The sequence below is a fragment of the Mytilus californianus genome, unplaced genomic scaffold, assembly GCF_021869535.1.
Source record: "Mytilus californianus isolate M0D057914Y unplaced genomic scaffold, xbMytCali1.0.p SCAF_6, whole genome shotgun sequence".
Lineage (NCBI taxonomy): Eukaryota > Metazoa > Mollusca > Bivalvia > Mytilida > Mytilidae > Mytilus > Mytilus californianus.
Genome location: NW_026262712.1, coordinates 41,126,542 through 41,198,630, shown reverse-complemented (window position 1 = coordinate 41,198,630; position 72,089 = coordinate 41,126,542). Strand labels below are relative to the sequence as shown.

General features: G+C 31.7%; 1 protein-coding gene across 1 annotated transcript; it reads right to left on the bottom strand.

The window, feature by feature from the left end:
* Positions 1-12,048: 12,048 nt before the first annotated feature.
* On the bottom strand, positions 12,049-40,059 carry LOC127704473 (uncharacterized). The gene is made up of 7 exons (XM_052208576.1): positions 39,940-40,059; positions 37,215-37,366; positions 25,487-25,774; positions 24,473-24,751; positions 20,201-20,482; positions 18,848-18,886; positions 12,049-15,230 (listed from the first exon to the last, which is right to left on the bottom strand). The coding sequence occupies exons 1-7, from the start codon at positions 40,050-40,052 to the stop codon at positions 14,398-14,400; spliced, it is 1,986 nt and encodes a 661-aa protein (XP_052064536.1). The 5' UTR covers positions 40,053-40,059; the 3' UTR covers positions 12,049-14,397.
* Between the last annotated feature and the right edge of the window lie 32,030 nt (positions 40,060-72,089).

Sequence of the window (72,089 nt, the reverse complement as noted above, 5' to 3'; positions counted from 1 at the left end):
GTGTTAAGGAAGTTACATAAAGGAATTTAACTTGTTTTAAAATAAACAGTAAAATAAAAGAACAAAACATAATCTACAGATATTGTAATTTTGCTTTAATAACACAGTTTATATTAATCAAAAACGAACTAAACTTTGAGTGACAAATGTGAAATACGGAAACGTATTTACATTCATTTTAAATATGGCTTAGTTTTACGTTTATTTAAATCACAAACACTCTGTTACAGGAATTTAAAAAAAAGAACAGTAAAATGTTTATTTTTCTCAGAGAAATTATAAACAAACTCAAAATTTTAACTGTTTTAGGTTAGATTCACCTTATGCATATTTGGATGTTATGTTATGGCCGTTTTTTTTACTTTTACAATATACCTAGTTGTTCGGGTTTTGCTTTTATTTCAGTATTCCTTATGATGATTAATCTAGAACAAGAACTGCGAACTATCTCATTTTCAAAACCTTAGGTGTGATGATATATTTCATTAACATAAACAACAACTGCAAAAAAAACAGCACAAGATAATTTCATTGAAGGAAAATATTAAATCATTTGGCTCAAACAAACCGATATTAGAAATGATAACATTAACATAATATATCTTTATAAAAACAAATCGATACAATTAAAATAACATTTTCAAATGCTGCACTTCAAATAAAGTAAATGATAGTTATACGCTTCTTCCATCAAATGTTTACCCTTTTGGCGCTCTTATTATTTCTTTTATTTTTAATTTTTACCAATGAACATATGACGGAGTACACAGTATAATGGGAACCAATTTATACTTGCTTTGAATAAGTATCGATGTTTTTATATGTAAGTATTGTTTGTCTTGACATTGCAGTAAGATATGGACCTGCAAATTTATCTTTGGAGACCCTTAAACAGTGAAAGAAATAAAAAGCACTGTTCATCTGATATGTTGGTCATTTACAAGAGTCCCATACGATGTGTATGTTCAGTACATGCATCCTTTAATTTAAGTTGACAAGTTATATGTTGTGCAAACTCTTAGTGCAATGTTGAAGTATGGTTTCTTGAAAGCGTCAGTTCACTTTTACAAAGGCAATTGTATATCATAAAGCTGAATTTAAATTTACATATCAGATTAAGGAATTCACTGTATATTTTATTTACAACATTTGTAGATATAGTGTTTCCCAAACTACACTGTAGCATGAGATCGCAAAATGATAATAAATGACATATTGAACGACAATAAGTGTATGGTAAAAGTTTGATATCTAAGGCGCATTTTTTTAAGTGTGTTATCATTAATCATTATTTCATATTCTCTTTTATAACAGCTTCAAATATTGACACAACAATAGCACTCATACATAACCATCAAGATATATGTCATGACAAATACATATTTAAACAGCATTTACAAATCCTTCTTTTACAAAAAAAAAAAAACAACAAAAAAACACTATCGTCTTACATGAATGCTATAAACTGATCCTCGCTGTCAATTTCGTGATACAAATAAGGATGAAAGACATAATTTTCTATATTCAAAAATCGATGTTATAGATAACGCCCTTCAAACGTAACGAATACATGTAGGTTATCAATCAAACAGATTGGTTTTTAACGAATAATGCGTCATTCTGTTAAAAAAAACAAGATATGTGTATTGACTCTTTACCAGTGCCTGCTAATCTATTTATGAAAGACATTTGGAGTGACGCTTTTAATTTGTATCAAAGTTAGTAATAATCTGAAAGGTAGAACATCATTTATAATATTTCTTAGATCGAATCAGAAAATTTGATTGGGTTTGAATCCACTTCTGATTCTGACATAGAACCAAGTCCATATATTTTACTTATTTAACATATGTTCTATGAAGCCCGATTTTGATGGTAATGATGTTAATTGGTTTATTGGACAGTTAACGCGAACACAGCAATATACTTGTGTGTGCTATGAGGACACCATTCATGTATTCAATATACAGTGAAGATCCAGTTCAGCGGTTTTGTTTGAATAAATAACTGACTTACGGTTGTTCAGCTTTCGCCATTAAAAAGTCAATTTTGTTTTATCATAAAATATAATTCATCAAAGTTTTGACAATAAGAAGGACATCACATAAATTTTTTATTTGTTTTTTTTATTGTTTTTTTTTTTGTTGTTTCCTGATGAATTGTCAGTTGATAATTTCTATACAGCGTATTTTGTCAATGTGATTTACATATATCATATGTATATATCGATGATTAATGGGGTGTGTCTCAGAAAATAAAACCATATTTATAAGTGATTAAACAGCTGTTTTATAGAATTGTGTTACAATTATCAGAAATCACCCAAAAAAGGAAGTCCTTTTGGGAGTTTATTACAAGCGTTGTATTATCTCTTACAGTGTGATGAATGCACTTACTTTTTTTCAGGGTGTGAAATCTTCTTATTACTATATCTTTGAACGTTTTCACATTTGAAACTCTTCTGTTCTGTTTAAAAAATTATATATAAGTATCATTACAAAACTATATACATGATATATGTATATTTTTTAATTTTATTATTATTTTAACAACATTTAAAGCAAACCAATTAATAACTCTCCTGTAGATGCAATAGCTATTCTACGTTTTTTGTATATTTGTAAATACATCACTTTTTCTAAACAATGTCTGTGTAACTTGCATTTTTCGAAATTAACTTTCACTTTCACAATTGCAGTTTATATACCAGTATATTGAAGTATACTTTGTTTTACAATCAGTTACGAGTATTGACACAAAGATTGTTGACATAATTATTACGGTTAAAATAATGCATGTGACTACATGTAACCGATTAATCTGGGTTTTTATAAAATTAATCCAATTTGTTCTATTTGTGTCTAATCTTTATCAAAATCCAAAGAAAATTTGCCATGAAGAACTACAAAAATTGAAATGAATTTGCTTATAAAATATTTATTTGTTGTATGACTAACAAAAAAAAAACAACAAAGATAGAGACAAACGATAGTAAAGTATATTTAGAATGAGATGAAGGATACTATTAAAAGGGACATTTAAAGTCCAAATAAACCAACAACGTCATGCCAAAATTCGTAAACGACTAAAACATTGAGCAGAGTATGTAAAACGTAAAATATAAAAAAAAAATAAAGACTGAGCGACACTAACAGTCACCCCCCCCCCCCCCTAAAACTGGGGATGATCTCAGATATAGGATTGAACTGTAAAAAAAACATTCTGATTGTTCTATACTTATAACTGTAAATACCTGTTCTATGGTAGAGGAGTAAGTATCAGACACTGTTTTATAATACTGTTTTTAATTTTCGTAGATTTTAGCCTCCAAGAAGGGATCTTTTGCAAGTATAACACATTGTTATATTATTCTATATGTTTAAGTTAGTATTTTGATTGGCGTTTTATTTCTAGTATCTTATTAGATTTTTCTTTTCCAGCACATTTGTTTGATATCTGTTGTAACAAAACTGGTGATTTTTTAAAAAAATAAAAAAATCAACAATTAACTTTCACGTTTGCAAAGGTATCTTGTGATTTGGATATCAGTAAAAAATATTGACACAATGATTGCTGACATTTCAATTACAGTTTACAGAAAAATTGTGACTACACGTAACTGCATAATCTGGGTTTTTATAAAGTGTTACCAATTTCATATGTGTCTAATCTGTATCGGAATACAATGAAAATTTGATTTCATGTACAACAACAAATGTATATGAATGTGCGTGTAAATATAGGTCTTATTGTAAAAAATGTCAACAATGTGAACATTTTATAGTTGAATAATATGTTATATTTTGGCTAAGTTAAATCGCATTCATATTTGTATATATAACATTAAAACATGTTGTGGATTTACAAAAAAAGGGGCATTACAGTTATTTTGATAGTCTTCTTTAGTTTTTGAAAATGTTATAGGTGTTTCAAGAGTTTCAAAGTCAAATTCCACTTTTAAACCAATTGATTTCATTTTAAAAATGATAAATTAAAGTAATTGTTTTATTTGACATTTGTTTCGACATGTTCGAATAGTAGGGTATACTTTATACAGATTATACAGGGTTGAACTAGAAAACCAACATCGTTCCTTTTACAATCCGTATATGCATATGCTTACAACTAGTGTGGACCTTGAACACATTTTACCCTCTGCAATATAAGATTTATACTCTATAAAGACCAAACGCATCTTTTTTCCATATACATATAACATGCATACGCTATGCTATTTGTAAAACTCGAATGCCAAATAAATGCAATGATAAAGACCATTGACATTCAAAAATCGAAAAATGTCGAAAACTGTTTCACATACAATGTAAACTTTCTATGCCCTAGGTAAAACATACTTTTTTGGGGAATAGTTCAAGATCTCACAAATAGAAACTTGCAGAGAATGATCATATTAAAACAGAAGTGTTTACTACTGGACTAACTACATTTACCACATATGATTAAACATGGTTTCTAGCAGTCCCAAAGAACCAAGTGCTCGTAAAACTCATCAAATTAAGGCCCGGATTGTACTAAGAACATATTTAAAATTTCAACATAAGTTTTGCCAATGCATACGATTAGGAAATATCAATATATTGCACAATATTTCTGTTTTTAAGACGTCACACTAACGTCAAATATTAATCGCCTTTAGAAAACAACATTTACCAAGGTCACTGTTGTTTATTGATTATCGTTACTTTTTATGTGGTTCATAAGTGTTACTCGTTTCTCATTTTTTATTTAGATTAGTTCGTTTGGTTTCCTGTTTGTATTTTTTACACGATAAAATTGAGAATGGAAATGGGGAATGTGTCAAAGAGACAACAACCCGACCATAGAACAGACAACAGCAGAAGGTCACCAACAGGTCTTCAATGCAGCGAGAAATTCCCGCACCCGGAGGCTTCCTTCAGCTGGCCCCTAAACAAATACGAGACCGGATGAGTCCCTTGATAGCTTCTTAATCGATGTGAGCCAAAACTCAGCGATGGAGGTCGTACTTCAAATATAAATGTTACACGTTATGACTATACCAATGTATAATTGTTTACTTTTTACACATTATGTCTATAATAATTTACTTTTCACACATTGAGACTTTGATAGAAAGTTGTCTCATTGACACCCATACCAATTCATCTTATTTGTATACACCGCTATATTGTCATATTAATCAGTTTTAAATCAGTATTAGCTTGCAGAAATATCGTGCGTTCCTATCAAACAATACAATAATGTTAGACAAACTTTTGTTTTTATTTTTTTGCAATAAATATACATTGTTTTTAATTCTGCTAATACATTATTCAGATAAATATGTGAATTAGATAGGTGTACATATGTAAATACGCTTCAGACTATGAAATGGTTGTCAGATTTCCTTTGTTGTATTTAGAAATTATTCAATTTTCCAGTAAAGCCAACTTCAAAGGTTGAATTTTTATTGGAATGTTCTTGTCATGTGTGAAATCGAAGAACGATAAACGTTCGCAGCCTATTTCTTGTGGAATATCACAATTTTCTAGCAGGTTAATTCGTAGGAAGTCTGATCTTCTCTTCAGTGTTTGTGTTATTATTGTTTTTAGGACGCACCATTCTCTCCTCAGAAAATCTTTAGATCAGGTAGTCAAAGTCAGTTATTTTAAAGGTTACTGAAATTTTATAAATTTGATATCTTTAAAGGATTACACTGCTGTAAATTGTATCACTACCTGTAAGTATAATGTCATCATCGATCATTTGTATGCCAAGCTGATGCTGTAAAAAGCATTGAATCCAACCATAATTTACTTCACTCGCGATGATGAAATAATCATATCTACAATTTTGCGGATCCAATATCGGCTTGATGCAAGCTTGCTGCATTTAAGGCATACTCTAATCCGTATCTGCTTGATGAGTGGAACTGGCATATTCTAAACAGTCGTGCTGTTGAGAAATCTTTCTCAATTATAACGGTTTTCAAATACTCTGCTATTTCAACCTGATGTGCTGCAAGGTGAAATGTTTCTAAAAACTTCATGAATTCCCAAAGCTTCCAATATAGTCCTTCCAAAGACCTTCTGGTACTAAATAATTAAGAAACTCTAAAACATTCATTCTGTTAGCTATAAATGTTAAGACATGGATAAGCTCAGCCTGAATGATTGATGTATTACCAAGTTTCAGAACTGACATGAATAATGATTTGACATTTTCAAACGAACGAGTTGGATCTGAGAACATGAACGCTCTTTTTAGTCATTCTGTAGCCATACGATACTCTGCCATGTCAAAATAAATTATCCAATTGTGAACGCTGTGAAATAAGCATGGCCCTTCGCGATTGTACATTGATTTAGGTAACCTAGTGCTTCATTTAAGTATTCGCAGTTTGAAACGGCTTCAGGTCCATACCTGTAAAAGTTTGGAAATTTAGCAAGTTCCTGACATACTTCAGCTACTGTGCAGACATCACGAGGGCTCATATTATACTTAATAGAATGTTTTCCGTCATGCAGGGCCTTGTGTAAGAAGTCTTTTCTTCTTTCTTTAGAACTAACTTTCAAAGTGCATAAGTCCATATAGACCTTCATTCTTGTTGAAAAGGCAAGCAGATGCATACGTGGGTTCTGTGATATAGACAATGATAGCGTTTTCTCAGCTTGTTCTAAATATTTAATTCTGTCGTTGTCTGTTTTAGCAGATCCAAACTTAAACATCGACCACAAACTTGTGCCTTTACGATTAAGAATAACCTCACCGTATGGGAGCTCAGCAATCTCAAGCTCATATGCAGAAAGAGTGGCCTTTATGAGAGCAAGGAATTTTGCATCACTGGTTAGTGAACTGTTTGACCAAAAGCATAGAAGGATTCATTCCGTGTTATTTTTGTATGACCAATAATAGCGTTCGTTATCGTTCGTTAAATTAACAATTACTGACCAGAACAATTCAACCGCTTTAACACCTGTTACATTTGTAATGCCATGCATTATATTGCAAGCCATTGTGTAATAGTATGTCCAAATTTAAATGTTTTCCATAGAGTACGAAGTATCTCGAGGACATTGTATCCCTTCTTGAAACATTTCCATGCTTTGTTTCTTTTCGTCGGTGACTGAATTGTGACGTTTACAGTTGGTTGCAAGACACAAGAGCCGTCGTGCATTCACCGTATATTTTGATGCACGTACGAGCAAATCTTTTCTTTCCCTCACAGAAATGTTCTGTTCTGCTTTAATGAGTTCGAACGAATCAACCAGCTTCTGTTGTACTTCTATTTCGTTTTCGGCGAATTCTTCAAATAGAATAGCACAACCTTGTTCGACGGAACAAATTGCTTTTTCTTTGATGTCAGGCGGATCACTGATTTTTTTCTTATTCTGTCGTCTTTCACTTTAGCTTTTTCTTTTAAATTGCTAGTTCTGTACAACTCTGCAAGATCAGCTAATGTGTTTAAGTGTTTTGGGTTAATGTTTATATATCGTTCGAGTTTTCTTATATTTTGAGCTATGTATCTATGTTTGTGTAAAACATTATCAAGTAAAGTTCGCATTAATTCAACAACTCCGTTCACTATATCATGCTCCCGTTCTGATGCAGTATCTAATACTATTTTTCGGTTTTCGACTTGAGTCTGGCCTGATGTATGCATTAAGTTCAGCTTCATTCTGAAAAGGCCAGGACATATGTTATTTAATACTGGTTTTGCCTCCTCCATTTTGCTTTCCTTTTTCTTCCTGCAATTACACTTAGCCTTTACAAATTACGTATTCTGCAAAATGAAAATACGCAAGTAACGGTAGATAGGAAACAGAGTATAACAAATGGAAAATAATTGCTACAAAAATATTCATTTAAAAGAGTCCAACTATGGTTGAGAAAAACAAAATTCCTATTGCTGATGTTTACAAACGTATTAAAAGGGATTCTGATACATGTACATTTATATTAAAGCTCATCTTGCAAACGGATCGATGTTAGACGCAAAGCGAAAGAAGTAAATGTAGTAACAAAGCTAGTGAGCCAAAAGACAATGTTTTCACAACTTCTTCTGTTAACTCCTTCATCAGAAATATGTCCTAAGTTTTCTTGCGTTTAGTTGTCACACAATGCTGTCATTTTAGTAGTATTTTTAATATTGTCATACGAGCAGTAGGTTTGGCCAGCCATAAAACCAGGTGCAAACCACCATTTTGTCTTCAAATGGCCTATACCGATGCAAATCAGGAATATGACAGTTGTTATCAAATAGTCTATTTCTATGTTCGTTGGCGTTTGTTTTTGGAGCAGTTCAGTGTTTATGTTGTTCCGTTGCTTACCTCTTATAGTTGATTTGTTTTCCTCGGTTTTGGTTTGTGACCCGGATTAATTTCAGTTAATTCGATTTATGACTACTGAACAGCGATATACTACTGTTGCGTTATTTATAGATAAAAAAACAATCTTAAAATAAAGGCGCAAGGACTCAGCAATGACACTGGATTCAAAACAATTATCATAACGGCATATAGTAAATTATACAAGGTCCCGTATCAACTAAAAATAGAAAACAAATGAGGTGATTACATCAAACCATGCAACGGAAAAGAAATATGGCAGACAGCAACAAATGACAATACGAGAATTATGACTCCAATGTGGAATAGTTGATGATTTTTTATGATTGGAATATAACACATGCATGGAAGCTAGAGATGGTTGTAATTTTAACCCTCGCTAAAATAATAAGATACTAGCACACCATAAAAAAACATGTGTAAAGCTAGTTATTATTAAGGTCAAGAATCAATTAAATATGAACTCACGTAATGTATGAAAAACAAAGATATCCTTGAAATAATTGCTTTTTGATTTGATCTAACAAAAAATTAAATCATAAAAATACTGAACTTTGAGGAAAATTTAAAAAAGGAAAGTCCCTAATGGCAAAATCAAAAGCTCAAACACATCAAACTAATGTACAGGCATTTTCTTATGTAAAAAATGATGGATTAAACCTGGTTTTAAAGCTAGCCAAACCTCTCACTTGTATGACAGTTGCATTAAATTCCATTATATTGACAACGATGTGTGAACAAAACAAATAGACATAATAGGTTAAAATGTCAGAAGTAGGGGTACAGTAATCAGCATTGTGTTATGATCTTAATCACTATAAAAACAAACACATATGTTACAAAGAGGCACAACATTGCATTTAGACAAAGCACATTAGCAAAAAAGAAAGTCAAGAATACGAGAATTATCATAGAACAATAACACAATGACGGGATGTACAATAACCGTGCCACTTCAAATAGATATCAATAACAACTAGACAGTAAACGTATTATTAATAAAGACAAATGAAAAAACAATAGTGCTCTTTATATTCAATGCATCTGTTACTACAAACATCAACAACTGGACCAGACTTAACAACGCTTAATGTACAGCTTAAAGGTTTTAACATTGATAGTAACTTTACTTGTTTTATAATACGTTAAAAACTGTAAGACCAGATTTAAGAATTCAATTACCATCTTCCTGCGCCTATTTGGATTCTGACGTTTCCGTCGTTATATCTGCAACAGTGTATTTTTGTGGGGCATACTCTCGTACAAATTTTCAAAATATATTTCTTTATTTTGAAGAATATTTATGTGTATTACTAGCTCATCATTCTAAAAAATGCCTTAAATGTTCCGAACGACAAGCGATATAACATAATACAATATAACAGACTTGTTAGTCTGGGACTGATTTTTTGAATGATAACATATTAAACTATTACTTTAAAAGATGTGGGGTATATAACGAGACAGAAATTAAACGACACAGATAAGTAGAAAACATCTAAAGTGCATCATTGCAATGTGTTAAGCTCTAAATTACACCGAATCAAACAATGTGAAACTGATCACAGGAAATTTGAAGCTTAATATATTTCTTTTCATACTATGTACTTTCAAAGTTGCACAACAGTTGTGGAAAATACTTAAACTTTGATAGATGTTTAATTCAAACAAAAACCACACAATAGAAACACAATGGAAATCACGAGGTAGTACCGATACACGGAAATGTATAATGAAAGACAAAAAATAGATTTCAATAATGATATATAAAAGTATAGTATTGAGCTCATATGTATTACCTTAAACTTTTAACAAAGCTGTAACTAAAGCTTATAATTGTTATTTGAAACAGTAAAGCTTAATATGGTTGTAACATTCATTGGTGTGCCCGTCTACGATAGAAGGGGGCCTTATGATTTACATGCTGTCCGTTCATCCGTTATTTCGTTCTGTATAAGTATTTGGTTAATGTAGTTTATTTTGAAGGTGCGGTCTCATCAAATTGAAATTAAAGAAAATTGCTTATTGTAATGTGGACGTTTTATATTATATAACAGATTACGGTTTTAAACACGATTGCACAGTTTACAAATTCCGAGGTGTTCATATAAAGGACACGTAAACCAGTAATCATTTAATTTTGGTAGCTTCAGTTACATTTATGCATACATAAATAAGAATTCATTCAAATAATATATTAAATATAACGCAAGAGACTACAAATACAAAAACACTAAATGAAACGGGTCCGAATGAAATAACAAAATCCGCCTTATTTAAAAGTGTTATTGGAAACCATCGGGCTGGGGTTCGTACTCATAACCTTATTCCCTTACTTGCGGAATATGATTATACTTAACCCCTAGATTCACTGAAGGCAAATGAAAGCATATCAGATATCTTTATTGTTCCTATACATGGATTTGGGGTCTTTTAAAGGGAAAAAGTAAAATCACAAAAAATACTGAACTCCGAGGAAAATTAAAAAAAAAAGTCCCTAATCAAAATAACTGTATTTTCATGAGTAAAAATAACTGTATTTTTCATGAGTCAAAATAACTGTATTTTTCCATAATTTAACATTTCAAAGCGCCGAATTTGTGCTTAAGGTACTATTGCAGAGAAGAAAGCAGAATTTGTTTACAAGTAATAACCACTTATTTTAGAATGGAGTCAATTAAGATTTTGACATCTTGGATAGGCGACTGTCCAATGGTGAAGATATTTAGTCTTAACTCTTTATTTTGTTTGTGTCGTTGGGCTGAGGTCCCATCATTACCTTATATATTAAAACTTCATTTAAATATATAAGGTCCACATTTTGTTTAGTACATTTTTTAAAGTAAACAAAAAAAATTATAATTGTAAACAATTAGAGACATGTAAAAGAGAAAGATGTTCCTTAAAATATGTTCTTTCTTTATACACAATTAACTAACATTAAAATGATCTATTTTAACTTTTACATTTGGGACATTCCATGTAGTTGACAAATAATAATCACTTATTTTAGAATGGGGTCAATTAACATCTTGGATAGGCGACTGTCCAATGGTGAAGACATTTAGTCGAACTCTTTTTTTTGTTTGTGTCGTTGGGCCGATGTCCCATTAACGCATACCCTATTCCCTTTTTATTCATATAGAAAATATAAATGAGTTAATAAGACACTTTCATTATTTTTAGTTCAAGAAATCATCCTTATAGAAGAACCTTTGCTGCCTTCATACATATCAATGAATAGATTACTATACAGTGATTTGATAGCAAAGTCAGCAGATTCTTTGTATTTTTCCGTGCTATCATTTCAAGACTAATAAATAAAAAAATCTAGATAGCATACGACATTGTTAAGTGAGCGATTTCAATGCGGATTTCTTAGACCTTCTTTATACCATCATTATTCATTGTCTTTATAACAACATGAAAAGTCAGCATGTGTTCTTCGGTCCACCTAAATAATATGCTGTTCAGATTTTCACTACATTATTGACTAATTTACTTGCAATTTGAATAATGGCCAGTGGTATACATATAAATCGTATTCTGGACATAAAACATGTTAAAGCAGTATTGAAATTGACATAAAGGGATAATATACAGACTATTTTGGATTGATATTTTCAACAAAAGCTTGTGTAATGTAAACCATATTTGACACGAAAAGACGTTAAGTTTGAAACTACCAAGTGTAAACAAATTTCTTTTTTTTTCTCTACAATAGTACCTTTAGCAAAAATTCGGCGCTTTAAAACGTTTAATAATGGAAAAATACAGTTATTTTGTGTAAAGTGGAAACTTTAGCTCGAGGATAAATCAGTGATTAATTGAATTTTTAAATTTCATCGTTACAGCATTATCTTGTAATTGGGTGTGATCATTTTATTTTCAAATAGTCAAGATGCAAATAAAAAGTCTAGGAGTGGTTTATTGATATGAAACGAGTAGTTAACAAGAAATAGTCAAGTATCATTAAAAGTTCCAAACTACATTGTGTATATATGCTTCATAAATTGACTTGGATGGAGTGTTGTCTCTTTGACACTCATACCACATCTTATATATATGTATATCTGCATATGGCTGTTTGAAACGTGAATACTGTTTTTCATGCTCTTTTCGATAGAAAAATAAATAAGCTACTAAAAAAATACCGTGTACTAGTTCATCACATTCTAATATATATCACAAGTCTTGGTTTTTAGTGGCTGGTGATATAAAAATGGGAGATTAAACGTAAGATAGACATAACGTAGTTTTATATTAAACAGTTAAAATGATATGAGTACTCAATTCCACTCATTCATTCGTTTAATGCTTTTGAACAAACACGTTGAACAAGCAGTGATTAATTGAAGCAATGTTTACCCAAATATCTTTAATCAAACTAAATCAGAGGCTATGATTTTCCATTACTTACATATGTAGTACTTGGACATTGTTGTATAATATTTTGATTGTGAGAGATTGATATAAGTTCAAATCAATGTTCAAATGATATTTGCCGTGTACATTTCTGATTGTATATAAGATAATGCCGCACTTTTGTCATCTTCAAACAAGTGGCTATTAAACATTGTATTTTAATAGGGCAATAATTCCTCATTTACATTTTCAAATCACATTGTTACAGCCAAAACTTGTTTGCTTAGTTTTCCCGGAAATTATTCTTCCTAAAAAATGAAGTTTAAAGAAATTTGCAATTGTGTCAAACCATCCTACAGAGCCCCTACTATATTTATCAATTTACACATTATTATAAACTAGCCTTAAAGTTCATATTCATTTATTATGCGAATCATTACCACTTTGAAACTTATCATTGTAAATTATAGAATTCCACCATTGATATATTATCTGATGAAAGTTCAAGTTCACTGTAAATTTCAAAAGGTAAAACTTGGTCCTTTTTAATTTACTTGTCAGAGCTTACGGAAAACCTATTCTCTAATCATATGATATTGGATTGATTACGAAAATAGTGATGTTGTCACTGTCATACGTCATATAATTCATTTTATTGGTAGACATTTATTAGAGGAATATTTACTATTATTTCTTAAATGTATTGCTAACTCTTTAGGAAACTATTTGTATCCATTTGGGAACAAGTCTACGTATCTTTTTATATAAAAGTGAAACTCCAAATTTATAAGTGCTTTTATCACACAGTTTGTACTAATATGTACGTGTTTGCATGGACAATAATAGCCGGAAGTCAAAGTAGGTTATTTGCCCTCGGGGCCAATATCGATATTAGCCTTCGAATATCCATATCGTGCCCCCGACTTTTACTTCCGGTAACCTGGCTCTCAAAAACATCATCATTAACTCACTGTGATACATTTTTTTTAAATTTTTTCATCAAATGTTTTTTTTTTAATTTGTTGTTGAAAATATCAAACATAAATTGATAAATGCTTTCTTTTTTCTCCAGCTTGCAAATATGTGATTAATAGATTATTACATGTAATTTACTATGTTGGCCCTGGTATCAGCCCTCGACCAATAACAAGCCCTCGCGCTAAAGCCCTCTGGATTGATATGGGAGTATGTGGCTTATACCTGGGCAAATATTGAAAATGCCATGTAATAATCTATAAATTTGTTTCGTGTTTGATTTGTATATCTATTGATTGTTTGCATATGTTAGATCTCTTTATTTCAATATTAAATCTTTGGTTATGTTTTTACATGTATGGTTGATATATGTTTAGACTCTTCCTCCAGCAGAAATAACTTGCCTTAAGAATGTTGTCTGTACCCCTGAGTGTTTGAATAGAAATTACATATACAAAAGTTTTCTCGTATGCCGTACAAGTAAGCCCCAGAGAAAGTAATGATATAACACATTTACCTTTTCCGTAGCTGAAAATTATTTCGAATGTCGGAGCCCCGTTGACAGTCCCCCGATTGACCAATATATATAAAACCGTACAGTTCCGTTCCCACACTGTGAACAATATAATTTTATAAATATTTTACCACATAAGTTGCCATCAATTAGATTCAATATAGCATACAATTCGTTGAAAGATGAGACATCAAGTTGATAATAGCCTAATTAATATTATGATTCTTTAAAACTTGTATCTGAATAAACATGAATTTTGTCACGCTGTATAATTACAATCATTGGTTTGAATGAGTAACGCATGCAAAACCGTGTTTGTGCTTCAAACGTATCAACCTTTGATGAAAGAAGTTGATCGCATGACTTGAGGTCACGACTTATTTCATATACTTTATATGACGACTTAAACTTCTTTCGACAGCAAAATACAATATAATTTCCTTCTATGTCAATAGCTAGCTGTCGATCAAATAATAAGTAATCTTTATATTCGTAAATTGTTGTGCAGATACCATTTCCGTTAATAGATATAATATTTTCACCTTCCAGAGACATACCGCAAATCAAGTCTGACTTCTCAATGTATGACATATCTGACAGTATCAGCGAACTATTTGAAAATAGTATTTTGTCTTTCATTCGTCCAAACATATCCATGACTTCTATCTCTCCAGACGTAGCATGTACAAATAGTTTGTTATTGCCAAATGTAACTAGACATGAAGAAATCATGCATGGGAACCTCCCTACATTTCTTTTGACACATAACTCTTTGATATCAACTAACGTTATTTCAAAATGTCGTAATAAGTTGCCAACATGATCTAGTGTCATCAACGACACAGCTACATTCCAATCGTCTATTACCGCGATACAAAGCGGGTATCCATTTACTACTATAGTGTTCATTTGTTTACCATTCACCGTACATGTTATTAACTGCTTAACATAGCTATCGCAGATAACCAGCCTTCCTTTTTGCAATACTTTTACATCTTCAGCTGAATACGGACGTCTTAAATTAAAAGTACTGGTCAGTGCTAATCGATCTGAAATCAGAATAAAAAGGTATGGACGCTTCTTTAACTTAGTAATTCTTTCTGAAACAAGTGATACACTGACACTGAAACAACATTCTTCCCGCACTAGCCACACATTTACAAAGAAAACACACTGTCTACGCAATGGTTTACAATAAAAGTAGCATTAAATGAACAGTTTAAGTCCGAACCCAATAAAACAAGATATATTCAAAATTCATCTTTTACAAACAAATTGTGAAAATATCATAATATGTACAACTATCTTTATCATATTGACTAAATTTCCAACGGTTTGCATACCTTTTGTCTAATTCTAACACATTTACCGGACATTATGTCCTTCAACTTGTAGTGCTTGAACTGAAAATCATTAAATCGATGACCTACATATACCTCCTATATCTTTTTATTTTGTACATGGTTATAACCATACACTGGACACACCTTACCATCCTAAAATTCATAACCTTACATTGGTTTGCGCATCAAAATTGACATTCACCTCCATTGAATGACCAGTAATTAGACGGATGCAACTTCTTTCGTTTAATTCTATTTTACAAGTTTTATCTAAATAAATTGTGTAAACGTGGAATTCTGATTTTTAAATTATTTTTCATAATTACTTTGTTTTATCAATACTAAGTTATTGAACGGAAATTCATATACCTCCTTGTTATCTTTTGTTTTAAATTATGCCGTTGGTTTGTTCAATTCAATTGTTTTTGATTGCGTATGGCAAGCCAAATAAACATAATAAATAATTATTACGGATGGCGGATATATAACTAACAGACCAATAACATACATTGTTATTCAGACGACATAAGAAGATACAATGTAACATTTTGATTAGGCGTAACAGAGTTGCTTTTTCCTTAAATCTAGAAAAAAAACGAACCGAATGTTTTTATCAATCAATATTAATGCAAGTAAAGATTTCAACCCGTTTTTAATGTTCAATATATGAAACTTTTATTATTCATATGAATTTAATACCGAATGTAATACGATTTAATGTATGTAAGTAGCCATGAATATTGCTCTTTCAAACGAGTTTTATATCATCTTTCACAGAAAGTAAAGCTTTTAATTACTTTCTTTCATTAAAATGAAATTCTGACGTCGGCTGAGAGGACTTGGAACATATTATCATTATCATTTATTAACAACACCTTGTTCAAAATTATTTTCGAAAACAAAAGCAGTTAAAAAGATCAAACGATGATATCTGACGGTTTTGTTACGGGAAGTGGTCTACATTTCTGTTTTTTTTTTGTAATTCGTTTTGTCCGTTTTTCTCTGTTCAGTAAGAAGTGCGCTTATTTTGTAAAATTCCTGTGTTCAATTCCTGAATATGAAAATTTCCTGTTATATCACAGTTTTGACATGAGAGATCTTCCTCTGCTGGTAATATAGTTAATTAGGAGATCTGGTTAATCTTTATGCAGCTTGAGACAACAGATCTAGAACTGTATTTGGTAAACGCATAAGTAATATTAATACATTCTATTTTATCAGTGCCATAAACTGTTGAATACATGCAGGTGTCTTTTTTTATTATTTAAACTAGGTTTTATTTCATCAAACTATGTTACTAAAGTAATCTAAAAGTAATAAGTGATTACATCAAAAATTTTGAGGTACTCGATTCAATTACGATTACATGTGGTCGAACATTTTGTCGATTACAGATTACTGTTCTACCCATTACTGGTATTTTTTCTACAAATTTGGAGCATATCTGGGTTAATAAACAGAAGTTAAGATGACATGAGGTATATTTATTAATATTTAGCTGGTAAAATGAGATAATCATACTGATAATCTGAATATTCAGTTGTATAGCAGAGACAGTCCTGGTGGTTACCCGATTTTAACCGACATTAAGAGAAATCTCAAATCTGATAGAATACAAATTCGATCAACGGAACTAGATCTTATCCTTAATTACCTACATGTCCATCAACATATAAAACAAAAACCCTGCCTATTAATCAATTGCTATGGAGAATATAAGGATAAATTTAACATGTATTGGTACTAAATAAAATGTTGTACACCCATATATTTTTCTTTTATATAAAACAGCTCATATATCTTGGGTTATTTCATTTAATTTTTCTGAAAATAGGCGTAAAAGGATGCATAATACTACTAGTATAAGAGTATCTACAAGGAGAAGCTGTTGGTCGTTTTTGGTGGTCTGTTTTAATATTAAAGTCAGTGAGATTAATATGCTACAACCAATCAACAAAGAAGGTTACCTACTGTGAATAACAAATGTATGTAAAATGTCTTTATATGTTATGTTTGTCCTGTTTGCTTGTTTTGGTTTTTTGTTGTCGTCTCTCTCTCGTCGTGGTTTTGTTTTTTCATATTTTATTGGACTTTTTTTCTTTTGCAAAGACAACGCATTCACCATCTTATTCATTGTTTGAAAATTCTTCTCAGGTTATAGATCTGCATAACATATTTGTCACTGTACGTTCAGAAAACAACAACCAATCAATCATATCTCCTGTATACTCGCAGTTTTATAATAACTGTAAATACATTATCAAATACATGATTCATGTAATCATTTGGTAAGATATAAATATGTCTCAGCACCCTTCAATTTTTTTTTCAAATTTCCAATAAAAAGAAAAATGATGTTGAATATCGAAGGAAGTAACCTTTCAAAAATACGAGGGTTGTGTTTCCAAAGATAAGTCTTGGTTATTCAAAGCAAGGAATAAATCGTTATATTCAATGTTTGTGCATTTTTAAATTGAAGCAGTTGATTCTTTTTGTTTTCGATATTTATTTGACCACTTTTATGATAATTCATGGTAAAATGATGATGATGATGAGAAGGAGAGGAGGAAGATGATGATTCAGCGGCAAATTATATGCATATTCGTGTCTAGAGCATGGTAAAACGATACTTATATTAATCCTCCTTTGTACAAAACCGACATGCTGAGTCTTTTTTAGTTCACACGGACACAGTCCATAGGAAGATGTATCACCTTAATTTGTGTTGAAGAGATAAAAAAGGGACTTATATAATAATGCAGACACGGCTGAATATTTCTCAATTTCAACTCACATGAAAAACGCACATTTAAGTGTATGTGCATTTTATAAAGATAACTAAACACCGCAAAATAAATTATTTCAAAGTTTTTATCACTTTTGGTATTAGAAATCACGACGTCAAAATAATTAAATTGACGTTAAATTTATATTTTTTTAACTTTTTCATCTTAACTGCCTCGATCATTACAAATTAACGGTAGCATATTACATGCTGAAATTTATTTCGTGATGATGTTCCATGTTCCTGTTTTGCAAGTGTTTGCTGCAATTTATATTTTATAATCTTTTACTTAAACGTTGGGCAATTTACCGGAGAACCAGTGTCATTTTTTATAAGATGAGGGATACTCAAATTATTTATCCTGAAAACATGTATCTTAACTACAAAGTGCTGAATGCATCACCGGAACTCATTTGGGATTGTCTTATTTCTTATGTTTTATACTTTGTGTACTTGTTTTTTATTGGAAAAGTTTTAACCTATCGTTTCTACGAAATCAAACTACACACTTTGAAATAAAGAATAATATGTTACTTACTTTTTTCCTTGTGCACCTGTGCCGGAGCATATACACTTGCTGAAACGAATTTCAAAGATATAAGAATATTTAACTTGAAAACAGTTCATGTATTCTTTCTGTCATAAAACATGTAAAATAAATATATATATATATATGTATATATTTATATATAAAAAGAACTGATAAATCAAGTACCAGATTTTCTGCAAATGGATACGGTTTCATATCAACTGTTACATACATACGATTTTAGTCCGGTGAGGGTAAGGAATTAGAACTAGATAGGCGTGTTTTTTTTCGCTCCAGTAGCCACTATTTTACAAAGCAATATAATAAAACATATGATAACCATTGTATAGAATTTTACTTGTGAGTTTTTCATGATAGAAACAACAGTTTCCTTTTTTTCACCATCAAATCAGAAGAATACTTCATTCTAGTCTAGTCAACATTTTTACGTACGCGATTAGTCTGGTTCAAAGTTTGTACAGATAAATTAAATCATCAAATATAGGCGAGTGACATATTTCAAAAAGACGTTTAGTTAACGACTTTAATGCACCCACCTAACACACGGCTGTATTATATATCATTCGAAAGCTTATTATCTGTACTTTTTGTTTTGCCCGGTCGTGAAAAAAATCGTACGGTGCATTTTCTGATAAATCAAGGACAAAGGTCATGAATAAAAATTCAATTATTTTGTGATTAATAAACAAAAAAGCTATTTTTCTAGTTTTGTACCACTAATACAGATTATATACTTAGATATATAATATTAAGTGAGTAACTAAGAATCAATCTTAGATTAAGCAAATTCCTCATAATCTTTCAAAAGAAAAAGAGCCAATTATTTCTGTATCGTAATTTCTGATTGTTTTTGTCATTTATGGCTAGGTTTACGTATACATAGAAATTGTAGTATTTCAAGCATCTTCCACATTTGGAGATGTCTATCGTGAAGAAAAAGTGGAATAAGTAAATCATTTCCGTTCAGTGCAATATAAGAGCGATGCGTGCGGTATTGTTTCATACAACATGCATCTTGAATTAAAGATAAGTGCCGACAATTTCCTTTTATAACAAGAAAAAAAAATGCATTCTGAAATATTACAAAACAGTCTCTGAAAAATAACCAACAAAACTATATCCGGATCGTTACAAGTTGATAGAAAGTTCAAGATAGACACAGTGAGTTTAAGTTACTAAACACATTAATTAAGGTCACACATGATGAAAGTAAACAACGTCTAGAAATGTTTAACTGTCACATTGGCGTATTACTCATATCTACAGTTTGCATTTTAGTTAAACGTTTCTCAAACTGTTAGAGATTAACAAAATGTAAAAAAAAAAAAGAATTTTCCCTACCTTTTTGTGTTTGGATAGTTATCGCTTCAGTAGACTGGCTTTCAATTTCATTTGTAGTTAATGTAGTTAGTTGAAAACTGAAATTTGTAACTGGAATGCAGTTGGATAGTTTGAATACAAATTCACTTCCATTTACAAATTGATCATATGTCAAAATGCTATTTGTAATTTGAATTTTGAATTTTTTCACAAACTTCAATATAGGGTGAACTGGTTTCGTCCATGATAATTCAATATCTGTGCCTTTGCAAGTGACGTTAACATTTCGTGGCGGTGAAGGACCTAAAAATAAAATGAATTAAGAAAATATAAATTACAATAATTGAAACGAATAGCATTGAGAAAAAGAAGTTATAAATAAGCAATCGTCAAATCCCATCTAACATTTACGAAAACACAGGAGACAAACACAATTGGAGGGACATGTAAGACATGAGGTATATCAAAGTTATTGTAAGATTTGCAATGTATTATCTATGCACTAGTTAGAGAATGTGCAAATATAGATGCCATCCTTTCACAACACGGTCTTTGCCAGCCAAAAGCCCAAATCCATACCATCTTTGTATAAACACGTATCAACTTAAATGAAAAGACAAAATTTAAAAATAATTAAACCAGAAAACAAGAAAACCAAAGACAAGAATAATGAACAACAAACAAAACATAAATCTATACGACATACATCAACAAACGACAGTTACTTAATAATGGAAGATTGATTTGTGACAGACACAAATAGTATATGACAGGGTAAAACATGTCTGGGAGAGCTAAAGTTTTTACAAAACATTACACTTAAGTCATTAGCGTTGCTGGTGTATACTTGATATATATTTATAGAAAACTTTCCTGCATGATTTATTGGTTATGGCAATAAATGTGTTAGTATGGTTTACCGTTGAATTTATTTTAGTACTTGTTTGACACATACATTGGTGGATTATGTAATTGTTGGATTTAAAGTTCCCGAATGAATCTTTTGGCTGTAAGTAATCTTCGATGTTAATTACGATTTGATTGAACCAAATTAGTAGGTTATCTACTGATACATTGATCGCTTGAACTTATTCGTTCTTTGCAAGCTCATCTCCAAACAACATTATACTATTTTACGTCAAACATGTCCGTCTGTTTGTGTTTCTGCGTCCAATCAGACTTTAGTTCGTTGTATGTTCCCAACAATTATAAATTAAAAGTATTAGCGTTCATCAACCTCGAGAATCCTTGTTTAAATATTAATCATGTTAATCAGTACAAGGGTCTTTTGTAGAAAAAAAAATTCTGTTGCTTAAAATAACACCAACAAATCCTCATCAAAGCAGTTGGTACTACAAAACGTTTAATTATCTTATAAATTAAACTGGTAGATCTATAAATGCAGCTGCTGCAAACATAATTATATATTCAAATATTAAAACTGATAGTTTGTGTTCAAATACGTTACAGATGATACATTGTAACAGATTTCAAAATGAAACTCTAGGTAAAATGTGTGGAGTTTCAAAGATAAAAAAGCATAAAGTAAAAGGTGAACTGAAGAATGATACAGGATTTGCTACTTTTATAATCTTGTTTGTTGAAATGCTTGACTTTTAAGCCTCAAACTTATGAGACTTACATGTTTTCGGTTTGTTTTCATAGAGGTTTCATACTGATTCTATGCATCTCATGTAAGGTAACATGCACATATGAAGGATTAAAACAATTACAGTTTTGTTTTAAAAATTTGTAAAGAACAAAGTTGAAATATATGCATTTCATTTTTGCTATAATAAGTGTATTTGTGATAAAAAAATGTTTATATTTTATTTTCATTTATCTGTGTCTATTCCTGCAAATATTGGTTGGATTGTGTGTATAAAGCTGATTTACAAATCAAACTTCTTTTGGGAGATACTCAAAATTCAGTTTGTTTTATAACATATGGTTCCAAAATATAATTTGTAAGTTCTCATGGAGAAATTCCTTCAGAACTTTACTAGATTGATATTAAACAGTAGGAAAGTAGTAAAACAAAATATGCATGGAGACTCAAAGTAAAGATAGGGGTAGGACAAAATTCGACTATAACTTTAAACTCTTAAACGTTTATAATAGTATAATTACTATATTTATCAAATTTGGCCAAATTTGTTTTGTGTAGCCTTATTGTTGCTTACATATATTTTAACTGTTAAGTTGTCATTCTAATTTGTTTAATATTTCTTGTAAACTTGCGTATAACATATAAATCGTGCTAGATTTTAGTATTGATAAGTGTCGTTTTCTGGCTACAATTTAAAGGTGATTCCTGCCTTTAACAATAATAAAATGCTGCATAACCCTTTCTTTTATATTTTCAAAAAGAGTAGTGAATGATCATATCCCTTCAGGGATAGTAATCTTTAATGACATTTAAAGTGGCATATTTTGTTTTTAGGTAAAAGGAGTTCTTATGGAAAATTCAATATATTTACCAAAATGCTAAATTTGATATGACAACAACTGTGTCGAGATAAGTATATCAGATATATCGGTTATCATTACAACATTCCTACCTTGCGTTTAAATCTGAACTGTTTCACTGGCCTTGCTTTCAAATTCATTTGAAGTTATTGTAGAAAGCGGAATACTATAAAATGTCAAATTCTTGCAGTTCAGCAGTTCATGTATAAATTAATCTACACTGACTTCATGTACATCCTGGAAACGTATTTATTGGCTCTCAATAATGACGACTTCAGTATGTACACTGTATACAGGTTTATCCTGCCGAACTGACTTTAAATAAAGCTAATATTAACAATGAATACTGCCCTTTCCTGGATCTTGATATCTATATTCTAAAAGGTAAGCCTAATACCAAAATTTACGATTAAAGAGTTGTTAATTATCCATTTTAGATGGTGACGTTCCCTTGTCACCATCTTATGCTGTTTATATATCACAACTTGATCAATTAGCTCGTGTATGATACAACGTATTTGACTTTAGCGAAAGAAATATCTGTACTACTAGAAATTTATTACCCCGTGGTTTTATATATCACAAACTAGTCAAAACATTTACTAAACTGTATCATCGGTTCAAGGACATTATTCATAAATATAAATCAACATGCAGACATATCATACGTTCAGGTATTTTACATCCAAATTGTTATGGTTTTATTCATTACAAAGAACAAACATGTCGCCATTCACCTCAAAAGCTTACCAATTTAACAAAGACGTATTCGGAAGGGATATAGTTAAGATACTGTTGTTTGGTCATTAAGGATTGCATAGTTTGGTATTAATATTATTTCACTCATAGGGTCTTTGCATCGGAAATTAATATCGGAAATTAATATCGGAAATTAACATCGGAAATTAATATTAATATAATGCATTTATTTTAAAACCAGTTGTTGGCGTTGGCATGATACGGGTTATGTTCGTCTTATATATTTTATTATGATATGATTCTAAACGCGTAACGGGAAGGATAATACTTGATGTGCATATGATGAAGACATTATGCCACAATATTTATATCAGTTGAGGTCAGGACTTGGCATATCAAAAACTAATAGTAGTCCTTTGTTTATTTATGTATTACTGTCATTGTGCTTAGTTTCTTTTTTTTTTTAACTATTCTGACATCCGACTCGGACTTTTCTTATCTGAGTTTCACTGTGCCTAATGCTATGTGTTTCGTTATTCTTCATTATTTAGCTCGAGTTATAGGGGGATAGTTGAGATCTCATCAAACATATTTAACCCGCCGCGTTTTAGTGTCTGTCCAATTTCAGAAGCCTCTGGCTTTTGTTAGCTTTGTATGTTTTTATTTTTATTTTAGTTCATTTATATGTTTTTTATTAGTTTTGTCTGACGTTCATTCTTACTAAACAAGTACACATTTTTATTTAGAGGCCAGCTCAGAACCACCTCCGGATACGGTATTTGCTCGCTGCGTTGACGACCCATTGGAGGTCTTCGGCTGTTAACAGCACTTTGGTCAGTTTGTTGTCTCTTTGACATAATCCCAATTTCCATCCTCAATTTTATTAGCAAATTGTTGATTTTGATTTTAAGCTTAACAATATTGCGAGCTGTTTAAATAAAGTATGAGGAAAAATGTCTATATATTGACTATATGATCTACAATTGCGTATATATAAAAGATCTATTATTCCTCAATGCTCGGAGTTTTAATCGCTCGTACTTTTTTTACAACGATACGTTTACACATAAACTTGTGAACTTCAAAATAGTCAAACCTGTAATTGTTAATATTAATTGTATTTACCTTCTGTTTGGATCTCAATTTTTTCACTAGTCTGGCTTTCTAGTTCATTTGAAGTCAATGTAGATAGTTGAAAACTGTAATTTGTCATTGGCTTGCAGCTTGGCAGCAAATACACATATTCACTCCCACTAACAAGAGCCTCAACTTTAGTTTTGCTTTCTAAAGCTGTAATTCTAAAATGTTGTATAAACTTTGAAATTGGATGAATAGGTTTCTTCCATGAAATTTCAACATCGGATCCTTTGTTAGTGGCTTTTACATCTTGTGGAGGTGTAGGACCTAATAAGTAAAACGTTAACCTCTTAATTATAACTACAAGTAAAACAATGAATAACATGTGAAACGAAATTTGTATTTATAGCAGGTGCCAAACAAATATATCTCATAAAACGTGTTCATGTCCAAAATATAATTTTATTAAGTTACATATTCCTTTTACATGTTTAATAAAAGAACACAATGATACAAGAGCACCGTAAATGCCTCTATCTGAAATACATGCAAATGTTGACTCTCAAAGAAACACACATTTTAATATTAAAATAAACCTATCCTGCACTTGCATATTTCTAATTAAACAATAAATTCTGAATGTACTGCAATCTTATTTGATGTTCAAAACAAGAAACAATATTTTTGGAGATAACAAATTATACATGTTGGAATTATACAAATGCTTAAATTGTATGTTACAAAGTTTGTCTGCTTTTTATACATGTTTTGCAAATACGATGTTTAACAGTCAGATTTTTGGTTGACTCCTGTTTCGAAAGATTAAAATTAAATAAAACAATCTTATATAGACAAATGAATGCTATGACATGGACGAATAGTTGAATGAACAGTATTTAAAAAGTTAAATGATGAATTATAAACGTTATCCTTAGCAATGCTAACTTCTATCCAATGTCTACTTCTAATTATTGTAACTATCTTAGATCATATATCGCATTCAGAGATATCTAATGTGCATATTTAGATATATAATTGCATTTGAAATATTATATGACATACCTTCAACAAAAATGCAGATCATATCGCTCGCATAACTTCTTATGGAATGGCATATACCGGTATAAACTGTAAACTCAATTGTCGTTGATGGTAAAACATCAACAACACTGTAAGACATTTTATCAACTGGGACTTCGTAATCATTAGCATGGGTCGATGATCTGTGTTTTGTATTAACTTGTACAATATACAGCTCGGTTTTGAAAAATGTAGCTTGAGGTTTTTTCCATGTTACAGTGACACTGTTGTCCTTTTTAATTGCTTTGACTGATTCAGGAGGAGCTGGATCTAGTGAATTGATAAATGTAATCTTCCTAATTAGTAGGCTAACTTGTTGTACTAGATTATAAAATATTCATCATAATGTGATACATACCGTTCCTTTAAATATAATTGAAGTCATTTTTAAGTTGTTTTAGCTATTGCATGTCTGTTTGCGTTTTAAATGATAGAAGAAAAAATTACGGGTTTAATCTTTAACTGAAGAGCAAAATTTACTGTCATGTACCATTAAGTAGGCATTACTACTTTTGTTTGTAAAGTTTTGGTGTTGTTATAGAAAATGATTAAAGTTCAAGTATTATGTTGAAATAGCAAATCTTTATATCTAATATCATGCACATTACTAGTAACATAGTGTGCTAGTGAACTTATCCCATATATATGGGGTCAGTAAATTCCATATTAGGTGAGAGCAAAGCTCGAATCTCCACATGGAAATTTACGGACACCTCTATATACTGAATTAGGTCACTAACACACTATCTAACGAATGTGTCTACCAATCAGCCTTGTATGTAGGATTTAGACTAATGGCATATCAAAGTAAAAAAAAGTCCAATACCGTTAGTTTTAACATTTTACTTGTATTGGTCTCTACTCATACAATCGCCGAAACTTACAACGTGTCAACTTTAAGGAAATGTCGTTCTGAAATTAATTTAAAAACATGTGAAACAAACGGAAAATATCAATGAGTTTAAAAAAATATTATAACCAAACTTCACTCTGTGAATAAATTGTGTATTTTCAATTAGTAGTTTTCGAGTAATAAAAAAAAATCAAATTGTATTACCAATTACGACAGTCTCATTAGCCAAAATGTTGAGTCAATTGGTAAGATGTACATGCAATTATCTACGAAACATGTACATCCCATATCTACTTTTTCCTTCAATTTTGTTATATATGTATTTTTTTAAACATTTTTTTTCCAAATAATTTTCTTCTAAAAAAGAAAAAAATCCCAAATTTAAGAAAGTAATAACATGATATATTTGATTTGAAAATTCAACACCATTTTATAACACTTTATGATATTACCACCTACCAATAGTTATTTTAGTTAGTTAGTTAAATTTATTCATGTTAGTCCAATTCATCTTTATTGAAAGTATTACATGTAACAAAAGTTCAATTGGGAAACTGTTTTTTTCCTTGTATTAGTTGATGAAAAAATGTTTAAAATCACCAGTTATTTTTGTCAACCATCTGTACAAAAAACAAGGTTTAAAAAAAATGTAATTATAGAATGTGTTAGCTCCTCAGAGGTGTATTCCTCTAGTGGTTTTGTGAATTGATTTAAATCGTTCACATCATCAATTTCTACGTCTGTTGAAATCTTTAAGATTCCTACTCAACACCGTGTTGTTTTATGAAGGGACGTAACGTTCTTGCAATGACACATCATGTCTTCAGTCATTTCTTTATATCTTAGGTTATTTCACATATTTCTCTACATTTTGCAATCTTTTGCTGTCAAACTGCCTTAAGGTAGTTCGGGGGTATACTGCCATCTTGAATTGTATAATCACAGTAAACAATCGGTCTATATCTTTATCAAAATCTGCAAATTTGGAGACAGATTTGCAATTTATTGGTTACACTGTTTACTTATTTAAAGAAAACTTAGTTAGTCATTGCATTATCGAAAATGTTTTATTAAATACCAAATATTTGTGCTTTTAGAATTGATTTTTCAAATAAGCCATGTAAGGGGAGATAACTCTTTTAGTATAAAATGTATACTGGACATATGGGGAAATTTTCAATTTTTACTGTAGCAAGAAAACAAGTTCGGTGACACCCCAATTTTTCTTTTTATTTTCTTTAAATATATTATAAAATTTTCTCAAATTTTATTTCAAAATTTTGTCTCATTGATTTCTTTTTATGCACAAAAATGTGTTTTTTTCATGAACAATCTTAGCGAATTTTGGCAATTTTAAACGACTCGTACCTTTTCGTTTCGTGACCCACACTTTTTATCATTTTTTAAAAAAAAAACATAGTAAAATCTTCATTTTGGCAAAGTATAAGAAAAATCTGTCATTTTTTTTATACCTCTGAAGTACCTTAAATTAGGTGTTTTGCATATATTAATTTTTAACTATTATGTAAAAAAAATGAATAAATGGCTTATTTGAAAAAATAATTATTACAAGAACAATGAACTAGTTCAAATAATTTCAAAGATGTAAATTTATAATGTTTATAACTAATGCATGTATATATTACTCTTTCTGTTTAGATAACCAGGTTATAAAACTGCCAATGAAGTACATTTTATAACCTGGGGCTATATAATGTTATTTTCCTCTTAATTAGACATAATTGAAATCAAAACAAAGTTGGCATATCATTGATTGGAAGTCCTTGATCATCTGATTCGATTAGTAAAAAAACTCATCATACATTTGTAGATTGAAATTTTATATTTGCATCAAATGCGCGTTTTGTCTACAAAAGACTCATCAGTGACGCTCGAATAAAAAGTGTTAAAAAGGCCAAATAAAGAACAAAGGTAAAGAGCATTGAAGACCATTTTGTTATATACAACACAAGAAGTTTGTTATGAATTTTAAATGCTATAGTCCAGTGGATATAAGAATAATTGATCACTTTATGGTAAAAGCGTGAAATTTGGCGCAATGAAAGGTTAAGGGGTATAAACAAAATTGAGATGTGGAGCCACGAAAAAAAATTCAAAATGGCCGCCAAATTAAAGACGGCCGATATAACGAGCAAGGATTACAAGAACAAACTGTTGATGAAGTCTTCCGATATGAAAGAGTTCAGTAGATACCACAAAGAAGTAAGTTAGGCCCTAAAATGGCCCCCTGTTTTAGCTTAAATTTCAAATTAAGACTTATTGACCAATATCACAATGCATCATACCTAATGCAGTGACTAGATAGGAAATAAGCCTTTTTGTTTAAAATTTACGTTCCTGCGTTTTATTCATGACGTCACATATAGTACTCATTTTGATTTTCCACGAAAAATCAATGAAAATTGGTAAATTTCCATTGATTATTTGACAGGAAACATAGAGCGCATTCGTGGACTAAAAAGATCTTTGAAAATAATGTTTGTAAAGACATTTTGCATGTCTTACTTGAATATTTAGTTTGTCGACGGCTGCGCTCAGTCCTAAATTTTGCGTAAATACGGCCGATTTTGTAAAATTTCGTCAAAAATCTCTTATTTTTATATATTTGGGATGTAAAAAAAACAACGCTTTCGAATAAAACTTTGACAGAAATAGTTTTATTTAACATTCTAACATATTTCTAAGTCGACTTAAAACACATTTTATCTTGTTACATTGAACTTTATAATCGGGGCCAAATAAGGCACTTACCGAACTAACTCCTTTAAGAAAATACATTTAAGACATGTCAATAATCGTTTTGTCAACTTTAAAAAATATTATATTAATCAAAATGGCGTCCAAATTCAAAATGGCATCGTAAAGTTTGAAGGTATTTATATATATTCACTACCAATAATGAATAGAAATTTAACAGATTTGTGAAACTGATCAGGAGTTGTAGACACATGCTTTCAGTGTATTTATTATACCAGGTGATATATATCATGTTTTTAAAATGACGCCGTAGAAAATGTCGAAATTTGTTGTTTTTTTTGTGTTATAATGGGGTTTAAATGATACACAAATAATACAACATTTATTTAGATACTAAAACCAACAAATATATTACTTGTTTGTTAGAGATGAGATTAACTACGGAATAAAATTTGCCGATACCAAACAAAACGGCGTTTCTGACCAGCTTTAAATTTATAGTTTTTGTTAATATTTACACGACTTCAAAAAATGTATCAATGATAAATATGTATTAAACATTACAAAGATACATGACAAGTATTATACTTTTTCTTAAATGGTTAGCGAAAACAAATATTGCGCATCAAAAGTTATCATTTGGCAAAACGACTTTATAGAACACATTCAAATTATCGTGTATTCAAAATAAGAATCAAATGCAGGATAATCAAATTTAGAACAATCTCAATAAGTTTCCCTCTCATAGCCCGGTGAGCGATTACATAATGCTTTGCGTTTCATTGCTGCTTTCAAGCATTTGCATGACACTCGACATAATTTCGTACAGCTACAGTGGATCAGCTCTTAACATGACATCGCATCTTTTGCAAGCACTGACCAGAATGGCAATCATGTATCATCAAGTTTTTCCAAACCAGATGAATCTGGTGATGGCATACCAGGATTTGCGACTAACAATTAACCCCAAACACTACTAACTTGGTAAGCTGCACATTTCCCGTGTCATAGTTGTGCATCTCGTGTAAGAGAAATATTGTCAATAATTGTTCTTGTCTTCTGAGTGAATGTTTTTTTCTTAATTCACTCACTTTATTAAATGAACCGGACCGACCACACAAACGCACACAATACCCTTCTATAACTTTTATTACTTTGAAAATTTCCACTTTGTTTGAATTTTGAATAATCTGCACAAATGCTTCTTATGATGCTTCATATATGGACCATGTGCTCAAAGCTGAAATGTTATCTTCTGGAAAAAACTGACAATGTGTCACAACCAGTGAAAGTATGTATCAATGGTTAAGTCTTTCTTCTCCGATGTTCCTAGAGCAAGTCATAATCAATGAAATGAAATATTATTTAAGTCTCTGAAAACGGATTTCTAAGTTCCATTCAGATCATTTTCGTACCTAGGCATTTCAGGCCCAGCAAACATTCATTTACCAAGTGCTTCTTGATTTTACTTTAATCCAACAGCACCACCATCTGTTTTATTACACGTAATATTCTGTTCGTGGGCTTGGTCAATAGCCATACCAGAAAACTTCTTCTCTGTCTTGTAAACCACACAATTTCTGTTAACGAATGCTTTGTGAATTTCTTGATTCGATTTCGATAAATGAAACATGTCGCGTTGAAGAATTGGCACCCTCGTGAATAGTTGGTGTGATTGAGCTCAAAGAACCAAGGGTTAATCTTCGCGAGAGCTTCTAGATATACAAAAAAGGTAGTCTCACATTTAGACCCTACAAATACTAATAACGTCAATTCAAATCGCAGGGTAACATACCATAATTTGAAATGAAGACATTATTTATATCTTTCCAAACACCACCTTTCGATTACTTAGATTACCTTATCATCATTCAAAGAATCTGCGTACTGGCAGGAAGTGTTTGACAAAAAAACGATAAAGTGTGCATGCTGCAACTTGGTGAGCTCTACAAAATTTTGTAAAATGAGAAGTCCTCAAGAATGAATTTACTGTACCGGATGAAGTAACATGAGCATTTACTAAACCACTAGTCTATCCACTATCTCCAAGCCAACTTCTGTACATCCGAGGCCAGTTTCATTGTATTAGTTTTGGTACTGTGAAAAGGGTCAAAAGCCGCAACAGGAGTTCGACCTCAATTTAGCTTTCTTACTACTCTTAGAAAAATGTCTCACTGCAATATTTTTAGCTTGCTTGTGAAAAAAGATAGAAAGGCGGACATTGCGGGTAGTTTATTTCCATCTGATAACCATAAAGCATGATAGGTGGACCATACAATGGTTGTCTCTAGTGCAGCCTTAACACTTGATATACTGCTTGGTTTATGGTCAATGCTGTCTGCATCAGACAGGTTTACATATTTTGTAGTAGATGGAAAAAACAAACAATACCTTTCTTGTAATAACGACAATAAGTATTAGCTGCCATTGAAGTAGACAGGTCTAACACTCTGTCGTAGGAAACAGATAGTGCAAGTTTGACGAAAGTGTCTACTAGATCACTTTTTTTCTAATCTTACAATGGATCATGATTCCCATATAAACACACATTGGGGATATGATCTTCAATGTAACGGTTGGATTGGTCCCCGAATCCTATATATCCAGATTAGTAGTCCGCAACTTTATGCTGCGCAATTGTATTTGTCGTTCATAAGAGGAATAAATAATAAAAACAATTGTATTTTACTCGGAGGTGTAGTTTACCGTATTCGTATTTGACACAACTATTCGATTCGTAAGGCTATTTTAATTTTTTAGTTGATTTGGCTGTCCCAACTGTTTATGAACGAAACTCACATCATCGATATCTAATTAAAGCGGCTATATTTGTTGTGTTTTTACAACCACTAGATCGGAGCCACTGATGGTGAACATTTTGTTAACACTGAGTTAATCACTATCACAGTAGTCAGCATTCATAAACTAGTTTCGATGAGTATGTTCCTTTTTTGTTAGTTTCCTATTTATAAAATGTGGAATATTCAAAAGCTGCACTATTGTCAATAAGACGTTAATCCAATATATCAACCACAGGTACACAATAGGTGTAAAGCATGAAACTTTGCACATCGTTAGTAATGATGCTGATGAACACTTTTGAATCTAAAGACATTTTAATCCTTAATGGCCGGCAATTTACAATGGCTGACTATCAGTTAAGAGTATAATTCAAATATATTGGTATTTATTGATCTCTTTGAAATAAAGGAATGCAACTTTCTACAGTGTAAGTACTGGAAATAATGAACATTTGTGTATGTGGCTATTTATAAAAATCCTAATAAATTTCTGTACCCCAGTTAATGATTTCTTTGGTCAGGATGATTTAGTTTGGACCCAACATTCAGAATCGTTTATATTGTTAGTCCAACTATTGGCGGTCATTTTGAAATTGGCAGCCATTTTGAATTTTTCAAGAATGGGTTCATATCCAAATATGTTTATAAGCATTAAAACTACCACTATTCAAAGTTTCATGCTTTTACTATAGAGAGATAAATTATACAAATATATTGGATAAGTCTCTTAACTATTGGTCGCCATTTTGTTTTTCGCGGCTTAATAACCAAAAATGTTTTCATCATGATGACTATCACTGTGCAAAATTTTAGGCTTTAACTATAAAGGGATCACTTAAATCAACAGATAGGACTTAGCCTCTTGACAAATGGCGGCCTTTTTGAATTTCGGCGGCCATTATGGATTGTTTTTAGATAGATAAATAACTCAAAATGTTTTTTTATCATCATGACTATCACTGTGCAAAGTTTTATGCTTCTACTAAAAAGCGGTCACTCTAACCAACATGTAGGACTTAGCCTCTTGACATATGGCGGCCATTTTGTAATTGGCGGCCATTATGATTTTTTTTTAGATGGCTCCATATCCAAAAATGTTTATCATCATCATAACTCACAATTTGCAAAGTTTATGCTTTTACCATAAAGTGATCAATTGTGCCAAAATATTGGACTTAGTCGCTGGACTATTATAACGAGTCAACTGTTTATCTATTCTAGCTAAAATTTCTAATGTTATTGAAATTTACGCTTCAATGTCAATGAAGTATATAAGACTCATTTCTTATTTTAATCTATTTTCTTATTTCAAAACAAAATGTATTAAAAATATTAAAAAGCATTAAAGACAGGAAAATCATTTGTTTCAAAAGCTAGATATCAATTAAAATTGGGTAGGAGATCTGATTGATCAAATTGCAGCTTGGTACAAACGATACATATAAGGCTTTTGATATACTCTGAATCTTAATCATGTTAATAATACATTCTATTTTAACTGAACTATAAAGTGATGAATGCATACATATGTTTATTAAAAGTAAGTTACATTTCATCAAACTATTTCACCAAAGTAATCGAAATGCAATCGAAAAGTAATCGATGAATACTTTGAAAATGTTTCGAATACAGATTACTGTCAAATGTCTAGATAAACATTTAATCAATTACAATCGATTACGATAACAGATTACGAGTACCCCAACTCTGCTTTTAATCAATTATATTCCTAGAAATGTATAGGAGGTAATATCTGGTTATTTATCAGTTGTCGTATTACATTTATGTAACTGCATTTCTCGTATTCTTGGCTTAAGTATCCGTTGCCTGATCTGTAGTGTATTTTTATTTATTCAACGTGTGGTTCGTTTGATTTCAGTTCTCCATTGGTCAAAACTCAATAATGACGTCAGGTTTCTGTGCTTCATGTTCCGCGGTTATCGTTTTTTGGTGTGGTTCCTAAGTGTTTTCGTTTCTCGTTTTTTATATAGATTATAACGTTGGTTTTCCTGTAAAAAATCGTTTTACACAAATCATTTTTGGGCCCGTAATAGCTTGCGGTACGTTGTGAACCACGGCCACGTGTGAAGGCCGTACATGTAATTTGACCTATAATTGTTTACTTATACAAATTGTGACGTGGATGGATAGTTGTCTCATTTGTTCTCATGCGACATCTTCTAATCTATGTTTCTATTGTGGCCACACGAAAATCAATCATGCCCAATGACGTCAAGTAAAAGTAGCACATCATTTTAAAGATTATAAGAAAATGTGCATATCGCGTAAAAATCATAAAAACAAAACAGGTTATATCACTTAACTGCACGCAAAACCAATTCAATCCACTGTTGGTAATCACATTTCAAATATTTTAGACACCCAGCAATACTCTCTCTTTAAATTTAAAAATGTAACTGGCTCCAGAAAAAAATTATCGTACCACAATCGACACAGTTGGATATTTGGTCTGCAAACAAGGCTTAAAACATTGACGAAACTATCAAATAGTTAATATTTTCAAAAATGTGAGGTGACGTTTTCATAATGCATATATTTGATTGGTTGACTATGTCTTCTTGGGTCCGGAATATCAGGAGACGTCATCAGATAATACGCTTATTCAAACTTAACTCATTCCTAGAATATCGACTTCATGCAGGTTTAACCGTGCTTGTTATTACTCTTCTGGTCATGTATTGTATTAGTCGTCCTTTTAAATATATATCTTAATATGTCTGAATATTCATACTGTATTTTTTGGGCTTAGAATTGCTTTTATAATTGTTATTGTAAATTCAGAAATTAATGCGAGGATTTTATTAATGCGAATAATGCGACTGAAAGAGTATCGCATTAATAAGAACTCGCATTCTTATATCTGATACATATAACTGTATGTACATGTAATTCTAAGCCAAAAAAAAGACTAATACAATACATTCTTCGGCCGCTGTCCAGTATTTGACAGTATTTAGTAAGGGATATAAGCCGATAACAGTCCATCCTGTAGAATATTGGACAGCGGCCGAAGACCTGTTCAATAATTTACAGAGTGGACTGTTAGAGGCTTCTATCTTACTTAACAGATTGTTTAACACGCCAAAAAAGGTGAAAAAATGCAAGCAAAAACAAACTTTTGTTACGATTTATTTTCATCAAGTGTGAAAATTGTTTTGTATATAAACTTTCTTTACTTTAAAATTAGCATACATGTTGGTCCCTCTGAACAGTGGCTCAACTTAAACAATAAACAAACAGAAAGTACAGCTGAAGGTAAACCATTTGTATTGCTACATGACGAATAAGACACAGCGTGTGCGTATCATTATTTTTGCGTGTGCAAGGACTACTCTAAATATTGTCTGTGAACACCTTTATATGCGTTTTGTAATTAAAAATGGATAAAAGTATATTCTCAATGCAAAGAAAGTGATATCGTTAATAGTGATTGTGTTGTTTCAAACTTTGGATTAAAATCAAATGTGTATTCAGATATATCCGATTTCAGTGTGGATTACAAAGAGGATATAGTAATAGCAGCTAATTATGATAATGGCAAGTTTTATATATATATTATATTTCAAAATTTAGCAGTCTCCTTTTAGATGTTTGTTTCTTCTGGGGTTCTATTTCTTACTAGGTGAATTTAAAAAAAAAAAGAAAAACATGTGAAGACAGGTTCACGTTGAACCATTATCGAGAGCCCCGCAGTCGATTTTATTTCAGATATATAATTAATATGAACAAATGAAGAGATTAGAACGTGCAATCGTTTCAAATTATTTTGTTCATCGGAATTTTCAAGAGACTGGTTTCCCCAAAACGGTACTACCTGAATACTCCCTATTTTTTTTATTTTTTTCTGCAAGGTCGTGTCGCTCTTTTTTCGTATATTTGTGTTTTTTTCAATGTTACCGTCTCTCGATTTCCTTTTGCAAAAATACTCTTTCTTATTTTCTTTTATAACATAAAACGATCACTACGAACAAATTGCGAATCGGACACACGATTGATATGTTTAACAAAAAGCATGCGGAAACGTCTTCCTTTGTTCTGCTTCCCATATTAATCCTCGTTCATAAGCGAAGTGTTGCATTATATTCATATTCTAGCAATCACATCAGACTTAACATACAACAACTTGTAAATAAACGGCGAAACCTAAATGTATTTATTGATTAATTGTTGGTTGCTTAACGGCCAGTGGCAAATATGTCATGCATGTACAGGACGAAAAACCTAAATTTATAAAAAATATTGTAGTCCCCTAGTTCATGAAGCAAGTTCTAGATTTGCACTTTGTTCACAGGGTGAGGTTAAGTTTGATTATGAGCATTCTATTGCGGCATGCTCTATCATTCGTTAGAAGCATTACTTTTTTTTTCATTTTAATTGTAGCTAAAAATGATCATGATGATGTTGGGCGAATAAGAGCAACACCAGATGCCAATTTTGAAAACCAAAGACGGATGAACATATAAATCGTTTAAAAAAGAATAATACATAAAAGCAACAAAAACAAGACTAACAGAATTCAGGAGCCTGTAATTCAGACCGAGTGGTTGGCGTTTGTTTATGTATTACATTTTTGTTTTTCGTTAACTTTTTGTACATTAATTAGGCCGTTAGTTTTTCTAGTTTGAACTGTTTCGCATTGTCATTTCGGGGCCATTTATAGCTGACTATGCGGTATATGATTTGTTTATTATTAAAGGCTATACGGTGACCTATAGTTGTTAATTTCTGTGTCATTCTGGTCTCTTGAAGAAAGTTGTCTCATTGGCAATCATACCACACCTTCTTTTTTATATTAACAACGAGCATTATCAACCAATTGAACTAGTGCTAAAGTAGACAACCGTAAACATGAGAAAAATGGCTGTGATATAAGTATTGGGAGTGTTAAAATTAATTTGAAAGTGGTTTTTTTTTTCTCTCAAGAAACCGTTATGATGATTGACAAACCTATTGTTTGGAAGGTGACTTTTATACAATGTTTTTTTGGTAATTGTCATTTGTTCTTTGGTTGTATTTTTATACATGAAGAACAGAATTGACGGAATTGATGGTTTTTCTTCAGTGATTGGACTATCATTTACCTGTAAGAAACCATTATGCTACATTCAGCTGTCCAATATTGTTAAGAACGAGGAGGGCCGCTATTCTTTAAAATATTGGACAGTTAAAGGTAACATAATGGTTTCTTACAGGTAAATGATAGTCCATTCACTGATATAAAGAACGGGTACAACAATAGAATGACGTCACTACAATGTTTTAACTAGTAAAAACAAATGCATTTCTTGTTCTTGACAAAATGATGAGAAGTACTCACTGTTTAGTGCTTGAAATGAAAAATCACTGAGAATCAAATCCCATTCTCCTATTCTATTATTTTCAAATGCATTCTTAATTGTTTTTCGTAGTCCTTGTTCATCGTAATAGTGTCGTGATGTAAAAATTAGTCCCAAAAGCAAAGAACCTTCTCTGAAGAAAATGAAAGTAGTAACAATCAGATAAAGAGAATACTGTAAATAATATTTTTATGAGTTGGTACGAATATATGTGGATTGATTTAAAACAGTATTTTCGTTGATATTTAACTCATGGTTTATTAATATTAATTATCAATTTCCCATTTCTCAGCAGTAACATACCCTCTGCCCCTTCTTATGATGTTTACATATCTCAATTGATACGTTATTCTCGTGCTTGTTCACACTATACGGACTTCATATACAGGAGTGTGCTCCTTACGCAGAAACTGCTCCAACAAAGTTATGAGGAGGACAGATTAAAAATGACACTCCGTAAATTTTACGGACGCCATCACCAATTGGTTGATCCATACGATGTGTCTTTGTCCAAACTAACTAAGGACATTTTTACCACGTGTTAGATTGTGGTTTGTCATTACGTCGTCTGATCTTTTAATTACCGAACGTGACTTATTCCCGATTGTGACTTTTTTGCTGAGTGTTAAACCGCATTGCTATAAGACGTGTCACGGTACCTTTCTATCCCAAATTCATGTATTTAATTTTGATGTTATATTTGTTGTTCTCGTCGGATTTTGTCAAATGTCTTAACGTCTTTTCTGTTATATTCGTGTGTTATGGTAAAGATAATTAATCACCTCCTTCATTTATTAGATTTTAGTTTGGTTCAACGAAATTTATACGATATATTTGGTTTACAGTTTGATTCAGAAGAAACACCGACATAGCTAGATAATACATTTAATTATCTAATTACAACCATTTGATATTAATAAGTATTGTAATTTTCATTGTTATTAATAAATGTAATGTCAGTATTACAAATCTAATCTTTAATCAATCCTAATCCTATCTTATTTTTGGGAAATATTTTTACAAATTCAAATGGACGTCACTTTGTGTGTTTATTTAAAATTTCAAATGTGACGTCACTTTGTGCGTTGAGGCTTTGGCTTTGGCTAACTCGGCCGTGTATTTTTTTATGTGTTGGATTAAGTTGTTTTATGTAATGTATCCGTTTAAATTCTGTAGTTAGTCCCCACTTTGGTTTTATCATGTATATCTATTATATAGTCATTTTATCAAATTTACTGTATGCAAAATTATAAATTATTCTAAATAATGAGGATGTTCTTGTCCCAGGCAGAAAAACCCTGGCCGTGTTAGGCGCAACCTTTTGGAAGTTTTGGTCCTCGGTACTCTTCAGCTTTTTTCTTGTTTTGTCTTTCAAACTTTTTTCATCTGAGCGTCACTGGTTGGTCATGTGTGGACGAGATGCAGGTCTGGCGTATTGCATTTTAAGCCTAGTACCTTTTGTTAGCTATTATTCGTGTGTTTCTTTGTCTTATATGTTCTCCCATTTATTTGTATTGTGGCCCTGTCATGTGATGTTGTCGTTTTGGTGTTGTGTTTGACGTTGCCATAAAAGCGGGAGGTTTGGCATGCCACAAAACCAGGTTCAACCCACCATTTTTTTCTTAAAATGTCCTGTACCAAGTCAGGAAAATGGCCTTTGTTATATTATAGTTCGTTGTGTGTTACATTTTAATGTTGTGTTTTTGTTGTGTCGTTGTTCTCCTTTTATATTTGATGCGTTTCCCTCAGTTTTAGTTTGTAACCCGGATTTGTTTTTATCTGTATCGATTTATGAGTTTTCGAACAGCGGTATACTACTGTTGCCTTTATTTAACCAGTCTATAAGAAGCTTAGTGCATATTCTTGGCTTTCCCTTATCCATAAAGTTCACGAAAAAAATGAAACCACACTACTTGAATTCGATTGGTTTTTTTTTCAAATCAATGCAGTTTTATCTTTATGTCGGGAAATTGTTCTTAGCTGTTTACAATACATGTGTATGTACATAAAATCGAAGTTTACATTGATGTAGTGTATTCTTGTTGAAACATTGTATTATATTGGTAAAGTTACGGTAATATCCGATCAAAATTTCAAAAAACTCATAAACATATTTTTCATTAATTTTCAAGATAGAATCGACAATCATTAGTACAGTCAGACCAGTCCCGTTGGTTTATTTTGGTGAAGTTTTAGAACTTTGAAAAAAGATAATAACGATATAAAAGTCACATAATTGAAAGAACTTGCAGGAATGTAAATATTATATATTATTTTTCAACGATCTTGCTTGTTATCAAAAAGTATAACATTAACATGTGCGCTTTACAAAAGAAAAAAAAAATCCTTATATATATCGATGCAATGTTTAAGTTAAAAGACATAAACGGAATAAATGTCTATCTGATGTTCAGTGGTTGTCGTCTGTTTATGTGGTTCATAAATGTTTCTCGTTTCTCGTTTTTTTATATAGATTAGACCTTTGGTTTTCCCGTTTGAATGGTTTTACACTAGTAATTTTTGGGGCCCTTTATAGCTTGCTGTTCGGTGTGAGCCTAGGCTCCGTGTTGAAGGCCGTAACTTGATAATGGTTTACTTTTATAAATTGTGACTTGGATGGAGAATTGTCTCATTGGCACTCAAACCACATCATCCTATTACTTTGTTGTTTTATAGTTTTCAATTATAATATTTATATATAAATACCGTATATTTATATCAATAATGTCCTGATCTCCTGGTGCATTTTTGGTCCCGTTAACAAAAATATCTGGAATTTTCTTAATAATTGATTCAAGTTTTTCAATTTTTGCATGCATGCGCCTGTTGTTTATTATTTCTAAAGTCATATCAGCGTGGTAAGCATCTGAATGTAAAGCAAGAGTGTTACATATAGTAAACAAATTTATGTTTTCAGATACATATTGAGATAAACAACAAAACTTCAAATGTATATTTACTGATTTAACTCAAATGTGTATCTTACTATAGGTACATCTATATCCAAATTAAATAGCCCAAAAAGAACCTTTGAACAATGTATTGAATTTTATAATGTACCGACATTTCGTGTTTTATTTTATAGATAATACAAGCCAATGATACATCAGAGATGTATAGTCTATATCAACTAGTAGTTTTAAACAAAATGTATGTTTTACAATGATGAATAAACTAAACTTACGCTCTCCAATATATCTACGTTCAAGCGGTTCACTTAACAATTTTTTGCAACAAGAATAAATTCTAAAACAGTAGATTGTGTGCTGCGCTTTTTCAATTTTATATTCATTAGTTTCTGCTGAGAGCTCTATGGTCTTAACAGAATCTAGTACAATATCCAACTTGAATTTGTCGACATTGAACAAAGAGTCACGTGGACTTGACCACACCAATGTAATAGTACCATTCCTGCCATCTATTTCGAAGTTCTGAGGTTGTTCTGGCACTATAAAAAAATATTGTGTATATTGTATCTATTTGCACAATTGTCATATTTACTTTCCAGAAAAAAAAGGTTTCTAAGTATTTTATTTCAATTTTAATATAATCCATTCAAATATTGCCCTTTATTTTCTTTGTCATTCTATGTAGCGTTTCGTCGTATTTTATGTAGTTTATTAAAATTGCGATCCTTTAAGGAATATTCGGGATTTTATTCATGTTTAGTTATTTTCTTAGTATCATTTGGCTGACAATACTTTCGTAAATATGCATAATATATTAGCCACTGGGCGTATAAAATGTAGGAAAAACAAGAATTCAACCATTTATTCCAAGTATCATCGTACTAGCATGTACTGTTTTCAAGGCAATAACAAACTGCCAAAAGCTTGAAAGAGTTTACGGCCATAGTAATTTCAACAACCAAGACCATACAAAATAAACGAGATTATAATGTGTCATAGTCAGTATCGGTTAAATCATTTTAAACTTAACATTTCTTATAGTAGGGGAATCAGTTACTGACAATCGTTCTCATAAAAATATATACTAGTCAAACAAGAAAACTTTACACGAATGTCATATAATATGATTCTTAAGATAGAAACATTATTTGATAAACGATGAACAAAAACTAAAGAAATAAACCTCTATAAAGATAAAGACACATTAAAATAGGACAACTTGGTGACATTGATTCAGTCTCTGATAAAACGTCTCATTCAAAACCTGAAACACTGCTGGAATGATCGTCCAAAGTCCGTTTTCAGAGACAAAGAGGCTGTTAAATGTCTACCACCCCTTCATTTGTATGTTATTGTTCCTGCGAAAAAAAAGCTTCAAATAATATTGTCATTGTATGTATATCAGACTTCTACAAGTGCCGTGTAACAGAATTGGAAATAAATGAGCACTTAGGTAATCCAATACACAAACATGCTGTCCGCTGTGAAAAAAGGGTCTTTAGAAGTACTGTGAAACTGTTCAATCAAGAAATGCTATTAACCATATGTGGATTTTAAAAAACTTCTGGATAATTTCAAATCTCGAGCTTTTTAATCAAAACTTTTGATTTTTCAACCCTGTATACCATCTAAAAGAAATAATCAAAATGCTTTTCAACACAAAAATGGTAGCAAACACTATATATTAATTACCTAGGGAAACAATTCGACATATTTTTTAAAAGTGAACAAAAAGGTAAAACATGCTACTCAGAGGAACAAGTGATAGGTAAGCTGGAGTTTCTTATTGACAACTTAGTTATTGAATTTAGAGGAAGAGTTTTTTAAAGAAATGTAGGCATTTCTATGGGAACGAACTGTGAGCCTCTTCTTGACAACATTTTTTTTATTTTAATGAGTCGGTGATCTACTAGACACTTGTCGAAAACGAGAAGATTAAAGACGCCAGATCGTTTAATTTCACATTTAGATATATTGAGGATGTTCATTCTATTAACAGTCCAAACTTCAAACTTTCTGTTTTGATTCAACTAATATATCGCCAAGTACTAGACATTAAAGAAACACCAGACACGGTTTCCACTAGGTAATTTTTAGACTAAAAGCTCGAATTTGACATAAGCGGTCATCTCAGTACAGGAACTATGACAAACGAGACGATTTTAGTTTTGAAATTATTAATTTCCTCAACCTTAGTCGCATCACTAAATTAACCTGCACATGGGTTATATATTTCACAACTTATGCCGTATTCAAGAGCTTGCAGCTGCTACTTGGACTTTGTAAAACGTCACCATTGTTTGAGTACAAAGTTGATGAGTCTGGGGCATACAAAGAACGTCCCGTCTTTTTTATAAATATTTTCATGGAAAAGTAGCAAGACCTTTTTGATAACTATTTCGTATCAACTTCACAAATACTACATGATGGTCTTGAAATATATACTCTGGGTACCAACGTTGTTATACAATAGGTGTTATAGTATTCTTTTAATTGTATTTATTAATTTCACTTTTTAGTCTGGGTTTTTTTTTTGTGATATCCGTTTGACGTGGCTCTATACTTATATATCCTTCATTTCGTTGTTATGCTATACACAATTGTTGTATTCTTGTCTTTAATTTTGTGTATGTGCTGTGTCTTTTTTTCCTATACAATAATGACTGTTGTACCCCTATTTTTGACCTTTTTACCAATCATATCAGTTTGTCAATATAATGGACTTGTATGTGACTGCCATACAAGTGAGAGGTTTAGCTAGCCATAAAAACAGGTTTAATCCACCTTTTTTTACATAAAAGCTATCCTATACCAAATCAGCAATATGACAGTTGTTATCCATTCGCTTGATGTGTCTGACCTTTTGATTTTGCCATTTGAATATGAAGATTTCAATTTGAATTTTCTTCGGAGTTGAGTATTTTTGTTACTTAAATGTTTGCTCCTTTCAATGGACGGCGTGCTTCAAAGTTGGATAGTTAGATCTGATACTCTGTTGTTGGCTCTCTATGGTATACGCCTGGTTGTGTCTTCTGTAGTCATGACACAATTGCACAGGTACAATAAATACATTCATCTGTTTTGTCGTAACGTCTATCATCGAGGTCTTCCGAGTCAATAGATAGGGCGGATTGTCTTAGTCCTTCACTCAACAAGCTACAAGTCTATCATTTACAGTTCTAGAGGAATAAAACCTAGATGTATTGCTTGTTCCCTGGCCCGTTCCCTTTAATTCTGTATGTTAAATTATATCGTTGTCAAATTCTCTTTTTCTTAACTGATTTAAGGATGTTTGCTACTCTGTTTCAAAATAACAAGCTTTTAAAAAGACTGTTATAAATTGATAGTATATAAAAAACGGAACTAAAAAAGCAGAAAAAAATGAAGGGTCCGTGTGCTTGTTTTTGAGATATAGGCCGTTGAAAATTTGGCGGGAAATGATTCTCTCTAGATTGTTCATACTATTAACATTGGCACTTTTTTTCTATCGAAAACTATGAAAAAATAACAAGGAATTTACAAGATTTTCAAATATGGCTTTTTAAACTTTATGTTATAAAATTATGAAAAGAAAAGTAAAGCTTAGTGGGCAAAATTGTTAATTGAACTACATGGATAAAACCAGAGGATTCCGAATATCTGACAAAAATTCAAAAAAAGAGGAGCGAAATTCCTTAAACAAAATAGTATGATCTTTTTTGACTAGTATACAATTCAAAACATTTTCACGTATGAACTGATCATCTGTTATAGTGTACCATTGATAAATGTTAAACAAGTTTTGTCATACATTCTTAGAAATAATATTAAAAAAATTGGTGGCATATTGGAATTTAAATCAAAGATGCTTTCAAAGTAGTCGAATTAAGAGGTCATTATTTGTAAAATATATTTACCTATTATCATGATTATCTAATAACTTTATAATTGCAATGTGAAGTATTAATCTTTATGGTTTTAAATTTTAATTTACGATTACTAATTGAAAAAAAAATCGTCCTTTAAACGATAAAGATAAAAGAGGACAGATTTAAAAAAAAACAAACTAAAACACTAAATAAAACTAGATTAATTGCAATAACTTAAATTGCATATCTTACTCCCGGTGTCAAATGTTTTGTCCTCACTCTGTATGCTTTCTTCTGAATTTGAAGTGTATGCTGATATCCTAAATCTGTAAGTTGTTCTTTGATCAAAGTTTATTCTATCTGACGTAACATAAAAACACAGATTCGCAGCACCTTCAACTGTAAAAGGTTTGTTTCCCCATGTTGAATTGTATGCATAGTATATACGGTATTCTTTTATATCATCTGACCCTTTCCTGGGTTTTGACCACGTTAATTTTAAACTCGTATTCTCTCTTGTAACGTTAACATTATATGGTTCGCCTGTGAGTACAAAGAATAATCATAAACTTATATATCACAGCAAATAGTGGCTATCATATACACTTGCATAACATGCGTTTGGTAATAAGAGTCCTTCAATTCGAATGTTCGGAGATTATGATCATTAATTGTTGATTCACATAATTTAAACAGACTAACACACAAAGTATGTATTAATCATATGATGTACCCTTGAAACCTGCAAACAACAATGATGTATATGTAATGAGCGTGGTCTGTCTGATTTGGAATATTTTCGAAGAAGATCTTTTCAAAATGATAAATATAAATTAAACATTGTACGATGCTATGGCTAAGAACTGAAAATGACACTACGTGAATGATCATTTCAACCTCATGAATTGCTTGGCCATATTGGCGGGACAATGTATTATCCTTAAAAAAACATATTGTCTCAGACTTATAAAATTGAGATACCAGAATTGCGTCACTTTTAGTTTAGTCAATTGTTTTATTCATTTTTGATGTTGGCATATTACTGAATGCATATTGACAAAGAAGATGATGTATGGTTACCGGAATACGCTCAGCATTCGATCAAAACAGTTCCGTTCCATTTGGAGGTCATGCAATTCTATCCATTCTGTATTTCAAACTGTGTGTTTTCACGATTTATCAGTATATTACTGTTTCCGTTTATATATATGTAAGATAGCTTCGATTATCATAATAACTAACGATGGTACTTTTTTTCATTTTACAATAAGAACTTCATAACATAAATAAGGAATGAAATGCATTTGTTAAAGCACATTGCTTTTACAAATTAAGCCCAAACTTGTTTATGAAATCTCAACTTACTTATTTCGGGGTAAAAGACATCTGGCATCTTTTTAAAAAGAGCTGCCAATGCAAGTGTACCTAAAATACGTTAATTATTACTACACATATATACTTTGACATGTTGTGTTCAACTTATCAAATTAAGAACAGACAATTTTTCCGTTCCTAAAATGAACAAATATAGCGAAGGCACATGAGTTAGATTAAATAATGTTAAACAAGCATCGAAGTATATCCAAGTGAATGCCAAATCATATATAAATTTGTGTAATAAGATAACAAAAAATGAAGATCAAGAACTTCAAAATCAAGTTTGTGTAACCAAAAATGTAGTGATTTTTTTAAAAGAAATATTGATTATGTCAGCTTAAATCTTCAACTTGCAATAGAAAATTTAAATTATTCCAGGTTTGAAATAAAAACGGATTTACAAATTGATTTTACCAACGATATGGATAATTATTCATTTCCCGATATAGAGTTTAAATACAGGCAGTATTATTTTTTTTCATGGATTCTGTATTCAAGACAGATGACTCGAGGAAAACATTGTTATAGTGATACATACGCTCGCATTAAGGTGTCAAGCTCTTTTGTGCTAAACGACGGGTTTGAACCTTTAGTTGGAGTACATTTGCATAACTATACAAATTTGATATTAAATTCTGTAAATGTCATGCATTCATTGACATTTCAAATTAATTGTACGACTTACTTGTGTTCATGTTTTCGATTACAACACGGCCGATTTAATTAAATTCTTATATCTTTACCCTGGTTTAACATTATGGTGAATGTGTATTAATATATGGGTTTACTCTGTGTTTGAACATTCTTAGACTAAACTTGAAAGTTATTTCTAGTCATACATACCGACCAGTAAAAGTCCGAAAATTGCCGAACCACATATTGCAGCAATGTTGATCTCAAATCCTAGAAATTAGAGATATATAGAATATTCAATCCAATGACAACCTTCCAAAACAACTTATTTTAATTTCGGTGTAATTTGTTTTTAAATATATTGTTTCATAAAGGAAAATACCATATATTAACTTATGTTATCAAAAAGGTAATGTTTTGTACAGTTAAATGCCAATTGATGTCATTTTGATTGTTCAAACCAGTTTTCTAAATCTGTCTTGTGTATTTCGCCTTACTGTTTTTGACTAAAACACACGATTCTAGCACTTGATTGTCTACAGCCATGGAAGGCAATACAGCACTCAGAATTGAAATAGTAACTTTAAAACACCGTATGCAATATTATACTTGACTACAAAAACCCGCTGATGAACTTTACGCCACTGGAGAGGAATCCAATGGTCTGAAAGTTGTTGTTTGCTGAAGCTTGTCGAAGAAATGCAAACGCGTTTGGAGGGAAAGAAAACAAATTGGTGCAACACTTATATTACAACAGCAGCTTTGGATGGCAGCGGTATAAAATATATAAGAAGATGTGGTAATGAGACAACTCACCATCCAAGTAACAGTTTGTAAAAGTAAACCATTATAGGGAAAAGTACGGTCTTTAACACGGAGCCTTGGGTCACACTGAACATCAACGTTTAAAGACCTCCATAAATGACTAGTGTAACACTATTCAAAAGGGAAAACAAACAGTCTTATCTATATAAAAAAAAACGAAAAACAAGAAACACGTATGAGCCACATCAACGAGCGACAAGCACTGAATATCAGGTTCCTGACTAAGGACAGTTGCTAACAATTCCAGCGGGTTTAAACGTTTTAATAGGAACCCACCTTCACCCATACCTGGTATAAAAGTAATGAAGTATTTCATTGACTGTTATGATAATATGCGTACGGTGACATATCGTTGATAATGTCTATGTCATTTGGTCTCTTGTTGACTACTGCCTCTTGGCAATCATAGCACTTCTTTCCTTTTTAATATGTTGTTGCACACGTTTGCTGATTGTTCAGTCATAGAAGATGACATTGCAAGAACTCATCTTACGCGAAATGTCAATAAACACCTGAAACTATAATTTAGGCCAGCCGTATGAAATCGTTTGAACATATATTGGTTTTTATCGGTCGTAGGCTTTACCAGAGAAAACTAAAATGTGCGACAGAACCAGAATTGACTAACATGTTGATCTATAATAACAGTGATTTCAGCAGTTTAAGCTACGAAGCCTTGTAAAGAATGCTGATATATTTTTAATTTGGACAATTGGTAGATTTTCGCGATACGTACATCATAAAACTGTATAAAATTAAAATGTATACTCTATAATTTGCAGAAAAAGTTTTAAACTGTATCTTAATTCTAAATAAGTGAACATTTTGAATATCTTAAAACTTTTTATAGTGATTCTTCTTTGTTGTCCTTAATAGAAAGTAACTTAAACATTTTATTTTTGTTAGTTACTAATATATAGGTAATTTTTGTTTTACGAATTATTAAATAATTCAATACAGTTATTTGAAATTTTGACAGATGCATAGATTTAATGTAGTTTTTTTGTGAATAGTGTTATCATTTTATTAGATTAAATTAAGAATATATTAGATAGGAGTATACAGATAAAAGATTACTTTAAAAACAAATATGACATAAATCATGTTAATATTACTTGGATAAGTGATTTATTCTTCTTTGAAAGAAGAAGTAATAACAATTATTTAAAGAACATATGTAATTGTTTTGTATAACAAATTATAAATAACTTCAAGTCTGAATTTATTTTCAAAGTCTTTACCTAATAATATCTGTTTACATTCAAGTTTTTCATGGGAAATGATATTTGAATAGTCCAAAGAGACAGCCCTTTCACATAGAAGCGTCGCTAGGAAAGATGAGTTCGTCTGAAAGGCAATCACTGTTTCAGGAGGATTAGATTTTGTATTTAATGGAAAAAATAACCAGATAATTTTGTAAGAATAAACACCTATACAAATATCATTTTTCATTATTATCAATACTGAACCAAGAAGTCTTATAATAAGTAGCTAGTTACTTTCGAACTTCCGTAGGCAGTTTGAAAGGTCATATGACAATGTTTATAATAATATACAGTTTACTTCTATAATTATAATTTTTGATACACGTCTTTTAAAAATATTAAACTGTAGCTAAAGATGGAGATATATCATATTCCGAAACACTTTTAAATTGTCAAACGGTTCACGTACGAACAGCTCGACAAAAATTACAAAATATTCCTTGGAATTTAATTTTTGGGCGTTTTTGATGGCGATTTACTTTTTATTTCTTCATGAATAAGTGAGCTGGTCAATCATCAATTATTTCAAATGATAAGGGGATATCATTTGTATTCATCAAAGGGGAGTGGTAGGATATTAAGCGGAATGAATGCTCATTCCTGATAATAACAGAAATTATATCATACCTTTGACCAGTCGAAAAATAAGGTATTTGTCCTATGATATTAAAGACCAACGCTCGAAATTATGCTACAGTTCATGAATGATATTGCCAATGGGATAACAACAGATGTTATTTAATATTTCAATTTAGAGGATGCACGTTTTTTTTTTTTAATTTGGTTATGCATTGTGGTATGTCAGTAGATCACCTGAATTACGCAAATCAAAACAGAATCCCCGCAAAATGTTGCACTAATGTTTTTTTTTTTTTTTTTTTTTCAAAGGGTGTACAAATGCGGTCTGAAATGCAATATGTCAGTCTAGGTCCTGACATCCTGTGCCTTAAGAATGGACTTCCTTCCCTCACTTATTTCCTAGTTATACACTGTAGATTTTATGAATATTATCTACAAAATAAATGTTCGTGTTTTGTTTTAAGTACGATACAACAATATTAGTATCATAGGCCCATCCACACTTACGGTATAGCAGGTTAGTTTCGCAGGCGATTTTCATTGAAAAAGGTATACGAAATATGTTGGCGGTTATTTTCTTGGCAGATTCAAAACTTTTATCCATACCTTTGTATATGCACAGTTAAATCGGCGCAATTTATTTCAGCGATTTCGTTCTTCTCGCGAAAATAAGCGAAAATTTACACCCCGCGAAAATATCCCGCTTTACAGTTTTTTTCTACTGACATTGCCTAAAATAAAACTACTGTTTAATCGTAAAAATTTGGGAAAATCGGTTTAAATACTAAAACTGTGGTAAACTTTGACAACACAGAAGCTTAAACATATACAGCAATGTTGTTAGCTTCTCAAAGCTAAATATGATAAACACACATTTTACGGATTCAAACGACGAAGCAAAACCACATTTTTTTCTATAAGTGAAGTGACCGTTAAAAGACAACATAATACCGATATTGGTAATAATTTGAATTAGCAACCTTATTAAAATCTATATTTCTCTTTTCCTGAAAACATAGTTGATTTGTTAGGATTGCCGTTTGTCTTGTCATTTTTTTTTTTATTTCCGTTACCATGACTTTGATAAAATGTTATCGACTCAAGATTTTGCTTGTCCCTTTGACATATTTCGTTTCTTTGTCAAACCATGTATAATTAAGGTTGATTAAAAAGCTATCTATATATTTTTTATAATGGAACTAGCAGTCAATCATAATCCACTTAAAACTTAAAACCAGTTGTGACAGTTGAATTTATGGATACTAATGAACTGAAATTATTTAGCAAACAAAACATTTATTGATGCGATGTATTAGTTTAAATGTCGGATAGCACGTGTTATCCTTTGTTGTATTCCTCAATGGTAACTGAGAAATACAATATGATCACTCGACCGGCAGTAAAACCCGTTCATAAGTGGTATGTCAGCTTGGCTTTGCGGGAAGTTTAACAACACAGTCACGTCCGGTCAGAGTAGGACGGTATTTCAAATCCTCGTGTTGAGAAAGCACCGCGCTATCTTAACGTAACAAACACTTGCTACCACACTCGCAGAGGTTCCTACGTTGCACAGAAAAAAATGTATCTACCCAATTACATATACCCTCATGTTACATTTTTATCCCGAATGTAGGATAAGGAATACAATTTTGCAATATAAATGCGTTGATATTACTTTTAGTGTTTTGCAATGAGTAAAATAATAGATTTTAAAAATTGCTACGATAAGATAGCTGCTTCTGATAAGACCTCGCGGTTCAGCTATGGTAGTAAAAAAAAACCATCGAATAAAGAAAACGATAATGAAATACGAAATCGTATATTATATGACTAACTACTCAAGGCGAAAAAACTCATCATATATATCAGAATTAACGACACACCCTCCACATAACGTTGAAACCAAAGTTAGATCCACTTGAATCCTACCAAATACCAATGACAAAAATAAAACTATTTGTTTTCTGAATAATCCAAACCTATCCTCTTAAATATTACTTTGTATCACAGCAAGGGTTTCGATGACACATTTTTGTATTAGGAACAACAAAAACTTTAGCGAATAATGCAACAAATTACTTGATGTATGTCTCTTTTATATCTATTTTGAAATTAATGTCAATGATTCGTTTAGAAATAAACTGAGGATAATGAGTGTCCAGTGTCCTTCTTTTTTATTCTGGGTAGGGTCATACTTGAAAAAAAATACACTAACCTATACTGCGAAGATTATCTTTCTTCGTATATCGCGTAACGATAACGAAGTACAATGTACCTTTAGTTCATTTTTGATGGTAAAGCGTATTTGTAAAACAAAATAGTGTGATAGAAATATGTTAGTATATATAAAACAAAGAAGCTGTGGTACATTTGACAATGAGACAATTCTCCACAGGTCGGTTTTGAGTATATATAGCAAACACATACACCTTATGTTAACTGTCTCCGTCAGACTGTCATAAATAATAAAAAAACGACCTCAAGTCATATCATTGTATGATGCTTATATTGATCAACGTTCAAACTTATGATTGCGTTGGATACAAACTGCAATTTTGATACGTGTGCATGAAAAACTAAGTTATTGGTAGAGGGGCCTACATATAGCACAAATAACATTTTCAAAAAGACCAAGAAAGTGAAAAAGTATATTTTAACAAAACACATTAGACTAAAAGGTCAAACAACAGATGTTCTTAAACCCTGTTGACTGCCATTTAAGATTGCCCAATGAATTCATCACTAGATTTACCAAAAATGGTTCTTAATATTAATGTAATACCAAACAGAAAACAATAAGCTTGCGGAAAAGATGGTATACCACAAAAATGTGGTGCACACATTTGTACATCATGTCCGGATTTCGCCAATTAATTTCTCTTCAGTGATGTTAGGGATCGAAACAGTATTTGAAAGACCATATGATTTACCTATATTTAGGATAGACTCTTGAATTTTAGAAAGTCGAAATAGGATGAATGGATCATATAAACCCGAATGAAATTATAATACATGCCCAAACAAAAAAATATAAACAAGTCTTTATTGAAAACAAAGTGTAAACCTATGATTGAGGTGAATTAACACTGCAATTTTTATACGTGTACATGTAAAAACAGATTTATTGGAAGAGGGGTCTAAATACAGCGCAAATAACATTTTCCAAAAGCCCAAAAAAGTGAAAAAGTATATTTTAACAAAACATATTTATACAGTTAACATACTTTATTAAAGGCAGCATTGCAAGATCATCAGAACTAGCAATTATGAGTAAAATGCCATAATAAACGTTTCCTGTGATTCATGATGTGACATTTAAGGATGACTTTAGAATTCAGATTCGAATCTTTGTTATCATACACAAGCAAATGTGATAACTGTTGTTTATTTATCAGAAGGTATATGCACATTGATGGAGTGTCATTCAAAGCCTTAATCAAAATCAAATGTAGGAATATACATAGGAAGCTATCCGAAATCATATTATTTGATACATGTTTGTCATCTTAATTCTACCAAATCATTAATCCCTATTCATTTAATAATGAAACGTGAATGGGAATATCAATGTATCCTTCAAAAGAAGATGTGGTATGATTGCCAATGAGACAACTCTCCACAAGTGACCAAATGACACAGAATTTAACAACTATAGGTCACCGTACGGCCTTCAACAATGAGCAAAGCCCATATTGCACAGTCAGCTATAAAAGGCCCTGAAAAACCAATGTAAAACAATTCAAACGAGAAAACTATCGGCCTAATTTATGTACAAAAAATGAACGAAAAACAAATATGTAACACATAAACAAACGTCAACCACTGAATTACAGGCTCCTGACTTGGAACAGGCACATACATACAGAATGTGGCGGGGTTAAACATGTTAGCGGGATCCCAACCCTCCCCCTAACCCGGGACAGTGGTGTAACAGTACAACATAAGAACGAACTATAAAAATCAGTTGAAAGAGGCATAACTCAGCAGATGGATAAAAATACAAATATACAACTACAGGTGGACGTGGCTGGGTACTTTTACATCCAAACAACAATAAGACACTAAGTACACATCTGAGAGTACTCGCAGTTACTGACAGCTAGTTCAAAGCCACTAACAACTAATACAAAAAATCATGCATCTAAGACTAAATTATCAATCCGTACACATCCAACATCAAATGGATTTGGTGTAAAGACTTCATAAACAGTCAGAAAAAAAACATGACCTTGTGCAATGCCAAGGCACAGGTATCGACAGATTGTAGATCCATGAATGTGTATATGTATTTAACAATAATATTTAGTTTGCTTTTAATTTACTGATAACAAAATCAATATTAGTACCAATAAAAACAATATTTTATGATCTAATTACAGTGTTGAATTTGTAACTGTTGGTTTATTAGAGGCCAAAGTAGATAAACAATGTGTAAAGCACATAATTCATTACAAAATATGGTTGAAGGTAAAAAAAAAAGATGACTATCTTATCATATACACTCCAAAAGGAATAAGCACGGATGTACATTGTCTTCCTGTCTTCATGTATGCATCCCCTACTTTCAGTTAGAAAGCAACGGAAACGTCACAATTCGCAAAAGCAAAATAGGTAAGGAACATATCCGACAACTATGTTGAAAACTTAATATCGGAAACCGTGAGGACATGATGCTAGGGAGTTAAAATCAAGACACTTGATATTGCATAATCGATTCATGATGGTGATCGAATTCTAATGTTTTGTATACTAGTATTATTGTCCTTCTCGTGAATCAGTTGTGTAGTAAAGAGCACACCGCCGCTGGTAGTTTGTATACAAGGAACATGCATTTTTGCTTATTATCGGCTATATATTAACGCAATGCGATGGGGAAAAGAGTGTGTTTCTCCATTAGAAATCATGGTAAGTTGACAATCGGAAATCTAAAACAATAATATTAGTCACAGGTTCTCGTTAGAAGTCATCCATGTGTGTCATTATAAAAACGGATAAATGAAATAAAGTACTTCTAGGTGTAGTCTGTTCAGTCACATGATGAAGACTTACTCAAATGTGGATTATTAAGTGAATGGACATCACCGAAATACATGTGTATGAATGTTGAATTTGCTTGATGATTTTGTTTTTCATTGAGAAGGCTATTCTCAAAAATTAGTGAAACCTTTACGCGTATCTCATGTATTTATTTATTAAACATGTATAAAATTGTAATATAAATGTATGAGATGTTCTAGCAAATCACAGAACTTTATTGTATTTACCGTAATGTTCTTTGGTTCTCGTCGGTAGCAGAACCGAGGTTGCATTACGACTTTTGTATCTAGAAAAAAATCAGTAAACAAATTAGATTTAAAAAAAAGCATTAACAATATCGAGGGCAGAATCAAGAAAACATGTACCGGTTACCATTCATATTTGTTGTAATGCTTACCGTGTTTTGTAGAATGTTGTAACAGAAACAAAAATGATAGTACTGTGTTCTACATGAACATGATGAAGGACTTTACCCAATATTCCACATGAAGAATATTAAAATCATCAAAATTTTGTATTCCTGCCAATTGATAAAGATGTGATTTTATTGGAAAAGGGGTAAATAAGGGAATGACTTATGTCTCAGATTCGTGTACAAACAAAAAAGAAAAAAGAAGATATTTTGTTCTTTTCTGGTTTGAATTACTTATTATCTATTTGATAACAAAATTAGAATAGTTTAAGGATGTTATAGTCTTACTAAAACTAAGCCTTTGTTAATCTACTGGATAAATGACTTCTGTTAAAGGTATTTGTATTTGAATGGAGGTGCTCTATATCGTAAAAGAGATGCAAAAGATGCCAAAATTATTTACCTACTTGAAATTCGATGACAAACTGACACCGACATGTCAAAAAACGAAAAAAGACAAAACACGAATAATAGTCTACAAAAAAATCAGAAAAAATTAAGATGTCGCAATACAAACTCCCACTAAAATCAGTGGGTAATTAGTCTGGATAAAAAGGTTGATCAAATCCTGTTTCACGCAAATAATTCAACACAGGATTACGGACTACATAAACTAACTACACTTCTTGATTTGGCTCTTGCTAAATATTTTCTCATGAATTTTTCATTTTTTTTGTTTAAATGCTTCGTTGTTATAAAAAAAAATTGTGCATTATAACTAAAAGTTGAATAAACATATTGTACTAACGTGTAATTACTTATCATTGATGTCAATATATAAATCAAACAATTATTAACAAAACAACTGCATAACGGTTATGAACACCAATGTGCCACTAACGGAAGGCACAAAACTGCATATGGCTGAAATAGATTGATTTGACAATACAATTAGATTGAGGCATATTGTGTCACAATCTCTGACATTAACAAACCTATTGTATTAAATTGTCTGTTCATTGTTTGTAGGACCAGGTGATTGTTTGCACTACACAACACATGTACTTATATATACATGAACAATATTGAGAAGCTAAATTGAATTGCTTTTTGAAGCATCAGTATCAAAAAGAAACAATCAAAACATTTAAAACCGTTAATGATTAAGTTTTTTTAACAGAAGCAATTTAGAGTTGGTGAAATTAACTGAATGTAAACCTGTTGACTATAACGCTAAATAACTGATAAAAAAGTAGACAATTTTTGAAGTAGTAGTGCTAGTAATGATTGCAATATGTTTGGTTGTGCCGTGGTGTTGGCTATAAATCTTGCTGACATCCTGTTTATGTATTGTCAACAAAATTTATTTGGTAAATCGATAAAGACAAAACGAGTTTCAGTCTCCAAAATCGATCTAGACACAAACAACAACAGAGTTCAATGAATATCCTTACAAAAAGAATATAAGCCATAGCAATGAGACGCGTATATCCAATCGTCATATCATAACTTCAATTTGAGAAAGAAGAAAAAACGCAACGTGTTGCTTCATATTACATGTACTTAATATTTAGAATTATTTTAATCGTATGGTGGTAAAGGTATCAAATCAAAATACAATAATTTGTCTTACCGCGTGAGCACCATATCTGGGCAAGGAGATATATATGATCTGTTGTCAATATGGACGCATGAGTAATCTGAGAAAAAAAAAACAATAAGATTAATCTGATTATGGAAATTAACATATTCAACCGTACAATATATTCCAATAATGGGTAATGATTATTTAGATTGTAAGCTTAACTTTTAAAATCATGAAACAAAAATCTTACTCAACATTCATTAAAACTCAAATATTAAAAAGTTTATTCAAATTTAATGACATTAGTATAGTATACCGTGACAGAACTTTAATTCGTAGGTTAATACTTTTCGTGGTATTCATGGAAGGATTTATCCACGAATTTAAGTTTCTTACGGAATATAATAAGTGTTGTCAAAAAAAAAAACATGAACAGATCCCCTAAAGGTTTGATTACATAGATACGGTCAAATCATAGTTATCTAGAGAAAACATGGAATATCAACAAACTAAATAAACTATATGCTGTGCAGTAACATCAGTGTAGCATGTACAACTTCAGTTGGATTTTAATCTGTAATTACTATAAGTTGTACTCCTTTTAACCTTTTTATTCTTATAAAAAATAGTTTTGAAAGATGAAAGTCAGACTTCCGTTGAAGATATACGATAATGACGTATTAACTTTATCTCCCCATATGTCTCACTAAACATTATACTTTCATATTGGCCTTTATTTTCTACTTCATAAGTATTTATTCACAGAACATGTGTAGCATTTCGTATGCAACCTTTGTCTTTAAATGATATGATTATGGCCCAATAAACACCTTTGATGATCAGCTTTTTTCAAAGAAGTATTAAAAAAGATACAAGTTATGACCGCTCTGATTACTAAGCTGATTAAAACACCGGTGTTAAATAAACGATAGCAAGGCAGTACTGTTTAAATGAAATGAAATTTCCTGTCGATTTGTTACTGTTTGTAACTGTTCATATTGATATTGATGTGTGTTCTCCAACTGGATCAATGAGAAATTTACATCGACAAACGTCCGTGTTGATGTGATTCTCCCAAGTTAGGAGACTGTGATTCATTGGTTGTCGTTTGATGCTGTTTTTTTTCTTTCTTTTTTTGAAACTTGACGGTTAGTTTACTTGTTTGAATTGTTTTACATTTATTTTATCATTTCGGGACCTTTTATAACTGAATATGAGGTGTAGGCTTTGTTCATTGTTGACAGCCGTACGGTGACCTATAGTTGTAGATTTCTGTGTCATTTGGTCTCCTCTAACATGTCTAAAGAGTTGTCTCATGGGGAATCATAACACAAACAAGTGAATTTCTCTTAGTATTGCAAACCCAGTCACACAGTTCAAATCACCTACTATTGTCATACATCTATTGTTATTCAATTATCAATATCAATTAATACAGTTTATAAAATCTTAAACGTCTTTTCCGATTTTATTTGTTTTGGCACTTTCTATAGAAACGATACTAAGTGTATAGCTAAATATAGGAATGTTTTTACCAAGTCAGTTATATGACATTTGTTATCCATTCGTTTGAAGTGCTTGAGCTATTGATTAAGCCTTTTGATTGCGGACTTTCTGTTTTACAATTTCATCGAGTTAAATTTTTCTGTTGGTTTACTTTTTTTCCAGATGTAAATTTTGGACGTTCTATCACTACAAACCAGTCAAAGTGTGAAATGGACTATATCTGTACTCGACTGTACTGATTTTTACTCGAAAAGTTTGAATTGGTCTGAATTTTACTCGACATTACTCGACCCCAGTCTTCACCATACTTGACCTGTTTCTTAACCATACCCGACTGTTCTAATTTATACTTGACCATTATCTTTGCCATTGAAAATAGTATGAACTATTACTTGACCAGTCTGAAACAGTCTTAAAACCATTATTGACCTGTACTCGACCTTTTTTTAAGTCTAAACCATACTCGACAAAAGGTTTAACAATACTCGACCAGTCTGCACTATGTTTGACCAAATAACGTATTATTTGTTTTTGATTTTTACTGTTAAAAATAAGTTTCATTTTTACTGACGTTACAACAGCCACAATAAAGTAAAGATACATATATAAAAACCGATGTTGACATCCTTACATGATTCTCAGAATTATCAAATAGAGATAGTTAAATCAAATATACTTATTTAATAATTTAAAAGTTTTAGTGTTTTGTTAAAACAAAAATCGTTTACCTACAAACCAAACATGTATTGAGGGTAAATAACCCTTATTAAGGTGCTTTATGATCATGTTGTTTGGCATGTGTGTTTTTGCTTTTTTATACTTAATTATCCTAAATTCCTAAATAAAAACTACGTAGGTTTCAAGGGTTGCATATACTACTTATATAATCATCTTTTTGTGAGGTAATAACAGCCATCAAAATCAATGAAATTGCTAAACCTTATAATAGAAATATATCTATTAAAATAATTGTAATGTGTGATATATATATACACCTCGCCAAAAGTTAAGCAAAACCTAATAATTTTTCAGGATCGTTTTTCACTGGATTCATAACTAATCGAAATATCGATACAATGAACTGAATTTGTGTTCCTATAATATAACATACAAAATGTTAATCGACAAGTCAAAGTTTGGACTATTTTCATGATTGGATTTTTTTACCCTTTTCATTTTGGGCAAATGGTGGTTAAATGGCAAAACAAAAAGACAAGATAAAGTTTCAACTTATACTGAAGTTTTCACAAATATGCTCTGCACTATACACAAAATTTGATCGAAACTCGAGAGTGACAATTTGTGAATACATTAAAGTGCAATATTAGGTCAGTAGCGAGTGTATCATCCACGCTTCCGGAAAAGTTGATCCACACGTCGGCTAATGCGATGAACTAAGTGTCGTAATGTTCTAACAGGAATTTTTTGGCATTCTTCAATCAAGACTGCTCGTTATTCCTGTAAATTTTGACAGTCTGGAACCCTGTTGTTAATTTTTTAATCAATATCACCCCAGACATGCTCAATGGGATTCATATCCGGTGACATGGCAGCCCAATGAATAGTGTCAATTGCCTCCTGACGTAATTAGTCTGACATAATGTGTGCTCTGTGTGGCCTAGCATTATCGTCCATGAATATTAGTCTAGTTACAAGATTGTGATTGTCAAAATGTGGCACAATAATATCGCGATATTTTTTACCCGTCATAGCCCCATCAAGAACATAAATGTCCATTTTACAGTCAAATGAAAAGCATCCTCAAACTGCCAGACGCTGTAGTTTCAAGGATGTGCTGTTTCGTGTATGCTTTATCCGAGGACGCCATACGCGCATGCGTCCATCAATATGAAGTAGGAGGAATTCGCTTGTGTCAGACCAATGGACACGACGCCTCTGTCTCAAAGTTCAATTGCGGTGACCACGTGACCACTGATGTCGAGCTTGACGATGCCTACGAGTTAGCAATGGTCATTTACTAGCCTACGGGCACGTAAATTAGCACAACTAAGTCTGCGTTTAACAGTTCGTATCCTCACGCACCATGTATTCCCAAGCAGTAGTGCATGAATGTCGACGAGTTGACTGTAAAAGAGCCCTATCATCTCGTGTAGATGTTTTACGTGACCTACCAGAACGTTCGCGTCATCAACGGTCCCACTTTCTCTATGGTGCTTCATTAATCTCGAAATGACATTGTATGCAACACCAAATTGAACTGCTACTATGCGTAGACTCAAACTAGTAGCGCACATACCAATGACTTGTCATTACTGTGCAATTGTTACTTACGTCTGAGCATCTTCAAAAACAGAATATTTATCTTATTCACAGATAAAACAGCACGTGAAACACCTTACATTGTATTGTTAAAAAGGTTACTAAGGATTGCTATGGTAGTTCTAATATCAAGATTAAATTAAATTAAATAAAGATTTTTAAAAACAAAGGAGTCATTTTCTAAATTTGTTAAGTTGCTTTATATACTATTTTATATATATTCTAATAATAAAGAAAAAACGTCACTGCCTTGTTAACTTAATTCAACAAATATATCTGAAACATTCAAAAACTTTAGAATAACATTGAAAATATTAGTCACAATTCAGTTTTGAGATTATTTGATCAGCTTGTTTTATTTTTATTTCAAATGTGATATATAGATATATTAGTGTTGATGAATATGGTGTTGAAGTTATATTATGTTTATTATACATTTTGATTTCAATGCTATAGTGAATACACTTTCAATTTCAAATTCCTGACTTGATACAACGTTCAAACATTTCTAGAAAAAAAAAATGTTGTAAAGCATGTTGAACCTAGTTTTATAGCATATATTAAAATCAATCGGGTCCAGGACCAATCCAGTATATCTTATTATAATCCTTCGTAATTGATTCCATTTTCTATGTGCTCACATATAGAGTAATTTTGAGCTCGTTAACTCAGTGTATGATAAATGTTTCTGATTATTGATTACATTTTTCTGCATATATTTTCATATTTTTCAAGAAATTCACACTTTCATGTTTGTAGTATAATTATTGTGTGTGCATTTTTAGAATAGAAATCCAGATCAGGTCTGGGTTTCTTATAATCAAAAAGTTGTTTCGGTTATCGTCATGTAGACCTAGACATATTCTCATCAGGTATCCCTAGCCTATATGTTTCCTTTCTGTCTTGTACTATTTATAATAGTTTCACTTTGATTTCTCTTATGGGGATACGACACCTGTTTATACATTTGGGTTTTTTTTCTTTTTTCTGTTTTAGGTTTTTTTTCTATTGTTTTAAACTCTTCTATTGGTTTATTGTGTCTGATATTTTTATATTTTGTTTGATTTTATCTGTTTATATCATTTTTCATCTTTGAAATCCTTAAATGTTGTTCTATGTTTTTATGTCTTTTGAATGCAAAATGTTTGCTTATTGCTTATAATTGACATATCCTGTTTATTACTTCCTGTATTCTTTTCATCTGGCTCAATGATTTCGGACCTAACTATTTGTTAATACATTGTAAATTATCGATCTTCCCTTTTACTTTCCTAACTGTAGTTGCAATGTTCCTTCCTCTAGTCAAGAGTTGCTATATATAGCTTTTTTTCAAATCTGTATTCCATTTTTTTTCCCTTACCATGGTTTTGATAAGCAATTCGACAAAGGGTTACAATAAGCATATATGGTATTGATAAAATACAATAAATAGATAGATGCAATGTATAAAGTATAGGTCTAGGTTGGTTAAGACTTGGACATGTATGGTTCAGACTAGGTCAATCATGGTTCAGACGCGTATAAAATGGTTAAGTACTGGTAGAGTAAAGGTCGAGTACAAGTTCAGACTGTAAAGTATGGTTCAGACTACAGTCGAATATTATCAAGTACATTGCAGACCAATTCAGACTGGTCGAGCATGTCGAGTAAAAATCAGTACAGTCGAGTACAGATTTAGGCCATTTCAGACTTGTACTGTTGAGTAGTGAATATTTACTTACTCAGAGTACATTTCAAGGTGTCAATACATTTAGCATAAGAGATTTTAGTAATCTATTAAAACAAACAGTATCAAAAAGATCTCTGGAACGGAGTTAATTTCTAGAAGAACCCTATTCAAAAATGTTAGGTGTCAACTAAGTTTGATTTAGGAAAAAATCAAGCATCTTGAGATGTTTTGTTTCATTCAGAATGATTGTTTTACAAAGTATGGCTTAGATCTCCCTGACACACGATACTTGTATCCACATTGTCCATTATTTTTTATGAAACAAAGCACGGCCAATATTTTATGATGGACTAGTATGTTATTATTTATGGAATTTGTTTTTCTGATAAGTTTTGCAATAAAAATTTTCTCTCTATCTATTATAATTTTACGACAATAGCAAACACAGCAGAGTAAAATTTGTCATTTAAGGGAAATAACTTATATAAAAGGTCGTCTGACAGTTGTGAAATATATATGCAACTGATAGAGCTCAATATTCTTTACATATTTGCACCAAAGAGATTTTCTCTGTTCAAAACGGTTATTAAAATAATAGATAAAACTTGCATTTTACCCTTATGTTCTATTTTACCCATATCGGTATCTTAGTTGGCATGCCTATGAATGCCTATGGCAGCTACCACAGGTTCACACCTACGACACATAGACCAAATCACAGTCATAATGTTGGCTTATGATATTGTTCCATTACTGTATGAGAGCTACATGTACACGCAAACCTTAAAGCGTTTCCGATGGATTTTGCTTTTCTCTGCCAAGGTGATTCCATAAATATAAGAGAAGATCCTGTGAAAATGCTGGCCACGGGAAAACTCGAAAATAATCTTGTTTAAGACAGTTCATAAAATTCCTGCCACGTTACATCTTGCAATATTCTGTTGGAAAACAGGGTTTAAACCGTGTTGTCAAAAAAAAAAGGCAGAACAATAGGAGCAATAATTTTGTCCAGTTCTAACATTCAAGTTACCATTAATGATTTGTATCTGTGTGCGTCCATTATGACATAGTACATCACATACCATTACACTTCCGCCTCCGAACTGATCCGTTATCATGACACAAGAATCCGCAAAACGTTCACATTGCCTACGGTATACTCTCATGCGTCCATCACTAACACGGAGAGCAAATCGAGATTCGCTTTAAAACAGGATATACTGCAAGGTGTGTAACCTCCAACGTCGTCTTCCAGGGATATTTAAAGTCGTACGGTCCTATGACGCTGTTTAAAGAGCCCTTTCAGGATATGTCTTGAATGCAGTCTATACGCTCTCAGCCTTTGACGAACTGTCCAACCCAAAATTCTGCTGTTGTGACGACCAGGTATTCCTCGGGCCGTATTCCCCACATTTAATGTACGGTTGAGCAAGTGTAAAAGACGTATTACGCGGTATTGACGTTTTGACGTCTAACGGGGTTTTCTGCTACGTGGTCTATCATTTGTTGACCCAGTTTGTCTAAGACGAATCAACAGTCTTTATATTGTTTCCTTTGCTATATTTAATTTTTTTGCGTACTATATTAAATTTGTTTGCGTAATCAGCGTCAGTCATCCCTGCTCTGACCAACAGCTTGTTCAAGCTAATTTTTAAGTAACCGTGACATTAAATTCTGGATTTGTTTTCGATTTTTTAAGATGGCAAATTGTTTACCTGATTCAGTAGCCCAATTATTGATTCACGCCGAAGTCGATTACCGGAAGTGGAAGTAACATTCAAGTTTTTCGTTGTATTTGATCAAGGATTTAAAAAAAAAAATAGCAGATGCTGTTTAGTGTTGGATACATGAATAAACTTATACGATAACTTTATATTGAAAAATGTACATGCTGAACAATATAAGCTTAGTATCATTTCTTTTGTTGTCTAACTTGGCATTTAGCCCAAGTTACTTAACAAGATGAGTGTTCTTGAAAAGTAATTCATATGTATCAACAAAATGACGATATAGAACGGGAATATCTATAAAGATCACTTCCGGTATCCCTGAAAATTCGACGTATTTCTTTATAATCATCAGAGAAACGGGAGTAAGTATTATACGTACCTTGTGTAAGTCTAAAATGCAACGAACACCGTTTTAAGTAACAGGAACAGTCTTCTAAAGTTGGAGTACATTTGCATGGATGTTTTGGTCTGTTGACAAAGGCATAACCGTTCTCAAAATCACAACGACATGATCTGTCTTCTTTTGAAGATCCATTATAAAACAAAACCTGTCCTTCTCCATTACACATTGATTTGCGTAGCATACATTCGCTGCTCATATTTAAGCTGAGAGGAAAGGGTTGGTAGTTGTTTCCCGTTTGGCATTTTTCACCCCGAGGAAGATGACTTATTATGTATTGTTCACCTGTAATAAAAATGTAACGGTTAAGAATGAGTACACGGAATTATCAACAGTTTTGTTAGACTGATTCTTTCTTAAGAGATGCACATTTAAGAATTGAATGCTTCTTTTTGAAAGTTTTTTGGATTGAAAAGGCGTTGTCCGAAGTACATTTTGTATGAAGTTTGAAGCGGTTCATGAAAAAGGATCGTGAAAATACGTCTTCTATCAAGTTTTTCTTTTTATTTACCTGTGCACTTTATTGTTGAAGCTCATGCCATCATTAATGTTGAATTTAATTTTGAAATGATGGTTAATTTCAGAGTGAAGCGATATTGTTGTTAGCCAATCAAAATAGAATATTATAATGAAACATACATGTAATGTAATTATATGGATATGGCTACTGTGCCAACTTTAGTCTGTACATACTTGCATAGTTAAGGATAAGAGAACAAGTTTGATAGTTTGTATTTTTTGTATCTAAGAGATGATGACTTATAATGTATTGTTAATTGCAAAATAGCAAAAATACCGAATTCGATGGAACATTCAAATCGGAAAGTAATCAAATATCATAATCGAAAGCTCAAACACATTAAACAATTGGAAAACATCTGTCATATTCCTGACAGGACAAACATTAACTGCACCGTAGGTTGGCTTAATTTGAGGTTGATGACAAAATAATATCAACATAGATAAAAAATAAAATGAGTCCTACTCAGTGTGAACGTATCAGCTACGTCGCAGAGAGATGTGTTAACGGATACTTTCAGATTCGAACGTTCATCACAGCAGCTCTGAAAATATTAATTTTGTTTAAAATTTGGTAAAGTTGTGTGAAATGTTTGGGTTTCTAGCCATATTCTTAATAAAGCTTACGATGAAAGCTGATATGTTCACCTTAAAGATTTCTTTAAAAACAAAAACAAAAATAAATATTGGTATTTTGACAGAATTTTGAAATGAGAGAACATGAAGTTATTATTGAAAACTGTCTGTTATATTGTTTTACGTTAAAGTAATGGCAGACATCAGACCGCTGGGTTTTCTTTTGACAAGATTGAGATTGTTTTATGGCCAATTCTTTCATGACCTACTGTACTATTCGATCTCATACGGTGCAATTTAGCTGTTTCAGTCATTGGCAATATAAACTTTTCTCCTTTAAAAGATATATGTTATTGTTTAACACATAAACAGACTATATCGGTTGCTGTAACTGATATTATATCACATATATTGCATTGCCTATTAACAAAATGAAATAACTTATATATCTTTTAATGTAAAATTTCATTTAACATGTAATTTTGCCCTGTATAGTCATCCGTCATATTAGTTCGTTCTTTTCTCGCTTTGTTTATGTAATAAATGGTCTTGGTGGCAAATGGGAGATATTGAAACAATATTTTCTTCCGTTTTTGTGTAAAGACTTACCGGGATCTAATATATCCTGTTCATATTTGCATGCCTCTTCATACTTGTTATTAAAAACGTTCAATAAACATGTATATATGGCACTTGATGAACCGTTGCAGTTCCATTTTGCTCTGATTCTCCTTTCAGATCTTGAAGGACAATGAAATTGATGATATGATGAACAGCCAATAACAAGACACATAACCTGTAATTAAAACAAAACAAAAAAAAAAAAAACAAATGTGTGCCACCAAAATTGAATGTTGTTTTCTATCAGAAAATATTTATTGTTTATTGGTTTAATATAATACTAACCATTGTATCGGTAGTAAATTACCAGTATGTATGCCAGCTGGCTGATTTAATCTATCACATGAATTCAAATGGTCCCATCTACAAATAATGCAGCCATTGTTCGCATTGTAACATATTCAATGCAAACTTGCAGATATCTAACAATTCTCAATCGCAATTGGATATTGTACTTTATGATACTTCCCTCAATGTGATAATCCGGTATTAAGTTTGAGTTTGTAACCCGGATTTGTTTTTATCTCTATCGATTTATGAGTTTCGAACAGCGGTATACTACTGTTGCCTTTATTTAAGCTGTGGCTTATGAAAAACGCATATGTGTACCATGTTTTACAGAATATATGCATTGATGTTATGGGTGAAGTATTAAATCATCATGCTCCACTCATTAAAAAGAGAGTAAAACGTTTGTATCAAAATGAGAGGATGAATGATGAAATTCTAGATAGCATGAGACAACGTGATTTTATCATAAGAAAAAATTATGTATAGTTATAGACTCTGGAGAAACAAAGTCAAATATCTCATCGAAACCTCTAAACAAAATTATTATACCCATATCATAGATCACAAAAAGGGCAACAGCAGTAAATTATGGAAGCGCCTATATACTATCGGCGGAATCAAAAATTGTACCAGTATGAACATCATAAGTGATTGTAACAAAAAAGAAATTTTAGAACCAAAAGGCATTGCTGATGTTTAAATGCTTTTTTCACAAATATCACAGATAATCTTTATATAAATCAAAACATCCTGGCATTGCACAAAGTCATGTTTTTTCTCTGACCGTTTATGACGTCTTTACACTAAATCCATTGGATATTGGATGTGTACTGATTGATAATTTAGTCTCATATTCATGATTTTTTTATTAATTGTGAGTGGCTTTGCACTAGCTGTCAGTTCCTGCGAGTACTCTAAGATCAGTACTAAGTATCCTCCTCTTTTTGTTATGATATGCAAGTTCCCGACCACGTCCACTCTGTGTTTTTGATAGATGTGTTTCTATTTGTATCCATCTGAAGAGTGATGCCTTTTTCAACTGATTTGTATAATTCTTTCTAATGTTGTACTGTTACAAAACTGTTCCAGGTTATGGGAGGGCTGGGATCCCGCTAACATGTTTAACCCCGCCACATACTGTATGGGTGAGCCTGTCCCAAGTCAGAAGCCTGTAAGTTTTCTCATTGGCAATCATACCACATCTTCTTTTTTATATCAACAATGAATGTTTTAACAGACTTGATGATTTCATATCAGGTCATTTACCAGATAACGTGTATTTTTCTATACAATTTATGAGTTATAATTTTGTGTTTGTACAACTAACAGCACTAGATGAATCAAAAGCAACAGATTTTGATACCATAAGTGCAAAGTTTTAAATATTTCTGCTCATGCTAGTTCACTACCACTTAGTCACAATTTTAACTTTAGTATTAAAAGAGGGGTGAAAGATACCAGAGGGACAGTCAAACTCATAGATTGAAAATAAACTGACAACGCCATGGCTTAAAAAAAAGACACACAGACAAATAAAAGTCTTCATTTAAACTGGCAAAAGTCATACCAGTTTATCAGAACAAAGATTCAAAACAAGATGCGTTTAATTACAGACCAATTGTAATTTTACCACTCATTTCTAAAATTCTTGAAAAACATGAGAAAACACACTTAGTAAATTATCTTAATAAATTCAACTTATTAAATATAATGCAGTCAGGCTTTCGCGCAAACTATTCTTGTCAAACTTCGATAACAGCTTTATTGGATAAACGGCTGAAATCCATTGATGTTGGCGAACTAGTTGGGGCAGGTTTTCTAGATCTTGAAAAGCCTTTGGTCTTCTCAATCATGAACTGCTTATATTTAAAAAATTAAACAAACACAAATTGGCGTATAACATATTTGACTGACAGATATCAGAGGTATCTATTTCAAATACATTTTAAGACGTTCAAAAACCAAAAATGGGTGTACCTCAGGTATCCGTTTTATGAGCTGTGTTGTTTTTTATTATTATAAAGGATCTGTCTTTATCTAATCGTAATCATTACACCGATTTATGTGCTGGTGATTATACGGTATCAGTTATTGGACAAAACAAAAGTTGCATCAGTCAAAAACTAAATACGGTTTTACAAGACATTTTTTGCTGGTGTGATGACAATAAAATGGCTGTAAATGTATTTAAAACGAAAGATATATGTAGTGGCTCTAAGCAGAAGCTTTCAGTTACATCAAATGAAAACATTAATCTTGCCATAAATGGACAACGAATTAAAGAAAGTACGTGTGAAACGGTTCTAGGTATTTGTGTTTATGCATCTCTAACTTGCTCTTCTCATATTGATTATATAATAAAAAAAAAAGATAACTCTTCATTAGCTTTACTAGAAAGGACAATGAAATACTTAACAAAGCTAGACAAATGTTCTATAAAGCTAACGTTTTACCTAATTTAGATTATTGTTGTTCAATATGGGAAAACTAATAACTTTCTATAAAGGATGTATTAAAAGGACTTTCCAGAATAATGTCATCTTCAATATCTACGGAGGGCTTAAATTGTTACTTTTCAGCTAAAAAATGTCAGAATTTCAGGACAAAAGGGTACAGAGCAATAGCGAGAGCCCCCTTTTCTCTCAATCTGCTGAATTTTAGGCAGACAGTTAGTTAATAGGTAGATACAAAGATGACTGAAAGGAATTTGGGTACACTTCCTGTCTTCTATGTTTACGGAGGGCCCGAAGTGCCAGTTTTATATTCAAAATATATAGCGAAAATCTACCGAAGAACGATGAAATAACGATGAGACCACCCTGGTCTTTCAATGTCCATACAATTCAAGGAAATTATAGACTCTGTATCTATAAAGGTTGTATCTAAAGGATTTCCAGAATAATGACATCTTCGATATCTACGGAGGGCTTAAATTGTCACTTTTCAGCTAAAAATTGTCAAAATGTCAGGACAAAGGGCACAGAGCAATGCTGAGACCTCCCTGATCCCTCAATCTTCCTTATATTTTGCAGACAGGTAGTTAATATGTAGATACAAACTTAACTAAAAGGAATTTAGGTTGACTTCCTGTCTTCTATGTTTACGGAGGGCCCTAAGTACCAGTTTATTATTCAAAATTTATAGTGAAGACCCACCGGAGACTGCTGAAATGACGATCAGACCACCCTGGTCTTTCAATGTCCATAAAATTCAAGGAAATCATAGGTTTTCACTGGCACTTTGGGCCCTCCGTAAACATAGAAGACAGAAAGTCAACCCAAATTCCTTTTAATCAAGTGTGTATCTACATATTAATTAACTGTCTGCAAAATATTAGGAAGATTGAGGGATCAGGGAGGTTTAAGCATTGCCCCGTGTCTTTTGTCCTGAAATTTTGACAATGTTTAGCTGAAAATTGACAATCTAAGCCCTCCATAGATATCAAAGACGACATTATTCTGGGAAATCCTTTTAATACAACCTTTAGATACACTGATTCCATGATTCTGTCCAATGTATGGACATTGAAAGATCAGGGGGTCTCACCTTCATTTAAGCAGTCTCCGGTAGGTTTTCACTATATATTTTGAATATCAAACTGGCACTTCGGGCCCTCCGTAAACATAGAAGACTAGATGTCTACCCCAATTTCCTTTTAGTCAAGTTTGTTTCTACATACTTACTAACTGTATGCAAAATATTAGGAATATTAAGGGATTAGGGGGCCCCGTGCCCTTTGTCCTGAAATTTTGAATTTTTTTGCTGAAAAGTGACAATCTAAGCCCTCCGAAGATTTCGAAGATGACAATATTCTGGGAAATCCTTTTGATACAACCTTTATATATACAGAGTCTATGATTCTTTTTTATTTTATGGACATTGAAATACCATGGGGGTCTCACCGTCATTTAACCGGTCCGCGGTAGGTTTTCACTGTACATTTCTTTTTTGGGGGCTTTCCATTAATATTGCTATTTCTAATTTTAAATGTTTTAGAGTGATTGGTGCTTTTTTTTGTATTATATTTTTAATATAAAATTATATCTTTGATGCATCTTTTATGTCGTTTTATTGATAAATAGTTATATAAAATAAAGACAAATATGCAACTGACATAAGGGTTTATATTCAAAGACAACGAGAATTTACAACAGCTTGAAGGGGTCATAAAACGATTTACTACGTGTCTTTTCACTCCTCTAAACTATGAAAATCATGCTTTTAATGTTATCAAATATTTTATTTTTTATAATTTTCAACAAAATTTGAATATCGAACCGACTGCTAGCAGCCGGTTGGATAGTGAATATCGAATAAGGAACCCGATGCTAACTTCACATACATAGAATCTGTATGTTAAGTAGTGATATTGTCTAGTTAAAAAATGTCAAAAATTAGTCTGACTGAAACTTTTAAACTGAATTTTAGACCCCTTTAACATAGAATTGTCAATATTTTGAGTAAGAGCTGATAGACTTTTCTATACTTTTCATACTATTTGTCCCAATAGTAGTACACTACACTGTAAAATTCTGTTGAGATATAGCAGGTGCAATTTCTTTACTTTGAATGTATTTTCTATTGTCTATTTTATGAAATAACTTTGTTCTCGGGCCCCATGCTTTAACAGTATAAGCAAATATACCGAAACACTATTAGTAATAATCTTAATCATAAGCAACACACTTTCATACATTTTCATAAATCATTACGAATGTATATGGAAATATTCTTTATAAAGCACAAAAATGTCAGTATTCACCTCTGAAGCTAACAAAACCTTTAAAAAGACTTATTAAGAAGGGATATAGTTACGATACTGTTGTCAGGTCATTCAAGATTGCATATTTTGGCGTTAATATTGATTCACTTACAGGGTCTTTGCACCGGCACTAAACACAATTATTTAAAAACCAGTTGTTGGCATGACACGGGTTATGTTCTTCTCATATATGTTATGATGGTATGATACTAAACCCCTAACGGGAAGGATTGTGCCTGATATTCATATGATGAAGACATAATCTTTCAATCTGTTTAATTGAAGTCTGGAGCTGGCATGTCAGTTAACTGCTAGTAGTCTGTTGTTATTTATGTATTATTGTCATTTTGTTTATTTTCTTTGGTTACATCTTCTGACATCGGACTCGGACTTCTATTGAACTGAATTTTAATGTGCGTATTGTTATGCGTTTACTTTTCTACATTGGCTAGAGGTATAGGGGGAGGGTTGAGATCTCATAAACATGTTAAACCCCGCCGCAGTTTTGCGCCTGTCCCAAGTCAGGAGCCTCTAGCCTTTGTTAGTCTTGTATTATTTTTAATTTTAGTTTCTTGTGTACAATTTGGAGTTTAGTATGGCGTGCATTATCACTGAACTAGTATATATATTTGTTTAGGGGCCAGCTGAAGGACGCCTCCGGGTGCGGGAATTTCTCGCTGCATTGAAGACCTGTTGGTGACCTTCTGCTGTTGTCTGTTCTATGGTCGGGTTGTTGTCTCTTTGACACATTCCCCATTTCCATTCTCAATTTGATATGAAATAGAATAAACGGTATAAAGTCTCGAAATTGTTTACATATGTTGGTTGAAGGAATCACATCTAATAATAGCTTTATTGAAAGTTCAAACAGGGTCAGTAACACTGATTAAACGATGTATCTGTTTCTACTTTTGTAGCGTTTAGCAAACGATAACAAACGCCACATAACGTTTACGAAATTTTGGTTACACTCTAAAACTACAAAAGAGGGCAGCAATAATAATTTTAGACGAGCATGATTACACCAAATCTTCAGGCGAATTTTTTCACAAATGTACATTTTGCTGACTACACAAAGAATACATTTTCATAAATCATTACTAATGTATATGGAAAAACGTGGCTTAACTCCAGGATATATATCCAGTCTTATTTCATCAGCTTCTGCAAAAAGTTAAACAACAATACAATACGATATTTTCGTCTTCAGATAATTTTATAATGCCAAAATCAAATACACAGTTGTATAAGTCTAGTTTCTCGTACAATGACTAAACGTATGGAATGCTCTTCCTAAAACAATTAAAAAATTAACTAAGTATTAAGATTTACAAATAATTACAAATGCATTTACTTTTAACATTACCATGATATTTGTATTGTAATGCCATATGATAATTGTTTATTATGTTTAAATTGTATTGCATCTTTATTTATCATTATTTATTATTTTTTAGTAAGTACGCATATTTTGTTGACAACAGTCAATGTTATCCTCTATGTTTTTTGACATCATATTTGTTTTGAATTTTCTGTGTTGTCAAGGTGTTATCTAAATGTATTTTCTATCCATGTTACATTATAATAAGTATACCAACCAATAATAATGTCCAATACATCGTCACATGCAATTCTGTCGTAGGAAATCCTACAAAAACATATATACCTTAATACTTTTTTGCGCGTTCTCCTTAAAAAATAAATGTTTGTATTAATCTGTCAGAAAACTCAGAGGAAAAGGGGGTGGAATTCCTATATACAAGGTAATAGTACGTACCGCTGGAATTGCTCTACTTATCAAGGTTGGAAATATGTGAATAGGTCGGGAAAACTCTCAGAAATATATGCATGATATAATAATGTCAAAAAATGTTCCCATAATTCTTCGCCTGTCATCTTTCTTGGTGTTCCTGGCTGTGTTGTTATCAACAAATTGGCTCTTATTTGACACTTTGGTAATCGACTTTACATTACACACCACATAAAACCCCTAACAATATGGAAAAAGGTAACATGTTCACTTACGTTATATATGAAAAAGGTATACAATTTGAAAATCTAAATTGTATGAAAAAGGAAAGGTAATATAACC

Bases quoted from the DNA above. Each gene is read 5' to 3' on its own strand.
- LOC127704473 (XM_052208576.1), bottom strand. From the start codon at position 40,052: ATGCATGCAAAAATTGAAAAACTTGAATCAATTATTAAGAAAATTCCA. The intron at 25,775-37,214 runs GTGAGTACTTCT...TCAATTCACTAG, and splicing joins TTCATTTCAAGCACTAAACA to ATCCAGCTCCTCCTGAATCA. The intron at 24,752-25,486 runs GTATGTCATATA...TTTACTTATTAG, and splicing joins GATCTGCATTTTTGTTGAAG to GTCCTACACCTCCACAAGAT.